This window comes from Cataglyphis hispanica, chromosome 13 (genome assembly GCF_021464435.1).
Source record: "Cataglyphis hispanica isolate Lineage 1 chromosome 13, ULB_Chis1_1.0, whole genome shotgun sequence".
NCBI classification, from domain to species: Eukaryota; Metazoa; Arthropoda; class Insecta; order Hymenoptera; family Formicidae; genus Cataglyphis; species Cataglyphis hispanica.
Window position 1 is genome coordinate 6,674,776 of NC_065966.1, and position 72,089 is coordinate 6,746,864.

General features: G+C 32.4%; 1 protein-coding gene across 2 annotated transcripts; it reads left to right on the forward strand.

Annotated features, from left to right (window-relative positions):
- The first annotated feature begins 1,864 nt into the window (after nt 1-1,864).
- On the forward strand, nt 1,865-38,465 carry LOC126854220 (protein masquerade). Of its 2 annotated transcripts, XM_050600735.1 has the most exons (12): nt 1,865-1,927; nt 2,061-2,198; nt 22,524-22,831; nt 23,130-23,163; nt 24,937-25,424; nt 25,602-25,784; nt 36,500-36,620; nt 36,694-36,873; nt 37,052-37,307; nt 37,414-37,691; nt 37,809-37,963; nt 38,104-38,465. In XM_050600735.1, the coding sequence occupies exons 2-12, from the start codon at nt 2,096-2,098 to the stop codon at nt 38,269-38,271; spliced, it is 2,274 nt and encodes a 757-aa protein (XP_050456692.1). In that variant the 5' UTR covers nt 1,865-1,927; nt 2,061-2,095; the 3' UTR covers nt 38,272-38,465. The 2 variants fall into 2 exon arrangements, with proteins under 2 accessions (XP_050456692.1, XP_050456693.1); XM_050600736.1 differs by lacking the exons at nt 1,865-1,927; nt 2,061-2,198 and adding an exon at nt 21,623-21,713.
- Nucleotides 38,466-72,089: the final 33,624 nt, after the last annotated feature.

A 72,089-nucleotide genomic window follows, 5' to 3' on the forward strand; every position in this document is an offset into this window, starting at 1 on the left:
TAAATCAAGTATTAATCCAAGCAAATTTTTTTTATAATTTAATAACGCGCAGTTTGCGTTGGTTCTTTTTTGATTTGCAAAACTTTAAATTTGTGATTTTCACAAATTTAGTCATTCATTTTTATTTATTTAGAGCCTTATTAAGTTCTTAATAAAAAATTTTATTATGATTATTAGAATTAATGTTTAATGTGTATATGAAAAACAATAACCAATATTTTTTATAAATAGTGCTTTTATTATTATAAGTATATTAAGTATATAAATTACAAATCTAAAAACGTATTTTATTTATTATATTATGATATTTGATTACATATAATATATGATTCCAATTTATATATATAATTAAGTTACTGCTATATGACTTTTTTTCTCATATTCATAGAGAAATTTTTATTACAAACATAAAACTTGCAAAATGTGGATGACATAAGATTAAAAGGTATTGTTAATAATTTTACGAGATTGACAAAGATGAAAATAAAAGGAATTTGTGAGATAAAGAGAAAAATGTGTGTTTTATTTTTTCACAAAACATTTTTTTAAAAATCGAAAAAATATGCATTTTTTGATTGAGATGACTTAAAATAATCTTAGATGAACTACATTGACTAGAATATAAATTTCTCTATGCGCATTATATTAATCACATAAAATAGATTCATAATATATAGTATATATTTAATAAGCGATTAATTTTTGTTTATATTTTTGTTTTGTATACACACACACACGCGCGCGCGCGCGTGTGTTGTGTGTGTGTGTGTGTGTACAATATATAATATGTATATATAATAAAATTATTACAGATAATTAGTGTTTTAAGACATTGAGGAGTGAATTAATTTGTCATAAATTTCATATCCATTAGTTTAATAACCATTATGAAGTTTCGTGAAACTCTATCAGAAATATGTATGCAATTGTAAGATGATGCTTGTACAAAAAGCGATCAATTCTGAAGAAAAATGTATCGTACGGTATCTCGTACATTTACGGATAAAGTACCGCTAGGCGTACAAGTATGTATACATCTGCGCTTGTATATATACGCGGGTGTGTATATGGTATATATATATATATATGTGTGTGTATATGGTATATATATATATATATATATATATATATATATATTATTTATTTATCGATGATGTGCATAGTAGACATAAAAGGAAAGAAGGAGTGACGGAAGGGCTAGAGAAAAAAGAAGGAAAAAAAAGAAAAGTTTAAATCTGAGAACAATAGGAAAAAAGTGAGATTCGAGTACAAAAAAAGTAGAAGAATAAAAAAATTATAGAAGAAGTAATGAGCACAAATTGAAACTATGCTATGCACAAGTATATGGCGCGTAAGAAGCGTTCCAAGAAGAATACTTATGTTAGATGATCACAGTTATCGAAAGGAATAAAGAATGCATACCGACGAGAACAGACACGAATCACCCTATTAAATTTCAATGTAAAACTTTTCTAATACAAAAAAAAACTTAAGTCCATAACTAAAATTTTTTATCAAAATAGAACATTTTTTAAAGACGACATTTTATATCCCAACGACGATAATTTCGTCTTTAGCAGTGCATTATAAAAATGAATAGTACAATCAACACCGTTTCTGTCAACAACCTTATCCCTTCTGAACAACTATCATCACAAAGCCAGTTGACCATCTCTCTCCCTCGTATTTTTTTTCCCGCTCCTTTCTCTTTCCCTCACATTATATACGCAGGGACACATATACACGCATATAGAAAAAGAGAGAAAAACAGATACGCACACCTTCTTGAGTCGCTATCATACGAAGGTGGGGGTCCGCATACTCTGACCCACAAGCGGCTATCCAGTCAGTCCCTGTCAAACAAGATGAGGAAAGCAATGTGGGTCCGTACGACGCAACATTCTGAACATCGCTAAATTCTCTCGCGGTAAAGAACGACAATTTGATACGCACGTGATTAAAACCGAGCAAACAAAATAGTGCATCAGTTTGGTGTTTTGGAAGTAATCTTCCTTTTTCTTTTTTCCTTTTTTTTTTCTTTATTATTTTTCCTATTGAAGAAATAGAAGTAAAACGAACTAGAGACAGATTGAAGATGATGCTGAAAACCGCTTCTAGAGGCATCATCCTTTTAGTTGTGCTTGTCAAATCAGTCGCAGGGCAAGATGACGATTCTTTGGCTAATACCTTCTTATCAGGTAAAAAACATTTTTGTAATCAATTATAGAAAATATTATACGGAAATAATATTGTTTTGTCATTCAAATTCAGTCTAAAAAAAAAGTTTAAAATTTATTAAAAAATGATAGAATTCACATACTTCAATCAATTTTATTTTTACAAATCAATAATTTTTATTAATGTTTTGTTTTTAAAAACATTGTAATAAAATCATATATATAAATAATGGAAATATATATATATATATATATATATATATATATATATATATATACATATGCATATACATACACATTAAATATATTAGTGGCTTTAATATATTTTTTTCTTTTTTTCTCTCTTTCTCTCTATCTATAGTGTATATTTAATATAAAATTAATACTAAAAAAAATACTATAGCATAATAGTAACTTAAAAATTAATACTGACGATAAGATTATAATAAAATGCAAATACAGAAAAATTTATTATATAGAACATCATATTCTTAAAATAGCCTAGATATTTACGCACGCTATTAGAATATGTAAATAAAACACACACACACACACACACACACACATACATACGCGCACGCGCGCACACACACACACACACACACACACACACATACAGAAATAATTAAAAACTATTTAACAGAGATAAAATGCATGTTTATAAATATAAAGATGAAGATATAAGTCTTTATTACAGCTTCGTGAAACTGTATCAAAATTATTTCGTTTCTCAATATGTTTTCTACAAAACGATTTTTGTATACAATGCACATGATAAGACTGAAAAAAGTTATCTGGTGATTGCAGTAGTAATAGCTGTTACAAGAAATAGAAAATCGCAAACGTGGAGATATGCGGCACACACTTTTATAAATAGTATCTGTAAGGATGCGACTGTTCCACTTTTAGGAGTGGTAGCGCTATGCGGATGATAGTCGATTCACTGCCGCTGTATTTCTATTTAAAAAGTAGGAAATAATTCACTCATACTTAATTTATATAAGCTAATTTAATATTTTATTTAATTTATTTATTGTTTATGAAACTAAATATTTTCTTTTTTTTAAGTTTTTACTATGCGATTATAACAAATAATGAATTAGTTTCCATATATATATATATATATATATATATATATATATATATATATATGCAAACTTTAATTAAAAATTTTTGTATACTTAAATATGTTTCATTATTTTAAAAGACACTGCAATTTAGATATATCTTTTTAATATATTAGAAGTAATGAATAAATTTTGTAGTATAAATTTTTATTAATTGCCGCGCAATTTTTCAATATCACTATTTTTGGTAAAAAATTAAAGCAACTATTTTGTACAACAATTTTTTTGGTTTGGATAACATTACTACATAAAAGTTTTTCACATCTGGGACATGACTTGACACCTTCTTTTTACCTTTTTTTTAAAAAAGTTTTTTATAGTTATATCACTTTTTTTATATTATATATTATTTTAATAACACGTAAAACAATCGAGTTTTTGATAGGTTTATTCAACAGCGTGAGTTCGTACTATAAAAAGTATTTTAACAAAAAAGTATTTCAATTTCGATTCTACATGTTTTATAAATAATATAAAGGACCCCGCACCATTCTTATGGAAAAAAAGCTTTCGGTGGATTTGGCTAATTTTTGGGTATGTTGTAATTCTTGTCATTCTGAATAAATATCTCAATGACAACATATATATACATAAAATACGCTAAAAGTAGGATGATCCGAATTTTTTGAAACATGCATAACTACAGACGTAGGTGAAAAGTTGATTTGACCTTAGAATAATTTTTAAGGGTCAATTTGACCCTATAACATGGTAACATACAAGATTATTTTGTATTTTATGTAAAAATATTACAATTTTGAAATCTTATAATTCGAAAAATACTTAATAAAATAATACTGTATTGTAATGTTTTGAAAAGCTCTCGAGATAAGTTACAAGAATATGCAATAAAAAACTTAAGTTTCCACTTAAAAATTTTAAGTTGACCTTGACTTGACTTTGGCAATGCCAATCATGGTCAAATTAATATAGTCATTAAATGCGTCTTTTTAAGCCTTATAACTTTTGTCTGAAACATTATTTTCTAAAATGCATTGTTTGACGAAATTCAATATTCCAGACTATCTACTCCTATGCACATCACGCATGCACGCACACACCTATCACGCACATGCACACACTACATACGCACACACGCACACACACCACACACACTACTACACACCACACACACACACACACACATGCACACATACATGTACATACATCATATATATATCACATATATCTATATATATGTCATATATGTATATATATATTCATATATATATATTATATATATGTACATATCATATGTACATATATCATATATATATATGTATATATATATGTATATATGTATGTATGTATTATATTCATATATATATATATATATATATATATATATATATATGTACATATTATGTATGCATATATATTCATATATATATATATATATATCATATATATTCATATATATATATATATATATATATATATATATATATATATATATATATACAGGATGTCCCAAAACTACCGGATTTCCTCTTAATGGCAGGTTCCTTAGAATTTCTTTTTAAAACGAAAATCCTAATACAAAAATATCGAGGCTATAATAATTTTTAAACGGGAAGCGATTATATTTTACGAATGAGAGGGCTGAGATTTCGCGCGTTCAGGCACGGCGAAATAATAAAAAAATGCTGTATAAATGGGGTGCCTTTTTATGATATTCGTATGATATTCGTTTTTTATGATATTACGATGATTATCGTATAGATTTACAATAGCATTGTCATTATATGTTTTGCTGCTCTACGCATTACATTAGTACATTCTCTTTACGAATAATGAATGGGAGAACTAAAGTGTCAAAAATGATTCATGTAAAAATTTGCGATATGTTTCGACTTCAACTATCAAAGTAGTCGATCAACATTACGATGAAGGTACTATGATATGCTATGCGAGACAAATAAATTGTAATAGAATAAGATTTGACATTTATTTTTTTGCATTTTGTAGTATTTTGGAATATTTGTAATGAAATTGTAACCGTTTTAATAGAAAATAATTAAATAAGTAATTAAAAATCAAATATTTAACAAATTTTAATTGTAAAGTAAATCAACTAATTACAATAAATATTCAAAATGATCATCATTGCATAATTACAGTAAATTGTTTGTTGCTGATCATTTCTGGCGTTATTATAGCAATTGCTTAAATAATTTTTTTTTCAATTTTTTGCGATTATTAATTTACCGCTTTTAAATATATTCTTTTATATGACCTCGTAAAAAATAATCTAAGGGCGTCAGCTCTAAAGAATTCTTTAGAGATTTTTTCGTTTTTATCATGTTTTGAAGAAAATCGCAAGAAAAAACGATTTTGTTAAATTATTCAAAAAGTTATTATAAATGTTGTCATTAAGTCTTACAAGCATTTCAAACAAACCAATCTGTATTGTTCAAGATATTATATCATTCGTTACATAAGCTATAATAAATACAATAAACAAATCAGATATTTGAATAAAACAGAGGAATTAATTTTTGTACATTTTTCTTGTATCAATAATTATGTACAGAAATTAATTTTCCATAATTTTGTAGTCTTGTGTGTGATAAATTGTGAATATTTGTAAAACGATAAGCATGCATTTTGTTATCTTTTAGAAGATTGTATTAGAAAACGTATTGTGTATTCTTGCGCGGAAACAATCGCATTTTCACCACATTTGCAAAGTAAATTAAAATAAACAAAAAAGATATTAATAAGAAAGAAAACTATTGAATTTTTTAATTGAAACTAACTTCTTTCAGTTACTTTTTTACTTTCTCTTGTTAATAATAATTAAAAAACGTTATATTTTTCTTTAACCTAAGAATTAATATTTCTTTAAAAGATTAAAATGTAGTATACTTCTAACGAATATTGTGATATGTTAATAATTTATGGTGAATGCGATGAAAATGCGACTGATGCCGCGCAAAAATACGCAATACGTTTTCCAGAGCGTACAGCTCCAACTAATAACATAATTTTGCGGTTGATAAATCAAGTTAACCTAATCTAACCTAACGACAAACAGGATCTGTACTATTCACACGCAGAAATATCGGTGCCGGACGTAAACGATATGTTCGAACGAATGAAAATGAAACATCAGTTTTTGTTAATATGTGAAGATTCATCTATAAATATACATAAAATGAGTCAAAGATTAAATATCTCTAAGAACTTAGTAGAACGCATCTTAAGAGATAACAAAATGCATGCTTATTATTTTACAAAAGTTCACAATTTATTACCGCAAGATTATGCACGTAGAGTTAATTTTTGTACATGATTATTGGCACAAGAACCGGGTTTCATTCAAACAATTTTATTTATGGATGAATCTTGTTTTATGCATGAAGGTTCATTCAATACGAACAATTCCCATATTTGGAGCAATGATAATCCACATGAATATCATATTCGAAATTATCAACACCGTTTTAGTAAATAAATCTGTGGGCCGGTATACAGAATAATTTAATAGTAAGTTATTTTTTATTGTACATGTTTTTTTTTTATTTTTATGGATATATCTGATTTGTTTATTATATGTACTATAGCTTATGTAACAAATGATATAATATTTCCAATGTTAAATTACAGATTGAACCATTTAAAATACCTACAAAACTCAATGGTAACATTTATAATAATTTTTTAAATAACGATTTACCAGAACTGTTGGAAGATGTTCTATTAGATGTAAGACAACAACTTGTCAACAAGACGGTGCATCACCACATAATGCTATATGCGTCACTAAATGAAAAATTTCCGGACAGATGGATAGGATGCGGTGGTCCTATAAGTTAGCTAGCACGGTTACCTGATCTAACACCCTTGAATTATTTTTTATGGGGTCACATAAAGGAACATGAGTACAAGGAGCGAATTAATAGAAGAAGAATTAGAAGAGAAAATAATTGAAGCAATAGCTACTATAACGCCGAAAAGATCACCAATGCAACAAATAATTTATTAAGACGTGCACAATTATATTCAATGCAATGGTGGTCATTTTGAACATTTGTTATAATTTAGTTGATTTTGCAATTTAATTTTGTTAAATATGTTAAAATTGTTAAATTAAAATTTGATAAATATGTTAGATTTTTTTTACTTATTTAATTATTTAATTATTTAAATTATTTATTTTGTTTTTTGTACGATTGTATTTCATTACAAACATATTCTAAAATATTACAAAATGCAAAATAAATAAACCTGAATTTGTTACAATTTATTTTTGTAATTCACTCACTATTTTCTTTTATGATTTAAAAACTAAGCTTCGGACAAAGTTTTCGTAAAGAAAAAATCGTCTGAGAAATCATTCAGGAATACAATCTGTTTAAGATGAACGGTTGTTCTAAATCACCCCGCTATAGCGCTCGATTAGCTGTGTGCTGATATTCGCAATTCGCGATCGGCAGCGCTAGTATCGACATAAACTGTTTTTGTCGTCGCGCGATCTCCTAGAAAACATTTCTCGTGCTATCCACGGCCGTGCAACAATTTTGGTAGCATGTAGTAGAGACGATTTTACAAGTAGAATAGAGAGACGAGTCAGCGAGCGATGAGAGAGAGGCAAGAGTCAAGGTAGAACGTGTCTCGTGCAGTCGTATACGCTCAGACGATAGTCATACGCTTGTAGAGATTATGAGTTCATTCAGTCAAATAAAGAGATTTGATCTCACAAATAAAATAATTGCTGCACAGCCGTGGGTAGTGCGCAAAATGTTTTTTATTGATACTTGTATCGATGTTGTATCGACATTTTTACACTTTTACACTCACGCACTTAATCGATGAATTATACAATTATTAACGATTATAATGATCACAATCGATTACCGATTATTCAAAATGAATCACCAACAATTATCAACTTAATCACTTAATGAGACACATTAAATACACAACGTACGTTACTTGAGCGTAGATCGCGCGACGACACAAGCAGATTACGTCAGTATTAGCGCTGCCGATGGCCGATCGCAAACTGCGAATGCGTATCAGCAAATAATTGATCAAATGCTATAGCGGGGTGATTTAGAACAACTGTTCGTCCTTAACAGATCGTATTCTTGAATAATTTCTAGGATGATTTTTTCTTTACAAAAATTTTGTCTGAAGCTTAGTTTTTAAATTATAAAAGAAAATAGTGAGTGAATTACGGGTCAAGTACGCTATAGCGCTCGATTAGCTATAGCGAGCGCCTCGCGTAAGCGCCTGCATCGGATGGTGAGTTGCGCCGCTCCTGCCTACCTTTCGGTACTCGTCTCGTAATTCGCTCACTATTTCCTTTTATAATTCAAAAATTAAGCTACAAAATTTTCGTAAAAGAAAAATCGTCTTAGAATTCATTCAGGAATACGCCCTTTCAAGGACATTATACTTGTTTCCCCTGTTTGTTGATCACCCTGTATATGTATTTATATATGTATGTATATATATATATATATATATATATATATATATATATATATTTATATATGTAAATGTGTTATATATGTATTTATATATGTATATATATATATATATATATATATATATATATATATATATATATTAGAAGTAAAAAACATTGATGACTTATCGGAACGTGGCAGAAAACGATAAAAAAAGAGGGCAAATAGATTATACGGATGTTTACAAACAATACTCGTTTATCGTTGAGGCGGACAAGCAATATAGTGAAAAAAATGTCTAAATATATCATGTGACACGATATATATATATATATATATATATATATATATATATACATATACATATATATTTTGCCGGATAAGAGCGTATCCGGCAAAATTTGATGAAAAATTTATTGTAATAACTTGGAATAAAATATACATATTACTTACACATATATACACATATTACTTGATTAAAACTATGATGCTTTATTATTAATGATTTGTCCAGTCGCCTTCGTTATCAATAATTGGCATTTCCGAGGCATACTTTCAACTAATTTTATGGCATAATCTTGTGGTAAAGATATCCAGATCAGAATTTTGTCAAACAAACTCCTTGACCTTCCAAATTTTCTTTCCACGAAGCTTAAACTTCATCCAAAACGTTTTCAATAGGATTTGCATCCGGTGATTGTGACGGCCAATCCGATAATTCAACGTTATTTTTTTGTTTCCATGCGATACAAAAGCGATGTTTAGAATCACTGTCTTCTTGCAGTATCCATTTTTAATTTTTATAAACCACTTTTGGACAGATGGTAATAAAGCCTTCTTATAAATTTTGACCATTTTCACAGCATCTAATTTGTGAATATATGCAAAGTGCCAAATGCACTTTTACCGGATGTTTGACGCTGAACGAATCTATCGATATACACCAGGTTTGAGCGATAGAAATACCTGTCCAAAAAGAAGCTTCGTCAAAAAAAATTACATTGTTCCAATCGCGGTCCATATTTTTATATGCCCAAGCAATTTTTTTTTTGAGTTCATATTTTTCGCATAGTAGAGGATTCTTCACTGTACTTCGATATTTCACGTTATGAGCATGTAAACGTTTACTTATGTCACATGATATATTTAGACATTTTTTTTACTATATTGCTTGTCCGCCTCAACGATAAACGAGTATTGTTTGTAAACATCCGTATAATTAATTCGTCCTCTTTTTTTATCGTTTTCTGCCACATTCCGATAAGTCATCAATGTTTTTTTTACTTCTAAATGACCTATTTATTTACAAATGCCTTAGATTTTCTCATATTCTTGCAGCCGCTTGTGACCGATATGACATTTTTGGTCCTTCCGGATGTGTACAGAGAAATACGGCTTCGAATCGCGTGCGTATGCAGCACTCATGGCAAAATATGTCTTTTTTGAAAGATCAAACAACAACTGAAGTTTTCTCTACAAAATATCTTAAGGGGAGAGCTTCCCCATTGGCTCCTGTTGAAATTTCCCGTCTAACGGTTTCCATATAAAAATTTTGCCAGACACATTCTTATCAAACAGACTATATCCATTTATTAATTCATAATATTTACATTATTATAAAAAAATAATGCATATCTCTCCGTTTATTAACACAGCTTTATTAACACAGATAGCTTTTGGAAGCAATCACTATGCTCATAATAAAGTTCATTTTGAACCATTCAATTTGATATATATTTGTTACGGTTTATTTCTTTTAGTTTAAAAGTTAGAAGGGAATAGCCACTTTTGAAGGGATACTCTGCATATTACAAACTCGATATTCTATTCATTGCCTTCTCGAAACAATCTAAACAATTTTCAATATCTATTAAAATCATTATTCTTCTTCTGTTAATGGAATAAGTGCTTTCTTTAAGCTTAAAAGAATCTGATTAAGAGTTTTAAATATTCTTTGTATCATAGTTAACCGATTGGAACTTTTTGAACTATATAGTTTGCATGATGCATGTGATATCTTCCAATTCATTTTTCTGCTTTTGTTTAAAAATCTCTGTTGCAACCAAGTTACTTTTAATAAATCTTACAATTTTTTTATTCCTCAATTTATTTATGTTTTATACAATCCAAATTTAAATTATCTTACACAACTAAATTTAGAGTGTGTGCATGAAAGATGAAAGATATTTCTTGCATGTAACATGAAAGATATTTTTTTTTTAATTTTATCTGTTTTAATCATATTTTTGACATTATCTGTTACGATGCAAATAACTTTATTATTAATATTTCATTCTTATATAATTTCCAATAAAGCATTAGCTACATTTTGAGCAGAAAAATCTTTTGTTTAAGCTTTAGTAGATAATATCGTAATTTTCAGTTCACTATTTTTAAAATGATAATTATTGATAAGTAAGATTTGCCACCGATGTTAAAGAATCTATTGTTATTACTATATATTTTATTTTATTTAATATCTGTTTTAATTTATTGAAATTCTAGAAAAATAGGGGAACCAGCTATAATTATCTTTATCTTGACATATATTGTCAAGGACATAATTCTGAATAACTTTTTTTTATAAATTAATCGGTGGTCTTTTATAATTTTCGAGATATGCGATTTCAAAGTTTCACAGTTTTAATGCATTTTTTGTTATAAAATAAAGAGAAATAAAGTTTGTTTACATTGTATTTGTATAGAGCAAACGTGGAAAAAGTTTATTTACATTTCTAGAGACAAAACTTCTAGGGTTTTCCACTTTCCACGCAAAGCAAGGTTCAACGCAAACTTATGTCTAATTTTTTGATAGTGGAGTCCCTCCATAGGAGGAGCGGAACATACATCTTCACTATATATTTTTTAATGCGAAAGGAAGTTCCACATGGGTTTACAACTTTCCACGTAAAGCGAGGTTCAACGCAAACCTATGTGTCTAATTTTTTATGGAACCTCTCCTCCGTAGGGCGGAACGTACTACCTCCACACATATACTTTTTAATGCGAAATAAGGTTCCACATGAATTTATAACTTTTCACTTTATATTTACGTATTAAAAAGTATATGCGTGGAAACAGTATGTTTCGCCCTCCCCCCTCTGCGGGGAACTCCACTATCAAAAAATTAGACACAAGTTTGCGTTAAACTTCGCTTCGCGTGGAAAGTGGAAAAATCCAAGGAGTTTCGTCCTCGAAAATGTAAACAAACACTTTTTTTACGTCTACACAAATACAACGTAAACAAACCTTATTTTTCCTTATTTTATAACAGAAAGTACATTAAAATTGTGAAACTTTAATATTAAATATCTCAAAAATTATAAAAGACCGCGGATTAATTTATAAGGAAAAGTTACTCAAAATTATGTCCTTGACAACATATTTCAAAATAAAGATAATTGGAGCTGGCTCCCCTATACTGCATAATTACCAATTTTTTTAAATTCGATTTTAAATTCAACATTGTTTAATATATTGAATGATTATAAATCAATTGCGATCATCATGATGAGAGTTTGATTCAATTCTTTTTTCCTTCGAGATAAATTTTCATAATGTACTGCTCTTTTAAAAACAGGATGATTGATCTTAAACAAGCTAAAACTGGATCACTGCTTAAACTACTTGTCTTTGGAATCAAGATTTCTTCAGAATCAAATTTTTTTATCAATCAAAGAATGAAATATTTTCATATGATCAGCTAGATGAGTAGAATTTTACCACTAGTTTTATATTTTTTTTCCGCATGATACATTTAGCCATTTTTTTATCATAAGATTGCTTAAAATATTTCCGTACGAGGGATATTTTTTTTTACTTTTCTTATTAAATGCAAAACTAATACTGCCTGTACTTTCTGATTCGCTGTTACAATTTATTTCATTCTTTTCATCATTTTATAAAAAATACATATAAAAAAGTAAATACAATGCCATTTTTTTATTTTAATTTTATTTATTATACTTACTGGTTATATATCATTTAAAATTTTCTTTTTTTATGAAAATAACAATTTCTTCAGAGATACCATTATAATTCAATAATTTCAATAATTCCTATAAACTGTAGATTTAGAAATTTGGATTTAGTTTACTAAAAAAGATATGTAACATAAATTAAATGATAAATATTAACATATTTTAATACATATTTGGTAATTATTTACATGACATCACGCCGATGACCTTGAGTTTTCACATATGTTATCAAGTACATGATTCTGAGTAACTTGTACTTATAACTTAATTAGCGGTCTCTTATACTTTCTGAGATATTTAAAGTTAAAGGATTTATACTTTTTCACACACAAAGCGAGATTTAACGCACACCTATTTGTCTAATTTCTTGTATAGTGGAGCCCCCCCGTAGTGAGACGGAATATACTGCCTCCACGCATATACTTTTTAATGAGAAGGTGAGGTTTCACATAGATTTACAACTTTTCACTTAATGCATATTTATCAAAAAATTATATAAGACAGCATATATCAATATAAAGATTTGAATTAAATCTTGATTTGCATGGAAAGTTGGAAACCCATGTCAAACCTCATTTCGCATTAAAAAGTATATACGTGAAGGCAGTATGTTCCGCCCCCCCCCCTTTCGGGGGGGGCTCCATTATCAGGAAATTAGACACATAGGTGAGCGTTGAACTTTGCTTTGCGTGGAAAATGGATAAACCCAAGGAACTTTTTTTCTGAAAATGTAAGCAGATACTTTTCCACGTCTGCTCTACACAAATACAACGTAAACAAACTTTATTTAGGGGATATAGTTCCGAAAATATTCATCCCTCATTTTTTTGAAACTCAGTATTTTTACTCAGTATTTTATTTGATGCGCTGATTATGAATATCATAGTGAAAATTTGGCGCCTATTTGATTTTCATGATGAAAACTAGGAAAAACCAATAAAAATTATAGTTCTTTACGCTTATTTCAGTAAATACTGAAAATCATGATAAATGTTTTAGATATCACAGAGATAAACATTTTAGATTCTATACATTTTCACCATACAAATAATAGTTTTTGAGAAAATGGAGTATAAAGACAGTAATTAACATGAAAATCCTAGGTAAATATGTATATTAGCGCCGACATCACCGATTTCAATGACCTTGATATATGTTGTCAAAAACATAATTCTAAGTAACATTTTTTTCTAATTTAATCGTCGCTCGTTGTTTATTAAAAAAGTTATTAACTAAAAAAGTTTGAAATTTACCAAAGTACATGCATGGACAGGAAACAAGCGCGCGCATACACACACTCACTAACACACGGGAAGATGCAAGGAGGGACTTCGGCTCCTCTCCCGCATCCGCCAGATAGACAGAATGGACCTTACTTTACAATATAGCATGTACTTTTGATAATTTACAGAAAGTTTTAGTAAGATTTAACATCTTCGATTATAATTTCTTACCTAAAATATCAAACAGAGAACACTTATAATTCAAACGATGGTTTATGTTCACTGGCAGTATTACCAATATTATCATTTTTATTGTTCATCGTGTTGAATGTTAAATAAGGAGATAAGATGCTAGCATTGCTGCTAGTGAATTTTGAAACATAGCTTAAATAAATATCAACAGACATTCTTATTTACATTTGAAAATGCTTGATTATACGATTGATTCTGTAATTGATTGATTTGCTTATGACTTTACAATACAATTAAAACTTTTTTTCACATACAATAGCGCCAGATGCTTGTCGAAGTCCGACCTGTGCCTGGCTCCTGATTGATCATCGCAGCATTTGCCATATATATGGAGTCTTAACAAGTATATGCAATCATAAAACAAAAATATTGAAAACTCCATAGTTATAGAAAAAGCATCAGTAGTTTTCGATAACTAAAACTATCGATAATTATTGATAGACTATTGATAATTCTCCATCTCTACTAGGTAAATGTCCGAAAAAATAAGCATCCGTATATTATTTACTTAAGATGAAAATAGAATCTAATATCTGAATTATTATATATAAATTATATATATAATAATATAAATTAAACAAATTAAATTATTTTATTATTTAGAGAAAGAGAGAGAGAAATGTTATGTATAATAAAATATGGATAAAATTCCGAAAACGACTTTCGATTTCGATAAAACTTTGTGAAAAACTTTCTTTCAAGTTAAAATAAAAGTCCCTAAGATGAATTTTGGCGATTCCTACAAAAAAATCATTTTTTTTAAGAGAAAATGATAAAAAGTATTATAAATGTTCGGGTTAACTTACACCTCACGGATCTTTTTCATTTTTACATATATTGTAGAAGGTACATTCTTAACACACGCTTTGAATTTTGTGAAGTTCTCTTCTGAATCTAGCGATATAAGATTTTGAAGTATCATATATTTCATATTTTTACTTGTATAAACTTTTTATTATATCTTACTCGCTACTGTGTGTTTATATTTCTTTGTTTACATTTGCGTCACTGTCAGCTACACTTCCGCCAAGGTTTTTTTTTGTTTATATTTAATTTTTTTTGTATTATTGCTAGTATGCTGCAGAATCACAATTGCTATTCTATGCAAAACGAGGTTCAACTCAAACATAGGTCTAGCTTTTTGATAGAATTTGGAATCCCCCACAAGGGAGGGGAACATACTGCCTTTCCACATATATCTTTTAATGCAAAGTGAGATTCTATATGAGTTTACAACTTTGCACACAAATTGAGGTTCAATTCAAATCTTTGTATCGATACGTGTTGTCTTATATAATTTTTTGATAAATATATGTATAAAGTGGAAAGTTGTAAACTATGAAACCTCAGGCACGATTACGATAACTACAGTCTTCTATTTGAAGAGTCATTTCTGAATGCATTTTTGATGAAGGAAATGTAAACAAACACTTTTTCCACGCTTGTTTTACACAAATACGTAAACAAATTTTATTTTTCCTTATTTTATAACAGAAAATGCATTAAATCTGTTAAACTTCAAAATTGCATGTCTCGGAATCTATTGGTCGAAAATTTTGTTTACTATTTTTCCCGTATTCCTCGTCAAAAATGCCTTCAGAAATGACAGTTCAAATAGGAGGCCATAGTTATCGTAATTACTTTGAACCTCATTTTGCATTAAAAAGTATATGCGTGGAGGCAGTATGTTTTGCTTCCCCCTGCGAGAGGACTCTGCTATCAAAAAACTAGGCACATAGGTTTACGTTGAACCTCGCTTTGTGTAAAAAATAGAAAAACTTAAAAAAACTTCGTCCATGAAAATGTAAACAGATATTTTTTCTGTTTTACACAAATAAACAAACTTTATTTTTCCTTATTTTATAACAGAAAAAGCATTAAAACAGTAAAACTTTAAAATCGCATATCTCTGGAATCAGAAGAGAGCGCCACAAAATTAAAAGTGCGTTACTTAGGAATGTATCCTCTACAATATATGTAAAAATGAAAACGATCCGTGAGGTGTAAGTTAATCCGAATATTTACCATACCTTTTATTATTTTCTCTTAAAAAAATAACATTTTTGTAGAAGTCGCTAAAATTCTTTTCATTTCAATCTAAAAGGAAGTTTCTCACAAAGTTTCATCGGAGTTAGGACCTTTTTGGAACTCCATCCTAAAATATATATATATATATATATATATATATATATATATATATATATATATTATATATGATATATATATATATATATATATATATATATATATATATATTATATATTACAATCAGGATTGGGAAAATTGCTTTGTAGAAGTATGTAATTACGATTACAGTTCTTTTACTGAAAAAATAACTAGTTACAGTTACAATTTACCGACTCTGAAAAATAATACGTTACAGTTATAATAACTTAAAAAGGAATGAGTCGTTACTTTTCAGTTACTCTCTAGCAACAATTGTATATTATTATTTAAATATAAGAATCTTACATTTCAAGTTTTAATAATTTATTACATAATATTTACTAATTTATTATACTAAATTATTATATGTTATATACTCTTATTATGTGCATTATTTTATGCAATAAATCACAATTATTTTAAATTTAAAATAAAAATGGTTTTAATATAAACTAAATTAATAATGTATAATAAATTAATGTATTTTTTTCAATCCCACAATAAATATAAAACAATAAAACAAAATATTCAATGAGTTTCGAATGATAAAAATAAATAAATAAGGAAGGCCAAATGCGATATCTCCATGGAGCTCCAGATGCGATATCTGAAGTAGAAATAAATTATTATTAAAAATTCAAGATGTATTATACATCTGTATTATATATCTGTATTATACATTAAATATCAAATCTTTCGACCCATTTCAGATTCTTTTTAATAAACTAGAGGTCGAAAATTAAGAAATTATTATATAATTAATAATATAATGGATGAGGCATCGAAAACAGGCCACCCGAATAATTCCCACAGTTTTGGAGATGGGAGAAAATGTTTGAAATAGAAGTTGTATGGTATCGAAGGGGAAATCTTGTGGAAGTGAACATTTTTTTTAGGTGGAGGCCATCTTCATTTTTTCTAAGTTTTTCCACCTAATTTTTTCATACAAATTGATTTCTCGCAATATTTAGCACAAAAAGTTATAAGGGTGAGATGGCCAAAAAGTGAATAGTTTACGAAATATTTCATATTATTTTGATATAATTTTACATAAACTATAAAATATTTCGTAAAATATTCACTTTTTGGCCATCTTACCTTTATAACTTTTTGTGCCAAATATTGCGAGGAATTCTAATTATTTTGTCCATAAAAATAATGATAAGTTCATTTCAAAACATGAATATTTTACGAAAAATTTACAGTTTATGTAAAATTATACCAAAATAAAGTACGAAATATTTCGTAAACTATTCACTTTTTGGCCATTTTACTCTTATAACTTTTTATGCCAAATATTGCAAGGAATTGATTTGTATAAAAAAAAAATTAGGGTGGTCCCATTAAAAAAAAATGAGGATGACTTTTAAATCTTTTAAGCACTTCCACCTAAAAAAAATGTTTACATCCACAAGATTTCCCCCTCGATATCATACAATTTATCATACAATTTATCATACATTTTATTTCAAACATTTTCTGCCATCTTCAAAACTTCTTCTTCTTCTTCCTCTTGAAATAGGCTTAGAGCCTGTTTTTTCCGATCATTTCGCCTCGCGAGGCACAATTATCGGTTCTGTGACCGTCAAATGCTTTTTATCGGGGATAGGTTGCTGGCCTTGTCCCCGAACCCTTCTTTTTTAACCCGGGCTTGGGACCGGCTGCGTTAGATAGTGAATTAATTCATCCACCATCCGTTGCAGGCAAGATACTCTCAGCAGGTTTTTGTCATTGCCTGCCGAGAGGTGGCGACCGTGAAATCCTACGATATTTTTAAGCTCGGGCTGGATTTGAACTTGAGATCTTTGGCATAGAAGAAAGTAAACACACATCTCTTTGCGCCACGATCTTCAAATCTGTAGGAATTATTCGGGTGGCCTGTTTTAGATGCTTTACTCTATATATTTAATTAATATTATTATATAGTATAATTAATATTATTATAATATTATTATATAATTAATATTATATAATTAATGTTATACATTTGGGATAAAATGTGATTAAGGTTTTTCAGTTGAAAAATTCATAAATTTCAAACAGGCACTTTCCAAAAAATCGTAGAGGAAAGCTATGTACGAACGTGTAGAGCACCTCTCTCACCACTTTACTGCACGCCTAATATCACGTTACAGTAGGATGTCTCTTCTCGTGACCCGCTTGTACAAGGAGAGGATTGATCTTCCTTTTTAATTTTATTAATTTTTATTAATTGTTGTGAAAATTGCAAAACGGTAGAAGACTTTTCTATCCACTTTACCATGCTTTATATGCACACGAGAGGTGATTCATGAATTATGGGACACCTTATATATATATATATATATATATATATATATATATATATATAAGGTGTCCCATCGTTATAAAAAATGGTATAGGACTTTTCTCCTCAGTTTTATCTGCTTTATTTGCATATGACGGGTGATGCGATTGACGCCGGACATCCTGTATATATATATATATATATATATATATATATATATATATATATCAGGATGTCCGGCGTCAATCGCATCACCCGTCATATGCAAAGCAGATAAATCTAGGAGAAAGTCCTATCCCTATAACGCTTAATTAGAAAGTTATTATTAAGCAAAGTCTGGCCAATCATCGCCGATGTTTAGCCAGACGCACGTCAATGAGACGCTGTAACAGCTGAGCGCTCACGCACACATGCTAGGCGCGCGGCTCATTGACGTGCTTCAGCTAAAGGTCGGCACTGAATTGCCAGACTTCACTCAATAACTCTTTTATTAAGCGTTATCGAAAAAAAATAGTACAGGACTTTTCTTCTCAGTTTTATCTGCGCACGACGGGTGCACTCTGTGTATATATATATATATATATATATATATATATATATATATATATATATATATATATATATATATATAAGCTTATACAATATATATTACATAAATAAATAAGATAAATAAAAAATTACTCTTAGAAAAAAAACATAACAAAGATTAAGAGATTTCCATTGAAAAATCTCGAATTTTTTTTTTGAAAAAATCATAGATATGTTTGTAAGTTTTGCGATACTTTTATAAACTTATCTTGTACAATTCATAACTAATGCATTGATTTGTTTTTTTTTATTATACAAAAATATAGTTTATATTTAAATAAAGACAATTTTTATATAATTTATATATCATATAATTTATCGATTATATGTATAATCTTATATATATAATTGCAAGCTTTATATAATTGCTATATACATAATATTTATATAATCACAAGCTTAGCTGTACATAACCGCTCGTCGGCCAAAATCGAATCATGAGTTAGTCGAAACGTATAACTCCAAAGACAGTTATATGCTGTTCGAATCACGCCATTCATTAACTATACCGTTATGTTTGTTTGGTCCGTTATAACTGCCAAACGAACCAGGTATTACCTACGCGAATTTCTTACGCGAGCCTATATCTCATATAACAAAGCATGATATTAGCATTTGCCATTTTTGCGCTTAAAAGTAAGTGTCAGTTATTAATATATTTCGCAGCGAACACATTCACGCAATTTGATCAGCAAAATTATCTTAATCTGATAAATAAAAATGATTGAATATTAAAAAATATTGCAGATTGCGAATGCCATTTTAAAAATTTTAAGGATTTAATAAAGTTATACAAAAATTAAAAGTAATAAGTCGCATAATTATAAAATACAGATTTATATTGACATACACACACACACACACGCACATACATACATGCATGTGCATACACACAATTAAATAATGTAAATATCAAAGAATAAAAAAATTAATATAATTCTAAAAAATATCTAGAAATAGAGGAAAAAATAGTGTAATGTAAACTTATTTTAATTTTTTTTTTAATATTTATATATATCAGAGAAGAAAAATTTAGTAATTTTATGTGAGAAAAGGTCAATTTTCTCTCTTTTTATACAATTACAACACATTATTATACAAATAAACATTATAATTAATTAAACAAATAAATATTATATTTATTATGCTGTATATAAAATTAAGAACTTTTAATATATTTGATTATTCTTATATTTTTAGAGAAATTAATAATATAATTTAAAAATTAAGATATTTTTGTAAATAAATAATTTCGTATAATTGATATACAGGGTGTCCCATAATTTACGGATCACCCGTGGTGTGCATATAAAGGATGTCAAAGGCGTGCGGCGAAGCGATGGGAGAGATGCTCTATGAAGGCTAGGTACAAGCGTGTAGAACACTCTTCTCATCGCTTCACCGCTCGCCTAATATCGCATTACAGTAGGATGTCTTTTCTCGTCGCGCGCTTGTATAAGGCGCGGATTGGCCGATCTTTTTTAATAAATATCTCAATAATTATTAGGAAAATTGTAAAATGGTAAAGGACTTTTCTATTCACTTTGACATCCTTTATATGCACACAACGGGTGATCCGCGAATTATGAGACACCCTGTATATACAGAGCGTCCGGCGTCAATCGCATCACCGGTTCTGTGCAGGTAGAGCAGGTAAAACTGAAGACAAAAGTACCACTGTACCACATTGCTATTTTTGTAATAATTTTCGAGAAATTAATTAAAAAAGATAAAAGATACAACCCATGATGTGTGATTGCTAGGACGCGAGAATCCATTGTTATGTATCGCTCGTATATAACTATTGTCATTTGTAGAGAGCATCTCCCAAAATTTTGTCGCGCGCCTAGCGACCACAAACTTTTGGGTTGTCTTTGGGCCGTCCTTTCTCGCCGCGCGCTTATACTCACGCGAAGTGGTCGACCTTTTTTAATTAATTTCTCAAAAATGATTACAAAAATAGCAAAATGGTACAGGACTTTTCTCTTCAGTTTTATCTGCTCTACTTGCGCACGAACGGTGATGCGATTGATGCCGGATACCCTGTATATATATATATATATATATATATATATATATATATATATATATATATATTTAACATATATATATATATATATATATATATATATATATATATATATATATTTAACATATATATATATATATATATATATATAATATATTATCAAATATATTATATATTATATATTATCAAATATTATCATATATATATATATATATATATATATATATATATATATATGATAATATTTGATAATATATAATTTGACATAAACAATTTCCTCTTCAATTTAACATAGTACGTAAAAAAGATTTCAAGAAAAGGAAAATTTTCTGGCGATCATTAACTTATTTTCTATGAGAGTTAATATCAAGTTCAGTCACTCTTAATAATTTTGTAAGATAATGTATTCGTGCGCGCTGGTAAGATTAGATATGCAGGAATTTCTACCGTTCATTGACGATGTGACTACGCACCAGTAAATGATATAGGTACAGTTATAATTAACAACAATAAAATTTAATTAGTTAATTTAATTTTTTATGAGGCCTTTCTATAATTTTATTTCATTTCATCCACAAAATATGAAATAATATTACTCCAATCAACGGGCATATAGATTTTTATATTCCATATGTATACTTAAATCGATTAAGATTATTTCTTTTTTTTGGAGCTTAAATCTAGTCTAATTGGTATTCATAATTTAAAAAGGTTATATTTCCAAATATTCTATTCATATATATATTTCTATTCGTTTATATATGCATCTTTATAATTTTATAATAAATATTTCTATTTTTTTATTACCTTTTATAACTTAATATATGTAATATATAAATTATATAAAAATTGTGTTTATATATATTTAAATATGAACTATATCTTTTATAATAAAAAAAATAAATCAATGCATTAATTATTTGAATACAAGATAAGTCTAAAAAAGTGTCATAAAACTTACAAACATATTCAACGTTTAAAAAAAAAATCGAAATCTTTAGATAGAAATCTCTTAATCTTTGTTTTGCTTTTTTTTCTCTGAGAATAATTTTTTTATTTATCCCATTTCCATATATATGAAAGATTTCTCTTTATTATCAATTTATTCAAAATTATGTTATACTAATTTAATTTAATATTACTATAAATTAATTACTAACTCTAGATCTTTATATTTATTTCAAATCAAATTAAAAATTGATTTATATTAATTTTATTGCATTTGAAACATGGCAAACCATGTCTAAATATTTTCGTAAAATATGCTTAAATATTTTATATGCCTTATGTATGTGCAGGATTTTTAAATTCTTTAACGAGCACGGCGAAAATCGCCGATTGTCCGGGAGTATGTGTACACGCATTAGCAACGTTAATGTGCGACGATGTTCTCGAAGACGTACAATGTCCCACGACCAGCATGCGATGTTGCCTACAGGACTCAATAAACAGCACAAGTTCTTCCGAAAACGTCATCGATGATGAAGGGTCACTATCGGCTGAATCCATGACAACGATCAAAAATACGATTCCTACGACGACACCCACGACAACTACCACGATGCTTGGTGCATCGACTTCCTCCACTTCAATAAAACCTATGCTGGTATGTTTAAGAGATTTGATATTAGAAAATAATTGGATTGAATTTGAAAATTGCAGATAAAAATTGTTAAAAGTATGATCGCTAATACCGCAAGTTAATTATTTCAAAAATTGTACTCATAAATAGTTAAGACAAATAGTTAAGAATTAAAATTTTTTTACGAAAACGAGAATAATTACTTTTTGGCTTTTTAATGAAATTAAAGTTTTTTATGTATTTATTAATAATATATTTTCTTTCTGTTCAAAGTTGCTATATGTCATATATCTTATATTAATACATTCTTGTCGTTTTACAGGTAAATTATAATGAGACGAATGAAAAGTCATCCAGTACGTAAATGTTTCGTAAAGTATATCTCTTTATTGTAATATAATTGCATTGCGTCTCCATCCCGAAAAAATTCTTCCCTGATTCAAACCTAATTTCAATTTTAAAATTAAAATTGTCCGATGTTTTGTGACGGTCTATATTGGTAAAATTCCATATGGATTTGCAACTTTCCACGCCTAAAAGTACCGGACGATGAGGATGGATTTTGTTTTGTGTGAAAAGTTATAATTTCATGTAGAGTTTTATAAATAGCCCTTGTAACACTAAAAAAGTAACTTTAATTTCAAAATTTAATTTTGAAATTAGGGTCAGGGTTAGAATTTTCTCAGGGGAAGAGATGCAAGGGAAGAGAATTCGGCTCTCCTCCGCCCACGTATTTAATTTATTAAACATAAATAAATGAATTTAAGATACGCTCTCTTAAATGTACATGATATCATATAATGATTCTCTCTCACCTACACACGATATTTTTGACTAAACAAATTTTTATTTTTCGGTTTAACCGATTTTTCCCGTCCGTAACCACCTGTGATCATGATAATTAATCATAATTAATAATTAATTTAAAAAAACTCATTCCTCCATTTATCAGTGTAGATGAACTCTTATCACATTTTAATATATTTTATAGGGAAAATTTTGATATTATCTGATGAATATTTCTTATATTAAAATAAATTCAGTAATTATTTAGTCATATTTATTTGAATTTTTTATAAATTTATTGTAATTTCATACACAACATAAAATATTTCTCAGGATCGTATATTGATGCATGATCCGTTTCAATGTTGTTATGTGTTATTTAATCCGAAACACTATGTCTCTTGATAACGTTTTTTTATTTATTGCTTATATTTGATGATATATATTTTTTTTGCATTATCATTAGAAAAGTCATTTATATGCTCTGTATGATAATAATTATGTTTAAACAAAAATTCAGCAATAATTTTTATAATTTTATAATTTTAATTGCGAAATGCGAAGTTTTTCATAAGGCAATATTTTCAATGTGACGAGATCCATAATCAAGGCCAGTTCTGATCAATGAGTGTTGCATGCGCGCAAGCGTAAAATTTTAAGAGTTTAAAATATAAAAATATTGCACGTAGTACAAAAGTAAATATTTTTGGTATATTTATTATGTTGTCATATAAACTGACAATTTTTTTATCGTCTGTTTTTCTACATCTTCACATGAGGGTGTAAAAATTGTTCTTACACGCAGACCAATAAGGAGGTAGAACGTTTCTCTCCATAATTATATGTATGATTCGACATGATCTTGCAACTTTTAATGCAAATTGAGGTTCATATGTAAGCAAAAATAAATTTCTAATATATAGAAATTATAAACTAATATATAGAAAGTTAATCTCATCAACAATTTTGTTTACGTTTAAGTGTCGTTTTGTATTAAACATTGCAAACTCATGTGAAACTATATAATTATAGACTTCATCATACTGATAACACTGGACAATGTGTAATAGATTTGCATAATATGTAAGAATTATCAAAAATTAATTTCATATTTTATATCATAATTTCTTAAGAACACATGACGTTTCAAACCAAAGTTATCATTAAGATTGAAATAAAAGTTATTTAAGCTTTGTATTAAAACAAAATATCATATAATTTTGTAACCATAAAATATAATTTGTATAGTAAACATAAAAAAAAGAATACTTTTAACTTAAAAAAATATGTTGTTATTACCAATATTATATTATAAAAATTAGACTTACAATACTTATTTTCAGTAACAACTTGTTCGGGTATCTGTATGGCCGAGAGAATCGCAGATTATTGTGATGCTGTATTGATGATAGAAACCCTGTGTAAGTCGGGTTACAAATGTTGCGTGTCCAGAGATGCCTTTGGGGATTCTCCACCGCCTGAACTCTTGGTGATCGATCGCTTGAATTCTTCTCGCTATGATGAAAAAAACGATAGCGGAGCTTTCAGCGAAGTTTCATCTCCATCGACGACAATGAAATCAAATATATCGACTGATGTTCCTGCAATCGCTACAATGATAATAAAAACGACGACAACGACGATGATGACTACTAAACAACCATCGACGATAACGACGACGATGAGGCCAACATTAAAACCATGCAAAGGAAAGTGTACGAACGTACTTTCGGCACTCTTTTGCGATAATATTGATGGAGATGCAGATTGTCCTGCTGATGGATCCGTGTTGACAGTTTGTTGCGTTAATGAATCATCATCACAAAAAATAGTAATAAAATTTAATATTTAATAAATAAAATTTAATTTTAATGTGCAATAAAACGTTAAGTCACAGATAAAAAGATTACTTTATAAAACTATTTTTTAAAAATTAATAATATTAATAGTGTAGTTATTTCAAAATTCGTAACAATATAAGATGTATGAAATGTACTATTTTGCTTAGGAAACAACGACGACAATTCGACCGTCCACAAAGGCTCCTCAACCGAAGTTACCGCCATGTCCTGGCTTTTGCCTGATGATAATTATGGCAGCTTTTTGCGAACGGCCAAATGTGATCATAGCTAAAACATCGACCTGTCAATCTGGCTCCATCTGTTGCGATAATACAAAAAGTCCACCGCAGGTAATTCACTGTCTGCCAGCAGATACTAAAAATTCAAATCATTTGTATCTACCATACAAGTGATTGCACAATTTAACAAAAAAATACAAGATCAGAATAATCACTTCCCATGCAGCACAAAACATCGCAGCGATATTGCAACAATTGCTGCAATTTTGTATTGCTGCAATATTGTATCAGTATTATGATTTAGAACACCGCTTTTCTTTTTTTCGAGTCCCAGTAATACTTTTGTGCCCATAACACTTCATCGATGTATTTTCAGCGATACAAGAGAATCGGAAAAGAGAATTCCGATCGGGATATTGTATTTTATACAGATCTCTGTAAAATTTTTATGATACTAAATATAATTTTAATTTCTGAATTACTCTATTATGTATAATCTTGAGAAATTTACAATCTCTCTAAAAAAATTTTACAAAGATAAAAAAAAATACGCCAAGTATATAAAAAAATTCTTAACTTGAACGCAAAAAATTACAAAACTTTTAATTTTTTCTCTAAAAAATAATTTTTAAAAGAATTTTTACTTGGAAAATAATTTCCACTTAAAAAATAAAAATCAAAACTAAATATAAAATTAATAGTTAGCTAGCCAAGTACATAAAAACTATTTCAGTAGAAAGTTTAGTTTGTAAAGAGTTGTAATTTGAAATAATATTTGTCATAAAATCAATCTTGCAATTATAGAAATATTATAGATTTTCTGGAGAAAATTAAAGTGCATTTTATTTTTATCAAGAAATTGTATTATATTTTTCCTCCAAATAAATATTTTGTATAATATATTAAATAGCACTATTATATTGCGGATTTTATTATAAATAAGTAAATTATAAAAACTACTTAATCCTTAGTGTAATAACATTGATTACTAATTTCAAATTTAAAAGTGCCCTGTGCAAAACTGATCGGCTTATTGTAAAATTATTCATAAACTTTGCCAGATAAGCCTGAAACGAAAAGGATGAAAATTAAAGCGATATACAAATATTTGGCGTGGCCAGGTCACATTAAATGTCATATTAATATATTGATAATGATACAATAATGCATATTATATTGTTAAATTGATATAATATATTGATAATAATAATCTTGCAAATTCTTATTTTACATCGGGCACACCAAGTATTTGTATGTCGCTTTAATATTCATCCTTTTCGTTTCGGGCTTATCTGGTAAAGTTTATGATTAATTTCACTTTTATGATTAAGGGCACTTTTAAATTTAAAATTAGTAATCAATGTGATCAACGTTATTACACTAAGAATTAAGTAGTTTTTTATGATTTACTTATTTGTAATAAAATCCGCAATATAATAACGTTATTTAATATATTATACAAAATACTTATTTGGAGGAAGAATATAATAATATAATTTCTTGATAAAGTGCATTTTAATTTTCTCCAGAGAATCTATAATATTTCTATAATTGCAAGATTGATTTTATGACAAATATTGTTTCAAATTACAACTCTTTACAAACTAAACTTTCTACTGAAATAGTTTTTATGTACTTGGCTAGTTAACTATTGATTTCATATTTAGTTTTGATTTTTATTTTTTAAGTGAAAATTATTTTCAAAGGAAAATTCTTTTAAAAGTTACTGTTTAGAGAAAAAATTAAAAGTTTTGTAATTTTCTGCATACAAGTTAGGATTTTTTTTATGTAATTGGCGTATTTTTTTTACCTTTCTAAAGTTTTTTTAGAGAAATTTCACTGTTTTTTGTTATAACTGTTTTTCATAAAAATTAATACTTTTTCTGCAAATAACGGTTTTTATAAAAATTTATATTTTTTCTGTAAAATTTAAAAATTATTTTTTAGAGATAAATATTAAAATTTTTGTTAGTAATTTTTTACATACAAATTAGGATTTTTTTTATATATTTGGCGTATTTTTTTACTTTTGTAAGGTTTTTTTTTTAGTTAGTATAATAGTATATTAATAAATGACACGAAATTAATATGTGCTTCGATAAATAGCATTCGCTTATGAATCGTTAAGTATTAATTGTAGAGATTAAATTATAGACATCTTTTAAAAACTTTTGCGATCTCGTGTAATAAGTCGGTCACACCCATCGCGAATATTCGCGAATGAAGGCATGCGCGAATAGTGTGGGACTGGGCACTTGGATTTCGTTACTCGTGCTCGTGCTCGCTCTTTTTCCGCTGGTTGTCGGTAAACTATCGCAAATAAAAGGAAAATTGTATATGTAGTATGTATACGAATAACGGAGTACGAATAGTCTAGGAGATCTACATTCGGTATTGGCCAAAATCGCACATAATTGCACTCGTGGGACGGACTATAAAGTACATATTATGACGACACACGGAACGATTGCCTACTCACTCTCAGTGTATGAATAATTCCTAAAAAAATTACCTTTTTAAAAAAAAGGTAAAAAAAGGCGCCAAATACACGCTACGTGAAGAAATATTATATTTAAATAATAACATTTTAAATAAATATACTTTTGTATAAAATAATTATTTAATTTTTCTTTAAAAATAATGATATCAAAAAATCACATTAAAACGTGTACATTTTATAAATATGTACATTATTTTGATTATTTTAATATAATAAATGTGAATGATAATATATATAGATAATATAAACATAAATGTATTTATAATAGTAAATTTGTATATATTTGTATAAAACTTAATAAAATTTAATATAATATATAAATATTCAATATAATAATATTTTTATTATATGATTGATGCAACTAATTTTCACATAATATGAAACAACACAAATAAATTTAAGACGATATGTTTTAATGCGACCCGGGCACGCCAAGTTTTTACACCTTGCTTTGATGTCAGTTTGTCTTATGCGCTTTAGAATTTATGAGAAATTTTCTTTCAATAATTATATCCCAAAACCTTAGATGCGTATATTGTGCATTTAGTTATTTAGAAAATAACTTTTATTTTAGCTATACTACTACTTTAATTATAATGCGACTTATTAAATATAATTTTTCTTAATATTGGAAACAATAAAATAAAAATATTTTATAGCATAAATTTTTATGCTTTTGGCGCATTTTTTGATATCATTATTTTTATAGGAAATTTAAATAATTATTTTATACAAAAGTATATTTATATAAAATGTTATTATTTAAATATAATATTTTTTCAAATAGCGCGTGTACTTGGCGCCTTTTTTTACTTTTTTTTAAAAATAATTTTTTAGGGATACCATTCTTTTTTTTTCATCAAAATGCAACAGTTCTTTTTGCTTATTATAGATATCTATATCCTTCAAATTTCTCATCTGCTTTAAAAATAACGAATAATTAATTAATAATAATTAATTAAAAATTAGTATATCAGAAATATATATTATTATTTACGATCTATACTTTTATATTTTTTGATGAATAATCGTTGTTATTCATGTAGTTTTATTATTAATTATTAAATTAGAAAATTACGGACAGTCGTACTTTTTACAAATTTTTAAATTAAAGAGAAAAAATTAACTTAAACATAATAATAATATAACTATATTTAATATAATATTCTAAGAATAATATTTTTAATAATAATATAACAATATTATAACTTTTTAACTTTTAACATTATTTAATTTAATTTATATTGCATGGCCATTGTTTTGCAATTTTATATTAATTTGATTAGTAGACTTTTGGCACATTTTTTATTTCATATATACTAGAGTCCTTAAAGGTAGAATTTGTCCACTTAATTAGTTTTGGAAGAACATGGCAACAGTGTATACATGAATGAGGGTAATGCAAAGCATATTATAATTGTGTTGTATAAAAAAATATTTTTTATGCAATTGTGAATAAGACATTCACAATTGTCACCAATCATGTTTGAAAATTATAAGATTAATTATATATAAGATTTATATATAAGATTATTTCATATAAAATAAAAATTGTCTGTATCAAAGCAGAATAATCAAATAAATACAATATAATCAATAGCAAAACAATGGCCATTCTATAATTAAATATTAAAAAATTAAAAGTTTTAATTTTTATTATATAGTTTATATTTTTATAATATCGTATATTATTATCTTAGAATATTTTATTAAATATAGTTATATTTTTATTATTTGATTTAACTTTTTTTATTTTTAATTTAAGAATTTATAAAAAAATACGTTGTTTGTAATTTTCTTATTTAAATAAATATATAAATTTAAAAAAAGTACAAGCTGTTCGTAAATTTTTATTTAAATAAATATAAATTGTATGTAATTTTCTTATTTCATTTCTTTTTAAATTATTGTTTTCCCTAATAATTTCTATTGGTACTGCCATGTTTTTCCAAAGTTTTTTGACCAATAAAGAAAAACACTAACTATGGTCAGATTCAATTCAGCCTTGTAAACAATGTAACACAAATGTAAGCCTTTAGTTTAGATATGGTTACCATAGTAATTTTTCAATCAATCGTTAATTGCAGAGCGTTCCTAATATAACTCAGAACAACGCTAGCGCAATCTTTCGTCGAAAGTAACAAATGGACATTTTATATTATACTATATATATATATATATATATATATATATATATATATATACATATTTATTGATGATAATGACGACGTGGACGTTTCTTAAACAAAATTTTCACATATGGAACTTTGCATCATAATATCTCTGATTATAGATCAAGTACAGCAAAAATAAAGACATTTTCCTTATATAATGAAGACCCAAGCTATCCATTGAGCCCATTAAAAATTCGATCAGTCTAGCCGTTACTAAAAATCATTATTATGAAGTACTTGCAACTGACCGACTCGCGTTCTGTCCATATATATCCTACGGTATATCATCATGCATATTGACTATAGCGTGATACACTCTGACTCGTCTCTCGTCTCATCTCTCTCATCCTCTCTCTCATCTCTCTCTCTCTCTCTCTCTCTCTCTCTCCTCCCTCTCCTCTCTCCCTCTCTCACTCCCTCTCTCTCCCTCTCCTCTCCCTCACTCCTCCCTCTCTCTCTCCTCCCTCTCACCCCTCCCTTCTCTCCTTCCTATCTATCCCTCTCCCTCTCTTCCCTCTCTCCCCCCTTTCTCTCTCTCTCTCTTTCTTTCTCATTTATTATAAATTATAAAAGAGTGATAAGAATCATACATATGCACATATGCAACTTTGTCTCTCAAGGTGTATTTGCACACTCAAGCGAATAATCGCACATGAGCTCTGCAAATGAGCCTTGAGGGACAAAATCGCTTTGCATGGATGCGTGGGAGCATATATACGTGAGTCTGAAAATTGAAGGAGTAAATTTCACAATTCTGAAAATATGATTATCATACCGCAAGATTGACTGCACCAATCTTATTCAAACTGGTCGCAATCGAAAGCTTGAATCCACATTATATAATAAAAGTGCTATTAGAATTTTGATTACGGCTCTAGTTCCTGAGATATTTTAATCGAAAGTATATTAAAATGATTATAGACATAAAACTCCGGATAAGCTATATAGTAGCATTGCGACCTCTGTACATAGGCGAAACTCTTGACAAGCCAGAAAGAATCTTTTTTCTCTACTTGGCATTTTTTTATGAACTTGGCGCGACGCTACCGTATCGCTTGATTAAAGTTGCAAGAGAAAGTTACTTTAATATATTTCATCATATCATAGCTACAATATACAATATTATCAAAATCCAAAATCTTGTTCGAACGTCCAATCTTGAAAAATATTATGTTGATATAATTTATTATATTGATTAATAAAATATTTATGATTATAATTTGCAAATTAAATAAAAATTTGTATACATATAATTTTCAATCAAATAATTTTTAAGTATAGTAATATTTAAACGTAAAGATTTTTAAGTTGTTAAAAATAATCGAATACAGAATTGACAAATTTTAAAATAGATATGAAATAGATATAAAATAGATATAAATAAATAAATATAATTAAAATAGATGTTAAAATTAAAAAATCTTTGCATATTTCCATGTACATACATTATATATGTATGTATGTGCATATACACCCAGGGTGAATTAGAGTAAATATAACAAATTTTGAAAGATTGTTTAAGAGATTCTAAATAAAAAATATTATAACATTGATCTTATTTTTAATACTTATATAGTTACACAAGCTAATAAAAAAATTTGCTATTATCATAATATAAAAATTGTTAAAATTTTAGTAAAATCATTATATGCAACTGATATCTCGTATTCTTTCATTTTGTTTTTCATTTTGATTTTTCAAAAATTGTTTCCCATTACGTTAAGCAAATAATTTTACTACAGCAGTAAAATTGTACAATTTTTATGACTACATAAATGAGAATAGAACCTATATTAATAACATTTTTTACTCAAATTAACCTTCCAAACAATCTGTCAAAGTTTGTTATACTTGTTTCTGAATCATTACATTTTCATATTTAATTCGTAAAAAATAAAACTTTTTCTTGACGTTTCTCCAAATCTCATAGTTTTTAAATATTTTAAATTGAACAGAAGGTCCTCACTTTTCAAATGAAAAAATTACCACCCTCTTTTATCTTTTAAACTAAAAGAGATACTAACAAATATATATCAAATTAAATGATTCAAACTGAGCTCTATTGTGAGAAGAGTGGTTGCTTTCAAAAATTATCTTTAGTGAACGGAGAGATGCATAATTTTTTTATAATATTGTGAATTTTTTGACATAAAAAATTGTAGTGCTGTTTAAAAGGAATACAACTATATATGATATAATGTAAATATTTTACATATTATACGAATTTTATCTTGAGATATTGCAGACGACATCTATCTGTTCATTTTCGGTCTTGTGATGGCCAATTTCGGATTGAATATTGATACTCAAATGACAACATGATATACAGGGTAGCTGATAATAATCGCCCCACCCGTAATGTGCAGATAGAGCGGATTAAACCAAGCAGAAAAGTTCTGTATCATTTTTTTGTATAACGCTCAATAAAAGAATTATTATTGAGTAAAGAATTAAAGGCAATCATCACTGATCTTTATCCGGACGTACGTCGGTGAGCCGCACGGTTGGTAGTGTGCGTGAGCGTTTACTACGTCACAGCGCGGCTCTCCAATGTGCGCCTGGCTAAAGATCGGCGATGTTTGACCAAACTATACTCAATAATAATTTTTTTATTAAGCGTTATACAAAAAAATGGTAAAAGACTTTCCTACTTAGTTTAATCCGCTCTTGCACATTACGAGTGGGGCTATTATTATCAGACACCCTGTATATGTATCAAATATATGGTTTTTAGTTATGTTTATTTAAACTTAAAAAGTTTTTAGGTTGTTGAATACGAATCTAATGCTAAAATTAACAAATTCAAAATTGTTTTGCATGCTTGAGCACACACGTACATACATATATACGGATGAGTCATTTAATATATCATTTGAAAATAATATGTATACACATTAAACCAAAAAATTTTTTTACAAATTATTTAATTTCGAGAACAGAAAAAGAAACATGATGTTTTTGTACTTGAATAGAGTTTCATGATCGTCTAAAAATCGATTTTAATTTTTTAAATAGAAATTAAGAATAAGATCCTATTTTTTTATCATATTTGATGCGTGAAAAGTAGGGTCATTCGACCGGATTTTGGGTTTATTTCCCTATTATTCAAATATGATTACACAGTTGAAAAATTTGTGTTAAATTTAACATATATCGCAAACATATATCTCAAACAGTTCATCCATAAATTTTTAAGTGAGTTTAATACATGAAGTCTAATCAAAAAGTATCTGATCTTATTTTTTTTGAATCAACCAACTGCAGTTCGGTAATAAGACTAGTCCAGCATGCAACCTTGGACCTTACTGTACGATTTTTCACTTTTTTACGATTTGTGATTTTTACTCGCATTTGAATTACAGAATCGATACCTGCATTAAATTTTGTTATTCAATGTTGTATCTTTTTAATTGTCTCTGATTGCATATTACCGAATTTTTGATAAAATTTAATGCAAATTCTTTACTGAACACGTTCAATCATTTTAACTTGAAACACGAAATGCGACGACTGCAAGATTATTTGGATATGATGCTTATTTTAAGTGAATGTAATGATCAATTTAGAGCTGCTGCAAGATTATGGAGAGATATCTAGATCGCGCTCCTCAGTCGTACTATGTTTTTTCTCGCTTAGCTAAAAGAATTTTCAATAGGGATATTATTTAACCGGATCACAATAAAGATAGAATTCGACGTCAAGTTAGGGACGAAAGGACGCCGAAGATTATTGCATCCAGTCAATTGCATCCCCACGATCCAGGTGTATAAAAAGAGATTCTGGTATTAGTCATAGCACGATCTGGCGAATTATTAAAACAAACTGCACCCGTACAGAATGTCTTTTCATCAAGCATTGATGATTGCCGATTTTAGATGCAGATTTGAATTTTGCAATTGGATACGTCAGCAAGTGCGAAACTTTCATCAGAAAATTGTATTATATATATATATATATATATATATATATATATATATATATATGTGCGTGCGTGCGTGCGCGCGTGCGTGTGTGCGTGTCGTGTGTTTTTTTGGACATACTAATTGCGTTATCTCTTGATCTACACTGGATCTAGTTACTATGATGCTTCTTGAATCTGCCATAGTTGTTTTGCCGTCCCATTGAATCAATAGTTTAAAGTGTTTGCATGAGTTTAAATTTTTTTAAATTTTTACATTGTCACGATTTTTAAAATGGAAATGTTTTATTCTAAATATGGAGAAATTGCAACAGAAACATATTAAATGATGCAAGATGTATTCGAAAAAGTCTAGCGCGTAGTAAAATGTACCGATTGGTATCGGCTTCAACAAAATTTTGCACCTGTGTAACGCGTTGCTATCTCTGCTCTGGTGTCAAAGAGTGCGGAATGAACCTCACACACATTTTTTTTCCGAACACGACAGTGTGAACATTTTCTATATATTAATGTTCAATTTGTACGACATTTCGATCGGTAGTCAGCGATTTTGTGCGAGAAGCGCGCGCACATTTAACATTCCCATAAAAGAACATTCTTTTCTTGTATCACCCTCAAGCGCCTCATAGGCAACTCTTAAACAGTGCATACCACAAAAACACTTTAGTACCTATTAGAAAATCTTTTGAAAAAAAAAACACATAATGAAAATCACATACATGAAACGGAGCGCGCATTATGTGTGTATTTCTTTTGGTTGCCATAGCGAAGCATGCTCGCAAACTGCTCCTCCCATTGCTTCGCCGCGGACCGAGTATCAATTGACAGTGGGAGGCATTTTCGCGCTACGAGCTTTTCGCGGCACTTCGTTGGCTGATCTTTTAAAATTAATATTTTCTTAAATATTGAGAAAATCACAAAATGGTACAGGACTTTTCTATTCAGAATAACATCCTCTACCTTCCCTTAAAGGGTAATCCGCGAATTATCGGACACCCTGTATACACGTACACGCACATGCACACGCATACGTACTCGACACGCACATGCGCGCGCTAGCACACTACCTCACGCACACACAATATACATACTATATATATATATATATATATATATATATATATATATATATATATATATATATGTGTGTGTGTAGTATATATATATATATATATATATATATATAGTATATATATATATATATATATATATATGTATGCATATATATATATATATATGTATATATATATATATATATATATATATATATACATAGTATGATTCAAAACAACCTGATGATCTTTGAAATATATATCATATTCTTAAATGAATTCTGAGACGATTTTTTCTTGTAGAAAATTTTGCACAAAGCTTAGTTTTTGAGTTATAAATGAAAATAGCTATGAATCTGATACAACAGACAGGCAGACGCATCGCGTGAAAAAACTCATTTCACAATAATTTTACAATAAATATAGTTTTATATATCGTGAGATTTTGCCGTAATTTGGGTGGAATATTTGTGTGGAATTGATATTTGCAAATGATAATAAAATACTTCAGTAAAAACACTAATGTTTCCAATGATATTTATTGTGAAATTGTGAAGGAAGTTTTGTAAAGCGTTGCGCCTTGTTGTACCGAAATAAGTAGCTAACTTTTAAGTAGTAACTAATTTTCATTTATAACTAAAAAATTAAGCTTTGGACAAATGCAAACAAAAAAAATCATCTCGGAATATGCTCAAAAATATGACATTTCAAGAACATCAGATTGTTTTGAATCATCCTATATAGATTCTCAGTAATCTCTATCTAATTTTTGCTACATTTCCACAATAAATCTTATTTAATCATAAAAAACATTTTACCTTAATTGACATAAAATATTTCTTTTGAAAGCTAAAAATTTTAAAAACTTAATTTTGATTAGAATAAAACATCTTAATCATATCGTAATACTGTATAATATTACATAATATATTAAAATATCTTTTTTTTTTAAATTTTAATTATAAATTTCTTAACATGGTGACGTAATGGAGCAATTTGAAAATCATATTCCCATAAAAAATGGGAAGTAACTGGGCTTGTTCTTGTATTAAAAAGATAATGTATTTATTATTTAATTGTGTTATTAGTCAATTTATAAAAATAATATACGATATGAAAACTCTTCACAAAAATATTATATAAATAATAAAATAACAAAATATTGGTTTTTAATTATTTAGACGCTAAAACCAAAGCCGAGACCTACCTCGCGAGTACCGACACCTATGTCGTTACCACCGGATCCACGCTCGGAATGTCCCGGTTCCTGTATTGTATCTTATTTATCGTTTACTTGCTTCAGTAAGTAATCATATAGGAAATACAAATCTTGCATTTTGAACAAAACATATCATATTTATATATATGGTTGCAGGAAATGCCGAACTGACAAATTTATTCAAGTGCAAAAAACAGGGATATCAATGTTGCGCACCAAAATCTTTGATAAGGGAATTGCACGATGGAAATTCTACGGAACCAATTTTGACTAATAGAAATGATACATTCCACATTACTTCCCGACCTTACACAACCCCGTTTACTACGTCGATTTGTAAGTAATTCTCTTTCGACCTATATAATTTATGATTACTTTACAAAATTATAAAATTATAAAAATTAAAAATTATTAGAAGAATAGATATAATTGATTGAAATTAAGATAATTGATTATCATCTAATTATACCATGAATTAAAATCTGAATATACTAAAGAATGGTCAATTTTATAGATGAAACAACAACAATTACCAGTACTATCAAAAGTCCAGTGTACAGTAAATATGTTTGTGGCGTAAAAGGGACTTCTCGCGGTCCGATTCAAGCACGAAGTTCCGAGAGAATTGCACGTGTCGTAGGTGGTGAAGATGCAGACGCTAATGAATGGTGCTGGCAGGTCGCCTTGATAAACTCCCTTAACCAATATTTATGTGGAGGAGCACTGATAGGGACGCAGTGGGTCCTCACTGCAGCGCATTGCGTTACGAAGTGAGTAGATATATACATCATGTAGATATGTAATGCTTACAATCTTTCACACGCAAAAGATAAATCAACAAATTGAAAAAAAGTATGAAAAAGCATTCGTTTTTAGTATCGTGAGATCCGGCGATGCGATTTATGTAAGGGTGGGTGATCACGATCTAACTCGCAAATACGGAAGCCCCGGTGCCCAAACCTTGCGGGTCGCAACGACTTATATTCATCATAACCATAATAGCCAAACGCTTGATAACGATATCGCTTTGCTAAAACTTCACGGTCAAACAGAACTAAAGGATGGAGTTTGCTTAGTTTGTTTGCCGGCACGAGGTGTCAGTCACACAGCTGGCAAAAGATGTACAGTTACTGGTTATGGATATATGGGAGAAGGTACAAATTGTGCATATACATATATGTAATAGTGTATATTTCTTTTTTGAAGAATGAATATCATAGCATCTGTATATTAGAGTTACGCAATAATATATGTATATCGATGTTTTGTAGCTGGACCTATACCTCTTCGAGTTCGTGAAGCAGAGATACCCATTGTAAGTGATGCTGAATGCATAAGAAAAGTAAATGCCGTAACCGAGAAGATCTTTATTTTACCAGCAAGTAGTTTCTGCGCCGGTGGTGAACAAGGAAATGATGCTTGTCAGGTATAGATTCATTATTTTATAACTAAAAAAAATTTTTCGGTGTAAACATTTATTTAATATCAAAATGCAGTTGTTTTTAGTGCAAAAATTTTTGCAAAAATTGTTTGAATAGAAAATTAATTATACTTATTAATGTGCAGGGCGATGGTGGTGGCCCGTTGGTATGTCAAGATGATGGTTTCTATGAGCTTGTTGGACTAGTATCTTGGGGATTTGGTTGCGGCCGCCAAAACGTACCTGGTGTATATGTAAAGGTCTCTTCCTATATCGGTTGGATAAATCAGATAATATCGGTGAATAATCTGTAACTATTTTGTATGATGATTGCATCGAAATCTGATTTACATACATTTATGAATCGAAAAAAGTTTTATTTTCACGCTTGTACGCTATGCTATATGTACAATAGAAGCATAGCAAGGCAATAATTTATAGACATTTAGAGATAAACTCGATATCGACTGTATATATCTCTATCTGGCATTACAAACATATATGTATACTCGTTCATGTATTATTTTGTAATCCATTGATATTGGCTATGTATTCCAAAGAGAGATATATCTTGAAAGATGAAAAAAAAGAAAGAGTTAAAGAGAGAAAGTAAAAATCAGATCTTTTCTTTTTTATTTACGCAAGTCAAATACGCAAGTATTCGCTATCAATCATTGATGTTTGTTATAATGTATTTACAAAAAATATAATATTTTTGCAGTATTTCTCTCTCTCTCTCTTTCTCTTTCTATTTTTCTCTCTCTCTCTCTCTTTCTCTCTCTCTCTCTCTCTCCCCCAGCTATAAGATTGATTTTTATTCCAAGATGACAAGTTATTCTTTTCATTTATCAAATGAATAAGTCTCAAATCTTATTTGATGCCAAAAATTAAAACAGTAAAATTCATAGAATTTTAATCGTTTTTATTTTTGTCTCATCTCCTTTTAAAGAGCTGTCGACAAAATTTATGAGGCAGTTCTTGAATAAACAAATATTTGTATTTTAATTATAAATCAATAAATAATTATGAGCTACAATCTCATAACTCCAGGAGACATTGTATAAATGTAGTTGTTTGGAGACAATTAGATGTTATTAGACGCTATTAAATATATTCATTCATTTTCTATAATGATATAAATATATTGATTAGAAAAGCTAGCTCCAATAATCTTGATTTTAACACATATTGCTAAAGCAATAGTTAACACTTATAAAGTTTTTGCAATCACTCATTATTTGTTAAAAGTGACAAATACATAAAATTCCAATAAGATCTGATAAATCCAGTATAATTAAAGTTCGAATAAAAATCTTTATATATATAGAAACTAATAATTTCTAGACCTATGTTAATATAACTTTTTATCTTCTTTAAGTATTAGGAATTCATTATTGAAATTTTTCCATCACTTATAAAACACTATATATATACATACATATATATATATATATATATATATATATATATATATATATTTATACAGGATATTTCATAAATCCGGAATATACATATATAATCATTTCAATTTATATTATATAACTTTTTTTTTCTAAATATATTGTAAAACACTGTATATATATATATATATATATATATATATATATATATATATGTATATGTATAGTATACAGTGTTTTACAGTATATTTAGAAAAAAAAAGTTATAAGTATATATATATATATATATATATATATATATATATATATATATATTTAAAGAAGAAAAAAGTTATATCAACATAGGTCCGAAAATGATTAGTTTTTAAGTTATTAAAGTTTTTGTGACACAATTCTCATCACATCGTTTTAGAGGAAATGTTCAATATACGTCCCCAAATTCTTGGCATGGCGCATATCGTCTGAAAAGCTGCTATTTCGGTTGCGGAGAATTTCTATATCATCCATTGCAGATGAATACACTAAATACTTTGCATAACTTTACATAAAGAAATTCAATTTGTTAGAGCGTGTTCGAAGCTCAATGAAACGCCGAGCTGAGGATTGAAACGGATGGTGAACATATTAAATATTTCCTCTAAGACGATGTGACAAGAATTGTATCACAAAAACTTTAATAACTCAGAAACTAATCGTTTCCGACTTTATATTGATATAACTTTTTTTTTCTTCTCTAAACATTACATATTCATTACTAAAGCTTTTATGAAACATCCTGTATTGTGTTCACAAGTTTGCAATTTTTCATTACTTCACATCGCCCGATGTTTTAAATGTGCCGAGATTTACAATTGTATGATTGCACGTAGATTTGCAACTTTTTATGTATAGTGAGATCCAGCCATATCGCCTGGTGCTTTTAGTGGAAAATTGTAAACCTATGTAGAAATTCTTCTTCGCTCATACATTTATTTATCAATATTTAAAATTTTTGAACACTATACATAAAGATATGCATATTCTTCAAAGTCTGCGTATGCGTACTAATTCATATATACTATATCCGATATTAAATCTTTTATTGATAATCTATATATTTATATCTTCATATTTATAAGCAAAGTCTTATTTAAAAAAATCCTTTTTAGACAATTTATAATTTACGACAAAATTCAAAACAAAATACTATTTATAAATTTTATGTCATGTAAATGCAGAAAATATTGAACACATCAAATATATACAAATAGAAATATTATTATATATTAGGGATACATGCATTAAAGCATATGATATAGAAAATTATAAATAGCATTCTATATTGAATTTTACTGCATATTATAAATTGCCTGAAGAGGTCTTTAGATGTATTTTTATTTTAATTTATTTTAATTTTTTAATAGACAAAAAGGGATTGTTAAAATGTTACTTCTGACACTAGGTGCATTCGAACTCAATAATTGAGTATCGTCTTGTCAACACCTTTCGTTGATTTGTTGGTTCTAAAAGTAAGAACCAATCACATTCAATTGCTACCCAACTGTTAAATCCGCCGAATGCGCCATTAAAAAGATATTTAATCAAGCATATATCAAAATCAAGGTTACTGAGGTTGATAATCTTAATTGAATTATCTTTTATATTGTAATTTTTTAATATATCTTTTATATTTTATTTTTCACTTTTTTTACAGAAAATATAAAATAATTGAAAGATTTAATACTTAATTAAGTATATATTAGAAGACAAAAAAATACAATTTTCTCTCTCTCTCTCTCTCTCTCTCTTTTTCTCTCTTCCTCTTCTTCTGTTTTTCCTCACATTTTTCCTCCGTTCCCCTTTCATTCTTTTCTATCTTTTACGATCTCTTTATCATTTACTGTTTAACATATATACGATGCAAAAAAATTAAAGAGCTACTTTCTTCCTTCTACAGCAATTTCCATGTGGCTGCAATAAATCGCATATAATCGGATTGAAATCAATAAAAAAGTATTATAAAGCTTGAAATTTTTAGTTCCAGAATCTTTAACCGAATTTAATTTATTTGTTATAAAATTACATTATGAAAAAGACGTGCGACATTTATCGATTGATCAAAGTTTTCAAAAGTTTGTCAAAGAATGCCGCAAAAAAAAATTATAACACAATTTCGTTAACTGGATTTTAAAGAATAAAATTTTATCTTTAATTTGCTTTTTTAACGAATATTCTATGATTTTTTCTCCGAGTTATTCATTACTGAAGTAAAAACAATTTATTGACTTTGAATTAATCGTGAAAGAGTTTTCAATGATCATTAAAAAGCAATTTAAGAAGAAAAGTTGGCAGTTCAAGATGCACTAATTGCTTTGGTCTTTTGCATGAATAATTGGGATACTTTTTACTTGTAAATCTTGTAGAATGTGTCTGCGAACACAATATAAAACGGTCGTGATTTCGAAATTCAGGGCTCTCGCTCTCGTATGGCCTTATGGCTTTTATTTCATAATAATGAAAGTACTGTATATACATGCATCCCTTACGACGTACATCGAGAAGAGATGCCCTTAAACATGTTTTTGAGAGTGCTGCGACCTTAATGCGTTAGCTTTTGTTTATCACTTAAATGAAGATGGTCCCAAGCATGGAGCAAAATGTTTTGGTTTTTAATTAAAAAACGAAGAATCTCCACAAGTTTTTGATTGCGCTTTATTTACCGCGTTCCGGCTCCCATTTGTTCATTCGTGTTTATTTTATTATAAATAATGTTTCATAAAAGCATTTTTTCATTACTTTGTATTGATTTAAATGCAAAAGAATAAAAATGCAAATTTTACTTGATTTTAAAGTAATTACACTTTAACAATAAATATTGATTGAAAAGGAAATTAGTGCATTTTAAAATGCCAACTTTTCTCTTTAAATTGCTTTTTTAATAATCATTGGGCAATAATTTTTTCACTAGTTATGAATGCTCAAAGTCAATAAATCAATTTTACTTCAAATAAAATAAATAACTCGGCAAAAAAAAAATATTTATTAAAAATAGCAAATTTATTAAAAAAATAAATTTAAAATAAAACTCTGCTCTTTAAAATCCAATTAACGAAATTGTGCTACAATCTTTTTTTTTGGACATTCTTTGACAAATTTTTAAAAAATTGTTGAATCAACGTCGCTTTTTCATAATGTAATTTTGTAATAAATAAAAAAGATTGAATGTGACTGAAAGATTCTGAAATTAGAAATTTCAAGTTTTGTAACGCTTTTTTTATTGATCTCAATCCGATATTACGCGACAAAGTTGCAGTCACTTGAAAAATTGTCTTTTCTGTAAAAAGGAAAAAATGATTCTTTAATTGCTTCTTATAGTATGTATATATATATATATATATATATATATATATATATATATATATATATACACTATACAAAATTATATATATACAGGGTATCCTAGACCACCCCTTTTCTTTCAAAAACTAAGCATTTTAGAGAAAAGCGTTTTAAACAAAAATTGTATGGTTTTGAGGGGAACATAAGATGGTGTCATTGGTTTGATCTTGGATGACATCATTAAGATCAAATCAAGGACACCTTTAATTTCTTAAATGAAATCCCCTACTTTTTATTGCATATTCTTATAGCTTATGTCGAGTGCTTTCCAAAACTAAAATAAAGTTTTTTTTTTTCGTTAAGAATTTTTTGAGTTATTTTGTATCTTAATCTGACATATTTTAGTATAAAATATAAAATATCTTGAAAATTATTTAGTGTTCGATAATTGTATCGTAATACTTTTATGTACAGAATAATAAGATGAAGCAAATAATGTACAGGAAATAATTGTTTTTAAAAAAAAGTATGCAATTATTTGCAATATATTTTTTTATAACAATTATTTATTTTTTCTTTAATCTTGCATTAAATGAAATTGGTACTAAGATTCTCGTTGAAATGTTTAAATTTTTATATTTTATTTTATTGGAAAATCTTATGAATATAGGATCATTTTATACTTTGTACATTATGATATGTTATTTTATATATGTATATATGTATGTGTGCGTGAGCGTGCGTGTGGTTGTGCGTGTGCATACGTGCATACGTGCGTGCGTGCGAGCGTGCGTGCGTGGTGCATGCGTGCGTGCGTGCATGTGTGTGTGTGTGTGTGTGTGTGTGTGTGTGTGCGTGTCGTGTGTGTGCGTGCGCGCGCGCTTGTGTGTACAGGGTGTCCGAAAACTTTTTACACACCCGTGAAGTGTGAAGGTAGATTGGGCCAAATTGAGTCGAAAAGTCCTGTATCATTTTGTAAAATAATTATTGCATTATTAATAAAATATGTGAGCTAATGAGCGAGAAAGGGTATGCTGATATCGGCAGGTATGTGCGACGATTACTTGTGTAAACGTTTCTTAGCAACGAAGGTGACTGCGTGACTCCACCTCTCGTTTAGATGCCTTAGATGATGGTTTCGTTACTAAGAGACATACACAAGTAATTCGTCGTACATGCCTGCCGATACCGGCCTACCGCTTTTCAATGCACTCATTACGTCATATATTTTAATTAATAATGCAATAACTATTGCAAATTTTGCAAAATGATATAGAACTTTTCGACTCAGTTTGTCCCAATCTATCTTTTCACTTCGGGTGTGTCAAAAATTTCCGGACACTCTGTATACATATATATATATATATATATATATATATATATATATATATATTGCGACGACTTTTCCCTCCGCGAACTTTGCGCACGTCCGCCGTCCGCGATCTCTCCGTCGCGCGGATGTTCCGTTGCGTCGGCGAACGGGAGTACGATTCGCCGGTCGGGAAATACGGGAAAAGGGATCGTCGACAAAAACACAGTGAATCGAGAAGTGGTTACACGCCGGGATGAAACGGGGTGGAAGGTGTTCCGCGCGTGCCGTGACGAAACCTTAAAACTCGCGAGAATTTGATTGGGCGCCAGATACGGTCTTACACGTATCAATTCGTCAAATACGCGAGATAGGCGCGAAAAAGACGCGAAGAAAGAAGTCGATTTCGTCACGGACGGACTAGCTCACCTAACGGTAGAGGGGCAAAGCGGATGTTGGGCGAACGATATATGAAGGCAAGAGGTGACACAGACAGAACGATAAATACTCGTAAAAGAAATTAAATTCGTCAAGCGTAACAAGGAAATAATAGTTTTTATTAATTTAGAAAAGATGTGTCCAAATGATAAATAAAGATTAACGATGGTATGCTCGAGTCAATAAATTCGTGGAAGCGAGGCTGAGAGTTAGAAACGACTTAGCGCCATAGAAAATAAGACGCCGTTAAATCAGGGTCGGTCGGGACTGTGCCCGAGCGCAATTATACTGGGTCGATTATCAGACCCCTCGTGGATCAATAATATTTCACTCGCTATTCTAATATGCCGTACGGTTACCACATGCATCCAATGCACCCCTAACATGCACCGCGCAGATCTAGCTCGCAGCGCTCAATATAATATTTCGTACCCTCCGCGAAAGCACTCTATCACTCATCCATCCTAACGCATATGACTCGACAAAGAAAATAATTGACAGAAATATTCGCACGAAACGTACTCACATTCGATGGTTAACAACGAGACACATAAACGCGAAGCACACTCACACTCGGCGACCTCACACATACACAACTCAGACGCTAGTTGGGCGATAAATTACGCGACTAATATATTACGCCGTAGTCTCGGTCCGCGATCTCCAGAGAGACAATATTATATCGACGGTATAAAACGCGCAATATTAATCAAATCCAATCCTCAAGATGCTTCGGTGCTCGAATCGCTTGTCGACGTGGTCGTGTCACAATCGAAATGACGCTAACGCCTCGCGATAAACACCAATAATTCCAATCTGAGCTCGAACGCAAAAATCACACAAAATCGCGGCCACGATGACAGAACGAACGATTCCGATCGCGATCACGCGTGGTTATTATGTAGCGGAATAACCTCACCGGCAACGATGCTCTCCTCTCGGAAGTCCGGAGGTTCGGCAGCTTCTCCTCGCTCGTTCTCATCCTCCCGGGGTCCTGCTGCAACCATTCTCGCACTCCTCGCTGTCGGCCGGGATCTCTCCTCGCACGCCCACGCTTGTTTCGCTCGCATATTTCGCTCTCGCTCAAAACACATCCGACTCGCGCACACGCTCGCGCCAATCTGACTCGGGAACACCGCGATCTAGAATCGGTAACGCCGGGCCAGCCGGGGATGCGCAATCGGGGTGCGTGTTATCACGGCCAATCACGCGATAACACGCGAGGCAGCCGTTTGGCGGCACAGTCATGATCGTACCGGGGGCGCGCGCACTCCCGAGATCGCGATCAATATTTTTCACGAGGCCCTTTTGAGATGGCCTCGGCGAGTCCCGTCGGGATCTCGGAAGCGAGGAACGCCACGGTGTTCCTCGCGGATCTCCTCTTTTCCCGCCGTGTCTCGCGGCGATGGAGCTCCTTCGGGATGCCTCGGGGTCTCCGCACGGTCCTGCGTCACGGCGCGAGGATCCTCCTTGTCCTCTCGCGCTTCTCGCCTCGCTTCTGAATTCGGTGATTGATAATTCCTTTCCTTTTTCCTTTCGTCCTCTCGAATGTCGTCTTCCGAGTTGTTGTGATCGTTGTTTTTGTTGCGGCCGTTTTCACGCTCCTCTGGTAAGGCTTCCGTGTTGCATCGAAATAATAAAATAATAAGAAAATTAAAAAGACGAAATAAGTCCGACCAATAACGCCCCTCTGGAGATTTTGGTATGGCTCTAATGTTTTGAGACTGGCGCGGATGCGTTTTCCGCGCTCAGCGATCGGAGAGAGATCCGGTGGACGCGCGCGAGACGATAACGTCACACCCCCCACTCCCAAGAGAGATCTTACCGACATCGGTTACCCCGATAGCCACCATATCGGTCATTCGGATTTTCGGACGCCGGGAGTCTACCGAAACCAAGTATTGGCTCAGAACACCAAGTAGACGAAACCAACACAACATAAAGAAATACAGACAGACGCCATTTCCCTCGACCGATAGTACCCGTCTCTCTGCAGTCGTAGCCTCCAACCTACGTCGAAAGATCCCTACGTCATAGCGCTCGCAGGCGCTGCGCATGGGTGGGTGGGTAAGGAACAATACACTAAAATACGAACACTATCTTTATTTCTATAAAGCGGCGCTCTGCGCCTAGTCAGCCATCCTCTTAGTCAGGGGTGCCCCATAAATGAAAACGTCCGACTTGGACCGGCGGCGCAAATAGTCTAGTATGGCAATGGATGAAGAAAAAAAAATACAAAAAAAAGCGATAAATCCCGAGCCTCGATCGGGACGGAACAAAGAGAAAGATATCGCGCGGTAGCGAGGGAGGCCAAAAAAAAAAACAAAAAGGTGAGCCTAATTTAGGCCAGAGCGGAAGCGACCCATGCTGGATGATCTCTCCCTCCGGCGCGTGTCCTCCGCGCTGCGGGAACGTTGGCCACGGGATAGGCCCTCCGCACTCCAGGCGTCTCCGCACGCCGGGCAGTCCTTTAAGATACAGCAGACCTCGCCGCGCCGATAACAAAACTGCCGACGCGGCTCGGGGCACCCACTGTAGCAGTGTGGCCCCCCGAAATTCCAGCACCTCCTTGGGTGCATCAGCTAATCCCGTCGACGGGGTTTCGCCGCTATTGCCAGGGTGCGTTGCGGTCGGGCAAGTGCCACCTCCTCCGGGTCGGTGCTCCTGCGACGCTCCCGCGCCCATCTTCGAATTCATCTGGGTCGACTGGTCCGCCGTACTGACGCCGGCTTTGACGGCCCGATTTCCTGGGCCCCCCGGGAGATCTGGATTCTCCCCAGTTCCTCGCGCAGGCCCGCCCAAAAGTCGGAGTGGCGGTTGGTCAGCGCATCGATATGCTCCACGCATCCACGGAGAAACTTGCGGAAGTCCATCTCCTTCAGATAACCCTCGGTAGTGTACCCTAGGGGTCAGAGGCAACATAAGGTTTCAAGTCCTTGACACGAGTCTTTCCGATCACCTTATTCTCTTCGTCCGCCAGCTCGTAGATGACTGGCTACAATATCTTTGAGATGGTGAATGGCCTATGATATTTCGCCGCTAATTTGGCTGTGATGGCACGCTGCGGACGACAATACATGCTGTCGTTTCAATACCCTATCGCCGATTACAAAGCGTACATCGCGTCTACGCAAATTATAATAACGCGATTGTCGCTGATGAGCGGCCTCCAAGTTTTCTACTACCTAGTCTCGCAAAGCTTGAATTCGCTCTATTCGCTCTCTCCATTTACCGGTCGCGGCTTCCTCAACCTCGAGCTCGGGCTCCTGAGCCTCTCACCTCGAGTTTATCGCCGACGGTTCCCTACCGAAATTCAAAAACGCAGGCGTGGCCTGTAACGACGTGTGATACGCCGAATTATACGCGAAACGAAATTCCGACAAGTGCAGATCCCAATCCCTATGATCCTGCTCCATAAACGTGGTGATCATGGTTTTTAACACGCTATTTACTCGTCCTACCGGGTTCGCCTGAAGATGGTACGGCGGTACGGTGGTGCGCGATATCATGCTCTTCCACAAAAGTTTTCAAGTCACGATTAATGAACTCGGTTCCATTGTTCATCAATAATATACGCGGCGTTCCCCAACGATTAATGATTAACTCTTCGATCGTCTCTCGGATCTTTTTACCGTTAGTTTTACGCAGCGGGCAACATTCCACCCACTTAGTGAATAAATCCTGCATGACGAGTAGTACGCAAATCCGCTCTTCAAAGCGGGGAACGATATCGGCCCATGATATCGGCGGCCACCACTGTCCACGGCGCCTCGACCCTTCTTCGACCCATTAACCCAGCGGGAACGTCTTGCTCGACTTTAGTCCTCTGACAAGTATTGCAGCGACGGATATAATTCGCGATTTCTCGAAACATACGTGGCCAATAATATTGCCTCGCGACTCGTCGATAGGTTTTCTCGGTACCCAGGTGACCTGCTTGAGGGGTATCGTGGTTCGCTCGAATAACATCACGGCGCAAATCTCTCGGGAGCACGACCTTTCATTGCTCTAAATCGTCAACTATTTGTGACACGACCGGATTCTGTCTTCGAAAATATAACTGGTCGTTTTCGATTTTCCAGCCCGGATATTTACGCGGTTCACTTTCGATATTTCGCACGCGCGTATCGTACCATTCGTCTCCGGTAATCGCAATAGCGCATAATTCTTTCGCTGGTTCGTATAATCGCGATAACGCGTCAATAACGTGATTCAATGCCCCCTTCCGATGCTCGATCTCGTAGTCATATTCTAATAGGTCGAGAGCCCATCTCGCTAACCGACCCGTTGGATTTTTCAAATTATGCAACCAACGAAGGCTGCTATGATCGGTAATTACTTTAAAACAGTAACCCTCCAAATAAGGTCTAAACTTTCGAATTGCCCATACGACTGCAAGGCACTCCTGTTCTGTCGTGGAGTATTTCGGCTTCTGATAACGCGCGGCTCGCAAAAGCGACAACGTGTTCCACGCCTTCCGATTCCTGCGTCAATACGGCTCCTAATCCGATCGAACTCGCATCCGTTTGTAATACGAACAGTAATTCGAATTTTGGGCACGATAATGTAGGCGGTAAAGTAATACATGCTTTAACCGATTCAAATGCCGTCTTTGCTCATCCCCCCACTCCCAAGAGTAGTTCTTCCGGAGGAGACGCGTCAGCGGCTCTAATTTTGTCGCACACTGCGGTATAAATCATCTACTACGATGCCATTCCAATAAAACATCGTAATTGTTTAACGTTTCTCGGCGGCGGGTATTCGACAATCGGTGCGGTTCTATCCGGATCGACTTTTAATCCTTCCTGCTGTACTAAGAATCCGAGATATTTAACCTGAGATCGACAAAATTTGCTCTTTTCCGGATTAATGGTCAGGTTCGCACCCTTAATTCGATCTAGCACGCGTTTTAACCAAACTGATGTTCCTCAAAAGTTCGCGTCACGATCACAATATCGTCTAAATAAGCGAAAGTGTGTGGCTTCATTTCCGGTCCGATAAGACGGTCAAGCAAACGTTGAAACGTCGCGAGTGCTCCGGTAAGACCAAACGGCATTCTCGTAAAATGAAACAAGCCTTTCCCCGGCACCGTAAACGCTTTTAATTCGCGACTATTATTCTCTAATGGGATTTGAAAATACGCCTGGCTAAGATCGATAGTCAATATGTATCGGGCGGCGCGTAACTTATCCAAGATCGCGTTCATGTAGGGTAACGGATACGCGTCTTTCTTCGACATCGTATTTAACCTTCGAAAATCGAGACAAAAGCGATAGGCGCCATTCGATTTCTTAATCATCACTACTGGACTAGACCATTCGCTTTTCGACGGCTCTATTATTCCCGCTTCTAACATTTTATCGACTTCCGCGTAAATTACCTCTTGAATTTTCGGTGACACCGGGTAATATCGCTGTTTGATAGGCGCGTGATTCCCGACATCTATTCTATGCTCCGTCAACTTAGTTATTCCGGGTTTACTCGGATCTCCGACGATCTCCGACGCGAGGAAATCTTTTAATCGTCGTCCTTCGGCCGACGATATCTCAGCTAATACCACAACAAATAGGCGAATCTCTACGCGACCTACGAATTCAAGCTACTCCCCGAGAACCTGCCATATTCGGCGAGAGCGTCTTTTTGACGGCGGTGAGCGGTCTGTCCTCCGGTTGTGAGGCTTTCTTTGTTTTCGCGGAAGCCATCTTCCCTTCGGCGCTTTCCCCTCCCGTGGCGTTTACACGGCACGATGAATTATCGAATTTTGTATCAAAGTCATACTTCACACTCGAACAATCCGAAAAATACCAACGAAGTGTCGCGAAATTTACACCGATTCCAAACATAGACAAAAAATCCACTCCGAGTATACACGGTAACGCTAAGGTGGGTAACGCGTAAACTTTCAAGGACTTGATGGCGGAGCGTAATCGGCACTTCGAGTTCCCCCTTTATCCGTGTGGTTTGACTCGTAGCCGTTGTTACGTGTTTGCCATCCGAACCTTTAAATTGCAAACGTAGCGTCTTCACTAATTTGACTGCGGATGGTCCTAGAAACGTGCGACTCGATCCGGAATCTAACAAAGCGAGTGTTTCGTTTCCCATAATCTCGACACGTAAAAACAATAACGACGACTCATCACGACCACCAAACGCACTATACGAAAATTCACATTGACTCTGCACGACACGAATAGGGGATATTTTTGGAGTAGGAATCGGGTTTCCCCCATTAATCGACCCCCTTACTCTATTCCCGAGCAATCAGGACATGTGCGCAAAGTTACTTCCGCGCGACCGCAACGATAACAATGCATGCGCGGCGCAGCCTCACAATCGCGCGATAAATGACCGATGCCATCACAATTCCAACATTTCGCGGTAGATACGCGCGAAGCCCGAATTCCGGATGTCGAGGATTGCGTGGATGCCGTACTCGAAGTCACGGACACTCGGTCGGTCGAGGTTTTCGCGGCGTGATCCTTTCCCTGCGCGAGGTAGCCCCCGATTCGGCAGAACTCGACGAATATTTAACGCGGCGATCGTGTCATGTTTATGCGCTGGTTTGTTCACATGGCGTGGCGATCGGTAGGTTAGGTCAGGGAACAAGGATTTATCGGGAGTCGACAGAGCGCGATAACGCTGCGCTAATTGATGACTGGCTTCTATGCGAGTCGCTATGTCCTCCAACGCGTCGAGATCGTCTACCTCATCCCGGCGCATCACGATCTGCAAATGCGGCAACTTATTTCGACGCATAACTAACTTGTTCCGCCGCGCTCCAAGGCGGCGACAACCGATCGTACATTGTTCTCAAGCACGTCAGATAATCCGCCACGGACTCCTGTTCTCCCTGCGTTCGCCTTATTATCTCGTCTCTCAGCGCGAATTGAAAATCCGGATCCTCAAATCGTGTATGCCACGCAGATCTAAACGCGGCCCAAGTCGATAATCGATCCCGCCTTCCACGAAACCAATGTAGCGCAATACCCGACAAAAAGAACGGTAAGTAGCGGAGAATATCCTTATCCGCTACAGGCACTAAATCGCGACCCTCTTCAATACGCATCAAAAACGTTTCGGCATCTTCCCCTCGCGCACCCGAGAATTTCAAATTTCATTTTCTCATGATATTGTACGCTGTCATCGCGGAATTTCCCGGCGAATCGCGCGAGGAATTATGTCCGGCGGTGCGGAGTGTGCCCGGTGAGCGTGACGGCCCTGGCAGACTGTAGCGCGGCATCGGACTATCCGGACGAATCGACTCCTCCGGGAGCTCCAGGCGCTCGGTATCCAACATCCCGTCCTCTCTATCCACGAACGATATTCGTAATCTTTCCCTATCGTCACGCACGCGACGCAACAATCGAGCGGCTAAAATAGAATAACTTCCGTCCGTCGAAAGTCTACACCTATGTAATTCCTCGACAAGTTGTTCGGATTTCAAAACAAAAACCCAATCGTCCTCGGGATCGATTCGACTCACGGTCTTCCCGATCTTCGAATTCTTCGAATCTTCGAGACGTAAACACGCACGACCGTTACACGTCGACAATAAGATAACACAATCCCAGCGCGAACATGAAAAGACAGAAAAACGATATCTCGAACAGTCAAAAAGGCTAATAATACACGTAAACACGGTACGAACGAACTTCTAACGACGGTTACATTCGAAATTATATCCGCGATAATATCGAAGAATGTTTTCATCAATAATTTTTCACTAAATTTTTCACTAATTTTTCCTATTAATTCGGAATTGTCCGTGAAATTACTAAATTCCGACTTTCTCGTTAATGAATTGACGGGCGCACAATACGAAAAGAACGAAGGAGACTGAAAAAAAAACGAAAAAGAAACAAGAAAAAAAAAGAAATTTATTATGGCCGCTTATCACGAAAGTTGCGATTAAAACATCCTGAACGACGCCTCTTACTTTCCTCTCGAATTTAACACAGTTTTCTGAAACTCCCCTTTAATCAACGTGGCCCCACGTTGGGCGCCAAACTTTTGCGACGACTTTTCCCTCCGCGAACTTTGCGCGCGTCCGCCGTCGCGATCTCTTCGTCGCGTGGATGTTCCGTTGCGCCGGCGAACGGGAGTACGATTCGCCGGTCGGGAAATACGGGAAAAGGGATCATCGACAAAAACACAGTGAATCGAGAAGTGGTTACACACCGGGAGGGAACAGGGTGGAAGGTGTTCCGCGCGTGCCGTGACGAAATCTTAAAACTCGCGAGAATTTAGATTGGGCGCCAGATACGGTCTTATACGTATCAATTCGTCAAATACGCGAGATAGGCGCGAAAAAGATGCGAAGAAAGAAGTCGATTTCGTCACGGACGGACTAGCTCACCTAACGGTAGAGGGGCAGAGCGGATGTTGGGTGAACGATATATGGCAAGAGGTGATACAGACAGAACGACAAATACGCGTAAAAGAAATTAAATTCATCAAGCGTAACAAGGAAATAATAGTTTTTAATTTAGAAAAGATGTGTCCGAATGATAAATAAAGATTAACGATGGTATGCCCGGGTCAATAAATTTGCGGAAGCGAGACTGAGAGTTAGAAACGACTTAGCGCTACAGAAAATAAGACGCCGTTAAATCAGGGTCGGTCGGGACTGTGCCCGAGCGCAATTATACCGGGTCGATTATCAGACCCCTCGTGGATCGATAATATTTCGCTCGCTATTCTAACATGCCGTATGGTTACCACATGCATCCAATGCACCCCTAACATGCACCGCGCAGATCTAGCTCGCAGCGCTCAATATAATATTTCGTACCCTCCGCGAAAGCACTCTATCACTCATCCATCCTAACGCATATGACTCGACAAAGAAAATAATTGACAGAAATATTCGCACGAAACGTACTCACATTCGATGGTTAACAACGAGACACATAAACGCGAAGCACACTCACACTCGGCGGGGTGCGTGTTATCACGGCCAATCACGCGATAACACGAGAGGCAGCCGTTTGGCGGCACGCTCAAGATCGTACCGGGGGCACCCCCGAGATCGCGATCAATATTTTTCACGAGGCCCTTCTAAGATGGCCTCGGCGAGTCCCGCCGGGATCTCGGAAGCAAGGAACGCCACGGTGTCCCTCGCGGACCTCTTCTTTTCCCGCCGTGTCTCGCGGTGATGGAGCTCCTTCGGGATCCCTCGGGGCACGTCTCCGCACGGTCCTGCGTCACGGCGCGAGGATCCTCCATACCCTCTTGCGCTTCTCGCCTCGCTTCCGAATTCGGTGATTGATAATTCCTTTCCTTTTTCTTTTCGTCCTCTCGAATGTCGTCTTCCGAGTTGTTGTGATCGTTGTTTTTGTTGCGGCCGTTTTCACGCTCCTCCGGTAAGGCTTCCGTGTTGCATCGAAATAATAAAATAATAAGAAAATTGAAAAGACGAAATAAGTCCGATCAATAACGCCCCTCTGGAGATTTTGGTATGGCTCTAATGTTTTGAGACTGGTCCGGATGCGTTTTTCGCGCTCAGCGATCGGAGAGAGATCCGGTGGACGCGCGCGAGACGGCAACGTCACACCATATATATATATATATATATATATATATATATATATATATACATACAGGGTGTCCTGCAAAGATTGTGCCAACGCTCGTGAGCGGGTAGAGGACAGTAAACTGAACAGAAAAGTCCTTTACCATTTTGCAATTTTAGCAATAATTATTGAAATATTAATTAAAAGGTATTGGCGAATAATTTCGCGCGGCTAGACCATGGGACGTATGCTTTAGGCGTAACAGGACCGATCTTCATAGTGTCGCACGGCAACGAAAAGTTTAGCCTCACGAGAGGAATATGCGAGAGACCAAACTTATATATATATATATATAAGGTGTCCGGCGTCAATCGCCTCACCCGTCGTGCGCAGATAGAGCAGACAAAACTGAGAAGAAAAGTCCTGTACTATTTTTTTCGATAACGCTTAATAAAAGAATTATTATTGAGTGAAGTCTGGCAATTCAGCGCTGACCTTTAGCTGGACGCACGTCAATGAGCCGCGCGCCTAGCATGTGTGCGTGAGCACTCTGCTGTTACAGCGTCTTACTGACGTGCGTCTGGCTGAAGATCGGCGATGATTGGCCAGACTTTACTTAATAATAACTCTTTTATTAAGCGTTATAAAAAAAAATGGTACAACACTTTTCTCCTCAGTTTTATCTGCTTTATTTGGCTACGACGAGTGATGCGATTAACGCCGGTTACCCTGTATATATACATATGTATATAGAGGACGTCCCATAATAACCGTATCATTTCTCGTGTGGAGGTAGAACAGGTGAAACCAAGAAGAAAAATCCTTTACCATTTTAAGAATTTTGTAATAATTATTGAGAAATTAATTAAAAAAGATCTACCAATTCGCGTGAGTAGTGCACAGTAAAAAGGAACAACCCATTGATGTGTAATTGCTAGGAAAATTTATCGTTATGTACTGCTCTTATTTAACTGTTGTCATTTGTAGAGCGTTCCTTCCAAAATTTCGTCGCGCGCCTAGCGACTGCAAACTTGGTTGTCTCTGAACCGTTCTTTCTCACCATGCTTATATTCACGCGAATTGGTCGAGCTTTTTTAATTAATTTCTCAATAATTATTACGAAAATTGCAAAATAGTAAAAGAATTTTCTTCTCAGTTTCATTTGCTCTACCTGCACACAAGAGGTGATACGATTATTATGGAACACCCTGTATATATGTATATATGTATGTACTATTTGAATGTATATATAGGATGAATATAATATGACAAGTAACGTGTTCAAAACTTTTGAAGAGAGAAAAAAGTGTTATTAACTAGTTGAAATATCTTAGAGATTATTTTTCACATATTTATTTTTATCTATTTAGATTTTCTGAGAATTTCAAAATTTTATCTTTTTTTCTTAAATAAAACGCATAATTTTAAAAACTGCACAACTGTAGTTTACATCAAGATAAATTCAACAGCTATAGTCATTTAATGTCATTCATAGTAAATCAAAATCACAAATAAATAAAAGATATATTATTTTAATATCATTTATGGTAAAACTTTACAAAAATGGATCCAGCCTCAATGACCTTGACCTTGACCTTGACATGTTGTCAAGGTCACTATCTTGAGTAATGTCCAAAAGGTTTAGCCGTCGCTTTTAACCGTCGCCGTTGTTTATTAAAAAGTTATTAACAATTAAAGTTTGTCTTTTCATGCGAAACGAGATTCATTGTAAACCTATGTGTCTAAATTTTTGATAGTGGAGTCCATTCCGTAGGGTGGGGGGGAAGCGGAATCCACTGTGTCTACGCATATACTTTTTAAAGCAAAGTGAGATTCTACATGGATTGTACATGAGTTGAACCTTGCTTTGCGTGAAAAGTTGTAAACCCATGTGAAAGATCAAAAAATTAGACACATAGGTTTACATTGAACCTCGTTACGTATAAAAATCAACTAAGAAGAATTTGGCAAAATTTAAGATTAAGGGCGATCTCACTGATTTCAATTATCTTGATATATATGTGTCAAGGTCATAATTCTGAGTAACTTTTTCTTCTAATTTAATCGTCGCTCGTTGTTTATTAAAAAATTATTAACAAAAAAAGTGTGAAATATCCAAAGTATATGCATGGACAGGGAGCACGCGCGCGCGCGCGCACACACATATGCACACACACATACACACGGAGGGTGCAGTGGGGCCTTCGGCTTCCCTCCCGCAACCACACCGTCGGTAGGCAGGGTGAACCTTGCTTTACAATGTAGCATGTATTTTGTAAGTTGTAAAGCGAGGTTCACCCCATCGGCAGGGTGGATGCGGGAAAGGAACCGAAGGCCTCCCTTTCACCGCCTCCTCCTCCCGCCGTGTGTGTGTGTGTGTGTGTGTGTGTGTGTGTGTGTGTGTGTGTGTGTGTGTGTGTATGTGTGTGTGTGCGCGCGCGTGCTTTCTGTTCATGCATGTACTTTGGTATATTTCAAACTTTTTTTGTTAATAATTTTTTAATAAGTAACGAGCGATGATTAAATTAGAAGAAAAAAAAGTTACTCCAAATTATATCCTTACACAATATATATCAAAGTCATTGAAATCGATGAGGTCACCCTTAATCTTAAGTTTTACCAAGAATTTGTTGTGAAATGCTTATATTTTCAGCAAAGTCGCTATTGTTTTGATGATATTAGCAAGGACATATAAATAAGCGGTTATGAAACATCTAAGCAAGAAGTAATCAAATCACGTTTATTTAATGTATATGATGTCCAAAAATTGTAAATAATTCGTAGAAATTCTTTTGTTAATAACTTTTTAATAAACAACGAGCGATGGCTCTTGGATGTTGCTCAGGACAGTGACCTTGACAACATATGTCAAGATTAAAGTCATTGGAGCTGGGTCCGTTTTTGTAAAGTTTTACCAATATTTACTACACTTTACGCATTTCATCTTATATAAGCATATTTATCTGTATGTGTGTTCAGAGTTTTCAAATAAGGAAATAAATATAGGTAAAGAATAAGACACAATAAAAAATAATACAAAACAAGAATAAGACAATTTTGTTTAAAATATTTTAAAAACAAAATTTATTAAATTTTAATGGAAATATTAGACAATTATATTTGTATGATTTTAAGTATTCTTGTTTAGATCATATATCAAAATTACTTTGAAATTTTTAAACAAATACCTCAAATTTGTATTATATTTTTATAGCTGATATTATAATATTTTCAAAATATATATTATGATTAAATTTTTTCAAAGTTGTAATTCTTTCAAGTTATAATATTGTTAACATAAAGTGTACTATGTGAAGCTTGCATGATCGGATTTATATTTCCTTGTATTAATGAAAAAAAAAACAAGTATTTAAACATAATCATATCAAATATCATATGTTTCAATTTTATTAAACACATATACAATAAAATACATATATACATATTTTATACTTTGAGAAAATAAATTCTTGTCACATTCATATTTATCGTTGATTCTGCATAATATAGAACATGCTGTCCACTTTCTTGCACTTAAAAAATGTCAATCGTCAAAAATTATATAGTTTTCAATGTTTTTATATTATATTATTTAAAACACTATTTAAAACACTATTTAAAATTAAAAACCTTATCTCGTTTCTATTTCGAAAATGTTTAAAAATTTTAAGTTTTATCTATTTAAAAAATTCAAGATAAGTTTAACATGACCTTAACAAAAGTACAACGTTACACAAACGTCACCATCTGATATTTCTCTTGAAATGAAAAAGGCTTTTGTCTAAAAAATTTCTTACCAATCTTGAGTTATTTATTTTCTTATTTCAAACATTCTACGCTTCGTGCGCGCTTGGTATGCGTGACGTATGTAATGCATGACGTGTGGTGTACATGGTGTATGCGTGGCATGTAGTATGTAGTATGTGACGTGTATGTGCGTGACAAGTGCATATGCCTGGCGTGTACGTTCTGGCATATGTTCTATGCACGTATGCGTGCGCATGCAAGTATACGCAGAGGGAGAATTATGTATTATTATCAAATTCAAGTGCTACCCTATATTGTATATCTAGAAATTAAATTTAATAATTAAATGAAAATAAAATAAGTCGTTCTTTGTAAGTCATTGCAAACGCAAGCATATTTTTCCAGGCAAAAATTTCTATTATTCAATGATACTACTTTACTGTTTGTATGCAAAAAATTTATAACAAAATTATAATTATTGCTACAAATATATTTTAAAATTGTTTAGATACATTGTAGTTTATAATAATTTAATTAATTTATATAATAAAAAATTATAATAAGTATATAAGTATATATATATATATATATATATATATATATATATATATATATATTTGTATTTATAAACTCTATGTGTGTCTCTTTATACTCTGATAAGTAAATTTAATCTTGAGTTTATAAATATATATGTAGTATATATAATAGTATTAAAAGCATATATTTAATATCAAGAGATACACTAGTGTCTCGCGTCAAGTTCATGCGAGCAGCGAGACATTCCGGGTATCTGTACGCAAGTCGGCCAGTTCGGCTAGTTACGAGTATCTTAGATTATCGAATTCTTTATAACGGCTGAACGGATCGTCTTTTTGTAGCTTTTAATAGATCAGGATCGAATTATATAATAAAAGTGTTTTTATTATTACTTTATGTGCATTATAAATAGAGATATAATTTGTTAAAGTTTTAATTGTGAAAATTCTATGTAAGATACGTTATGCCTTCTTGTGAAAAATACGTTTTCACCTTCTGACACAAGAATGCATCAGTAGCGGTTCGCGATATTATTAGTGCTCTATAATATGACGACGCTTAATGATATTAATGACGCTTTGTATCTTTAATTAATTGATCATGTAGATTTATTATCAATATGTCCATTCCTGTATTAGTATATTCACTAATACAATAGATATATTCTGCTATCTCTACTCTCTCCCCTCCTCCTCTCTCTCTCCCTCTCTCCCTCTCTCTCTCCTCCCTCCCTCTCCCCTCTCCTCTCTCTCTCTCCTCTCCCTCTCTCTCTCTCTCTCTCCCCCTCTCTCTCTCCCTCTCTCTCTCTCTCTCTCTCTCCTCTTTTTCGCACTTCTAAAATATGTTTAAATAATCATTTTTTTTAAATATTACATCATTTTCTGTTTTTATATTAAATTTTATTTCGATTATATCAAATTTTAAATTCATCAAAATTTAGAGGTTAATTAATTATTGTTGTTATAAATTCTACATCTTCATGTTCCACAATTTAATTTTTTTTTTATTTATGATTAAATATATAGCTTATTAATCATGATAAAGTTATAAATAAATATTATAAAATAAAGAAGCAGTTATAAAAAAATTCCTCATTAAAAATACATTTTTGTAATATCAAATTTGTGATTAATATTTAATCATTTAGTAATTGTATTTCGATCAGTCCCATACAAAAGAATGTCTTATAATGTATCAGCAATTTCGTGAATAATGCTTCATATCTGCTTTATTCATGAATTGCAAAATGAATTGTAAAATGAATTGGAAAAAATATTTATATAAATTGCTAACAATGTTTTTTATTTTTTATTTTTATTATTAAATTTAGAATTATATAATTCACTTTTTCCGCTTCATTCATATTTTTAATGATGAACTAAATAAGCAGTAACGATTATTCATCAACAAATTTAGAAGCATAATTTTATTTTTTACTGTATTAAATAATATATTTCTAATGATATATTGATTTTTAATTACCCATTATTCTTATTAAAAATATATAAAATTAACAATTTATATAAAAGTAACAAAGAAGTTTGAAAGATCGAGATTTCTATAATAAGCAAAGAAGACCGTTGTATTTTAATGAAATATGACGACGATAGTGGCAGGGTTTTTGCTTATTAATTTTAAGATGTTTTACATAACAAAAAAAGGAATAATATCCCAAAAAATTTGAGTACAAAAAAGGCGCCAAATACATGCGCCACTTGTGAAAAACTGTTATATGTATTTATAAAATTAACCAAAAAAGCTGTTGTATAAATCAAAAATATTATTGTACAAAATAGTTGTTAGTAGTATAGGGGCCACTATGGTGCGTCACGAAAAATCCCCATCATGCTTCCCTGACGTCAGAGAAGGCCACTATGGTGCCGACAAAATAAACCCCCACTACGCGTCCTTGGGTTGTCAGAGAGGGCCACTATAAGACTGTCAACAATGGCGTCGTAGACGTGCACGAGGCGTTCTAAACGATGACGTCATAGTGGGCCACTATGAAGCCGTCAAACAAATATTGTCGTTCACGTGCATGAGCTATTATAGTGTTCCTCTATGACGTCATGATTATAGTCGCCAGCAGGAAAAAAGCAAGCCTGATTGAACAGGAGGGGAGAGGGAGGGGACGAAAGAGTGGCATAGACATGCTATGAAGAAATTAATTATTATTTATTTATTTGTTTAATTTATTCTGCTGTGCGACAATATTCGGTCTCGATCCGAGATCCTCTGCGTTTACAATCTTGGTCCTAGCATGATGAGCTAAATGGAATCTTAATAGAATAAGGTTAAATGAAGTAATTATGATGAGTGGCCACCGCCGCCATGTTGGAGTCGAAAGCTATAGATCGGAAAATAATAATTATTTATTTATTTTTTCCTGCCCTGTGACAATATTCGGTCTCGATCCGGGGTCCTCTGGCGTTTTCAATCATGGTCCTAGTATGGTGATCTAAATGGAATCTTAATAGAATAAGGTTAAATGAGGTATTTATGAGTCGCCGCCATGTTGGAGTCCGTTGCGTGGATAGATTGGAAAATAATTATTATATATTAATTTATTTACTTTTTCTACTGAATCGGTCTCGAACTTGGGTCCTCTGCGTTCCCGGGCAAGATCCTAGTATGGTTGGCTATCTAAATCTTATTATAATAAGAGAAAGTGACGAGTGTCTGCCGCCGCCATGTTAAACCCTAAGCCAATCACGTGGACGGTTTATAGGTTGGAAAATTATTTCTACATGTTGCCCCTGAGACATGGGTCTTAGCGGACATATTGTGACGCGTAAAGGAAGACAGTTCATGATTCATCGGGAAGAAATGACATTAACGCTAGTATGACTTATGCTGAATGTAATTGTTATTGTTGAAAAAGGATAAAGATATGCGCTAGTGTAAAAAGGAAGAAAGGAAAGAAAGAAAATTAGACGATTTAAGGAAAAAATTCTTTGTTAATTGAAGTTAATTTTTTCATAAAACTTGATTATCAAACAATTCTACTTTCAATCGAACGATAGATAGTATGTCTGCCTGGGGCGTCGCTTGTTTGTTATTACAACTATAAAATAAAGTAAAATTATCATACAGATACATAGAAACGTATGAAAAACGATTGTCGATAAACCTACGTTTTAGTAATACAGGAGCGCATACTTTAGTTTCGTCTTATGTTAAAATTTCATGAAACATGGCACGATAAATTGCTCTAAAACATAGATTTATCGATATTTCAGCCGATTTTTCTTTGCTATCTTTGTTTTCCCGCATTTTCTCTTTAGTTATTAATAAATTTTTAATACTATTGAAATTTACTAACTGCGAGTTTTCATAATTCAGGGTTACGCCCTTTACAACATTCATATGCGCTATTGTCGGACGTGCAAATAACACAAGCGTAAAATTTTGGATCGCCGGATACAAACGCCTCGATATAACTATCGCGGCTGTAGCTTTTGAGCTGGTTCGCCATTTTTATTTAAATTTTTATGCCTTTTTGAAGCAGGTGTATCGCAAAACTTGCTTCTCTTCCGATTACGTCTAATCTCCGAAAGTGTCACGTATTTCCAGTTAGTAAATCTATATGACTAAATTAATATCGCCGACCTGATGACAATGTTGTTGTTGTTATTGATGTTGTTCCTCCTTTTTCTTCTTCTGCTTTTCACTCTCTTTCAGCTTTGATGTAGGATTATGATGATCAGCATCGGCTTCCTTTTCATTATTCTCCTCTTTTGCATCTATGTTATCATATGAACACGACATTTCTTTCGCAGAGTTCTTCTAGTTGGCTCTACAAACACCTTTTTTGAATTGTTGAAAAAAGTTAAATTGTAAATAAAAATTTATAAATTTAAAAATTTATATGCTTATACAGACAGTTATATTTCTTAAAATTGTATTTCACCTATGATGCTACAATATCCGCGAAATATCGATTAAAAAAATATTTTCATAATCGAATTGCACTTTTTTTAAAATTTAATATTTTATTAATATTGATTAAATTTTTGATAAAAATTAATATATTTTACTTTTTTTCAAACTTACCTGCACATCCCGTTTCGAATTCTTCTTCTTCAATTAGATGTTTTCAATTCTGAACGGAACCGCTCGTACGACATCCGCAAGTATGGTCTGATCTACAAATAATTACCAATTAAAGAATTTATATTATTGTTTAGTGTATTTCATTATAATGTATTAATATCACAAATAAAACACTTCCTTACTCGCTAATCGATTTCCACGATAATTTAATAATAGAAAGCTTATACGGCCCCTCGTATCCTCTTCCTCGTGTTCCAATGTCTCGCTCATTTCTACTATTTCACCCTCGCAATATGAATTGAGGAATTATCGAATGAGGGAATTGTAGGAGATGTTTTAGGCCATCATATTATTCCTATCCCGATAGGAAGTCTTCTAGGTCTCGAAGTCCTTCGCAGAAATCTTGAATCACCTTTTCAAAGTCATCTGATTCGGAAAAATTGGGAGAAGGATGATGAATTGCCAGGATCAAATGTGGATAAAGAGGAGAATGATTAGTGATGGGGAAACGGTGGTTCAGGAAAAGAATATTCGTAAGAATATACGCGAGTGTAATTGGAAGAAAGATGATAGGGATGAAAGAAGAAGAGTAGGTTCAGTTAATTATATATAATATAAGTTAAGATTATTATTATGAATCGTGGGATTAATTATAAAATTAAGATCCATGAGAACTCGAGTTTTCCGATTTCTACATTGGACTCGATATAAGCCGTTGGATGACTAATTGTATATTTTGTCTGATCTGGTTTTCACTACGAATCAGTAGAAATAGAATAATATTTTATTACGGGAAATATGCGTATGGATAAAATCGAAAGATATTGACTTGTTTTTTATAAAAAACAATGATTTAGAGGCGGAAAGCTGCCAGACAAATATGTTGGTTTACAATTGCTCTGTTTATCGATAAATTGATCGTGAGGCACTAACTGATGATATTGATTGTACAAATAATTATAACTCGCCAGTTACAATGTAAAATCGCAGAGTGAAAGACTGTGAGAACCTGAAAACTGGAGAATAATTATAAGTGCCTTTTCCCTTTTTTATAATTCGGTGGATGTATTCTAATTTTAAAAATAGGGTTCTTTCAAAAATTTAACGAATTACAATTGTACTAGTGTTCTTATTTGAAGAGGTGTTTCTCCTATCTTTAGCGTCTTTACTCGTGGCGTACGTCGATTAGCGAGCTTGATTATCAGTTCAAATTAATTCAAAATACTTTTATAGAACGGAGTACGTTACTTTAAACAATGATAAACAGGTGATGAAAATACGATAAAATTTTTTAATTATCGAACGGTTTATCATTCATAATTATTCATCAGTTAATTGTTTATTTAGGCATCATTATAGAAAGCGATAAAACTAAAATGAATATTGTCTGCCGATGACTAATTAAATGATTAGTCGATGAATAATTAAATAACAAGTAATAAGTAACAATTAAGTGACAAATTCGAAAGTTTTAAATTGCCCCGATTATTTAATTACGTGCGCAATATCATTTTGTTATCATTAATCGTTTTACTAAGCTATCGTTATAGAAAGGAATGAAAAAAATATTAACCACCGATGATTAATTAAATAGTTAACCGCCGAATAATTAAATAATTAATCAAGGACAAACTTAAAAAAATTTTAATTTTTCCGATTATTTAGCAGCGCACGCAAACTTTTCCCTTCACTTTTGTTTAGATTACAAAGTGATTTTTACAAAGCATTTTTCGTGAGAAATATAATATAATTTCGGAAAGCCGTATCTATTTGAGTTTAATCGAATCGAAACTTAATTCGAAATTTTAATTCTGTCTACGAGAAGATTTCCTCGTTGTTATTATCGCGTTATCGCAATTATTTTTCACTCAAAAAGTGTTAACAATGCCTGTCTCGAAGGAAGTTGTGACGGGCCGCTTCACGAGCGGTTTCGAATACGCGCGCGGACAGCGCAATCGGGATCAGGATTCGTGAAGTGGGTTGAAACGCAACAGACGTGAGTTGTTAGGTACGTCGTTTATTTGTCACTCTAGGCAATGGTCAACTTTACAATCGCTGCGTGATTTACAATAAATCGTGTTACGAGGATAATACTACGAGCGTGTGTTATGACGCGAGTCGAGACGGTGTTTTTGCGCGTCTAGTTAAAGGGCCCGGCTCATTGCGCGGGGTGCGCGCGGTGAGACGGGCTCGTGTTGTCGGCTTCGCGGTCGTTGGCGCGAGGTGCGCGCGGTGAGGCGGGCGCGTGTTGTCGGTCTCGCGTTTGTAGGCGCGAGGTGCGCGCGGTGAGACGGCGCGTGTTGTCACCGCGTGTCGGTGCTTCAATATCTCGCAGTGCGAGATATGTTAATTAATACGCGTATGGTGTTCGGCGCGGACTGCAGGGTGCCAGGCCTGCAGTCGGGTAGATGCGTCGATGACGCGGTGCAAATTCCCAGCGATGATCGCGGGAGTGCAGTTTGGACGTTCGGATAGTCGGAGCGTCAGGTCTCGAGAATACTCGAGGAAAGCGGCGAACTCGTCCACTCTCTTGCCCTGTACGAAGGGTTGGATGGTCAGGTGACAGGACCGTAATGGCTCGAGAATTCTCGAAGAAAGCGGCGAACTCGTCCACTCTCTTTCTTATACGGACGGTTTTTAGACTGGAGTCGTTTCTAGAGCAGATGGTCGAGAATGCTCGACGGAGGCTGCGAACTCGTCAACCTCCGGGCAACTGTCTATAGACGTTGAGGATCGGTTTCTGGATTTGTCTCGGAGCGTACCGCTCGAGCGGATTCAGGTGCCGGTCTGGTTTTTGTCTGGTGTTCGGTAGGGCTTTTATACCCTACCGAAGCGAGCGTGACACCCGCGCCGTTCGCATCCCCCTCGGGGTGGGGGAGACGACGCGGGCCTCCGGTAGCGCGCGTTTCGGCGATCGGCATTCGCCGGAAACGTTCGGTGCCGTTCGGCGCTCGCTTTGTTTATGACAAACACTAACGGCTGTGTTTGTCATAAACATCGTACGCATGTTTAAAAATGGGCGCTAAGCTCCTCTGCCTCTGCCCGGCTGGTGTTCGCCGGGCGGCAGACTTCCGACGGGTGACGTGTCGGGAACGATGGGGGGATGCATCGTTACATCGAAGTGTTTTGTAAAAACTATCCCTGTTTGTGATATTGATAAAATGATCATCGAGATCAGCAACAATGATAGAAGAAACGAACAGCGTTATTTATTGCTATCAACAATATGGTCTTAATCTTATATTAAGAAGATACGTGTAGGCTTGCAAGCGATAAACGAGAGTTGTTTCGTGCCGATTGCAAAATTAACAGGCAATTATGGCATTGATGGAATTGATGTTTTAACATTGTCACATACGAGCAATTTCAGGCCTACATGGAACACGTGAGCTTATACTTGAATGAAAATCAAAAAAATTAGTTCGAGTTCGATTGTTATTAACAATATTTCCATCGGCTTCATCACCGTTTACATGAGGGACGCGAGCTATGATAGCGGCATACAAGAAAATACGCTGAACATATTGCAGTTAATAACAGGGCAGAAGAGCAAAAAATGTTTAAAAAAAAAATAATTTTTTAATTTTTCTTTAAATTTTTGCATTACTAAATGTCTCTTGTTAATAACAATAGTGTAAAAATATGCATGCGCGTCAAAAGTTTTTCAATATTAATTGTATGTATGCGTGGAAAAATAAGCTTATCAGCGCTCCGGTATCCTGCACCCGCGGCGGCCGCAAGCTCGAGTTTTTTTTCGCGCTTACGAGCGAAAAGCATCGCGGCCGATTAGCTGATAAACAGCCGCGGAAGCGACGTGAATAAGCGTATCCGCGGGGATAAGCTCGCGCTAGCATTTTACGAGCACCGCTGCTTACGAGCTTATAGGTGGTGCTCTACGTACGCTTATGCTTAAAATATGATGTTCCTTTAACGTTCGGCTATCGTTCAATACTAATTTAAGACGGAATATTCTATGCTTGCTGTAATGTAACGAAGAAGTTATTAAAGAGGATAAAAGTAAAAATAATTTGTGATTTTTGAGATAGAAAATATTTCATGTTTATCAATAACAATTTTTTTACTTTTTTATTTTTTTCATAAAATTAAGTTTTTAAATTGAGGTTTAGCAAAATTATTATTATTATTTAGCAAAAGTATACAATTTCATTAAAATAGACTTAAAGTAATTCTTTAAATACACCGCTGAAATATGTATCTAAAATAGTTAAATTATTTACTTGTACATTGCGTTCAATTTCTTGAAAATTACCTTTAATTGTAAATTTTATAGTTTCGCAATCTGTATAGAAGCAAAAGTTTTTTGGATTTGATCAATTTTGTTGAAACCAAAGAAATATAATGCTTGGAATGATCCAACCATACTATATTGTTTTAAAAAGTAACAAATACGAATGTTTGATTTTCAAACAACATATTTATTTATTTTAATAAAACAATATTTTTTGAATAAATTTTGCTGTATATTCAGACGTTCACTCGGTGTTCTCTTTTTAGTCAAGGCATTTATTCCCTATTAGTCAGAATAGGTCCAAGTGCTATCTTTTACTGGAAAAGAGAGAGAGGTCAAGAAATAATTTGATTTATTAAACAAAACATAATAATTTATTCATTAAATTAAGTAAAAATTCGTTACTTTTTAAAACAATATAGTATGGTCATTCCAAGCATTATATTTCTTTGGTTTCAATAAAATTGATCAAATCCAAAAAACTTTTGCTTCTATACAGATTCTATGCGAAACTATAAAATTTACAATTAAAGGTAATTTTCAAGAAATTGAACGCAATGTACAAGTATAATAATAATTTAACTTTTTTAGATACATATTTCAGCGGTGTATTTAAAGAATTATTTTAAGTCTATTTTTATGAAATTGTATACAATAATTTTGCTAAAATTCAATTTAAAAACTTAATTTTATGAAAAAAATAAAAAAGTAAAAAAATTGTTATCGATAAACATGAAATTTTTTCTATCTCAAAAATCACAAATTATTTTTCCTTTTATTCTCTTTAACAACTTTTTCGTTACATTACAGCAAGCATAGAACATTCCGTCTTCTTAATATAAAAACTTAATTTTATGAAAAAAAATAAAAAAGTAAAAAAATTGTTATCAATAAACATGAAATTTTTTCTATCTAAAAAATTACAGATTATTTTTCCTTTTATCTTCTTTAACAACTTTTTTGTTACATTACAGCAAGCATAGAACATTCCGTCTTAAATTAATATTGAATGATAGCCGAGCATTAAAGGAACACCATATTTTAAGCATAAGCGTATGTAGAGCATCGCCTACAAGCTCGTAAACAGCGGTGCTCGTAAAACGCTTGCGCGAGCTCATTCCCGCGGATACGCTTACTCAAAAGTCGCTTCTGCGGTTGCTAATCAGCTGCGGTGCTTTTCGCTCTTACGCGCGAAAAAAAACGAGAGCATGTGGCCGCCGCGAGTGCAGGTTCGGAGCGCTGATAAGCTATTTCTCCACGTATACATACAATTAATATTGAAAAACATTTGACGCGCATGCATATTTTTACACTATTGTTATTAACAAGAGACATTCAGCAATCTCCTACATTTTCCTCATTCGATAATTTCTCAATTGCGAGAGTGAAATAATAGAAATAAGCGAGGCATTTGAACACGAGGAAGAGGATACAAGAGGCCGTATAAGCTTTCTAATATTAAATTATCGTGGAAATCGATTAACAGGTAATGAAATGTTTTATTTTTTATATTAATACATTATAATATGAAATGCACTAGACAATAATATAAATTTTTAAATTGGTAATTGTTTGTAGATCAGACCATACTTGCGGATGTCGTACGAGCGGTTCCGTTCATAATTGAAAACGTCTAGTTGAAAAAGAAGAATGGCTTTCCCTGAGTGTCGACGAAATATGCCACGTTATCTTTGCGTAAAAACAATAATTCTCGGGAGTCTATGATGTTATTTTTTATTATTCATTTTCAGTAAATGCGTTTAGGTTTTCTCGATTTTAAATTTTGATTAATAATATCTTTTTCGTCTTCCTCGTCGTGGCTATCTTTATTAATATTAAAAGTTTTGTCTGATGGGTTATTTTCAATTTCTTCACTATTTATTTTAACTATCGATGCATCTGGAATAGCCATTGGAGGAATATTATCGCAGGGAGAAATAAACAAAGACCAGCCGATAGCATACACTCACGAACTTTAACAGATAACGAATTAAAGTACGATGAAAAGTACATATGAAAAGGAAGCACTAGCTATTATATATTGCGTTAAACATTTTCGACCGTATTTGTACGGAAGAAAATTCACTTTAGTAACAGATCATAAACCTTTGCTATGGTTTAAAAATGCACAAGATGCAAATATGCGAATACTTTGTTGGAGACTAAAATTAGCAGAATATGATTACGATGTTGTATATAAAGCCGGAAAAACAAACGTAAACGCAGATGCATTATTAAAAAATCCTGTCAGTATCGAAGAAGTAAATTGCAAAATCAAAAGATAAAAAATCTCTAAATCCTAATAATCCTGAAGATGCGCAATTAATTTCTAAAATGTTAGAAGAATTCGATAATGAAGAGGAAGAAGAGGAAAGTGATGATTTTTATCTACATCTCTCAGATATCGAAGAAGCCGAGGAAATAATACCTGAAAATGTACCTGAAAATAATAATCTTCCGTTTACACCTGAAGAATTAAACGAATCACTTAATTTACTTAGAAGAAGGTTTAATACATGATATTCCTAAACGAAACAAAATACAAAAAGTCAAACGACAAAACAAGATATTAAACAGAATAAAACAATTAATGAATTTAATAGCGATGAAAATAATAGTGAAGAAATGGTTTAGAAAAATCTGGATATTGCAATACTGGTTCTTCACATAATTTTTGTTTTAAGATTTCAAAAGATCTTTCCTGCTCGGATGTCCATTCAAAGCAAGTGTCGTTTTTTAATAAATTTGTTAATGGTTTAGCGAATTTAGAAAAATTTGGAATAAAATATCCGGTCTATAATATCTGATGAGTCCTAAAAATTGTTTAATGTTTTTTGGTGTTTTAGGTCTTGAAAATCGTTGTACTGCTTCTAATTTTTTCGGATTTTTTTGGTTTTACTCCATCTTTACTAATTACGTGTCCTTGATACGTTACTTCCGTTTTTAAAAATTCGCATTTATCTGGTTGTAATTCTAAGTTGGCTTCACGAAGGCGTTCCATTAAAGCATTGTATTTTCTTTCATGTTCTTCTAAAGAGGTTGCGTAGATAACGATATCATCCATGTAAACAAATAATTCTTTGCCTTGTAACCCAGTTAATACTAAGTCCATTAGACGCTAGAATGTAGCCGGTGCATTTTTTAGATCGAACGGCATTCGGTCAAACTCATAATGTCCAAAAAGGGTAGTAAAAGATGTTTTATTTCCATCTTCAGGATTCATCTTTATTTGATAAAATCCGGATGCTAAATCGCATACTGAAAAGTATCAAGCTCCTCATAATTGATTCAATCGACGATATTTGGCAGAGGATATGCATCTCCGATGATTTTATCATTTAAAGCGCGGAAGTCTAATACCATTCTCCATCGTTTATTTCCTTTAAAATCTTCCTTTTTGGGTACAATCCATCTAGAAATGTTATATGGTGATTGTGAGGGTTTTAAAATCCCTTCTTCCAGGAGTTCTTCTACCTGTCTGTTTATTTCCTCCTTATGGGTTTGTGGAAGTCGATACTGTCGTGTGTTTATTGGCTGGTCATCCGTGGTTGTTATTCAGTGTTGTAATACATGTGTTACGATTAATTTTTCTTCAGGAATATGAAATCGATCTTGGCTTCGCATTATCAATTTAGTAATGTTTTCCTTTTTTGTTTCGTTCAAATGCTCTAATCGTAATGATTCTATAATTTTAGTAAGTCGATCCTCTTTGTTTTTTTCAGAGATTGTTAGACAATTGTTTAGACTATAATTTGCAATTTGTTGATTTCTTTTATATCTTGTTTTGCGTTCTATAGATTTTTCTATAATTTCTTGAGATTTATTCAATAAGGATGTAAAAATTTTTGAAGACGGTTTATTTTTGTTTTTATTTTTTCGTAAATTTAAATTTTCAATGTTTATATTATATTTTCGTTCCTCTTCAAGAAGGTCTTTTATTGAAACATGAGAGGTTTTTACTTCATTATGATTTTCTTTTGCAAATAATCCAACCTTAGAAAATTTAATATCTAAGGAGGATAAAGAATTTCTCCCCTTTTTGGAATAGGATTGTGTCGAGTTACGTAGTGAGGTTTGACAATTTTCCTCCTCGCAATCGACGGAACTAGGATTTTCTGTCGAGGTTTGGAAACTTCTTTCCGAAATCCTAGAATTATCCCCTTCCTGAGAGGTTTGGAAATTTCTTTCTTTGAGGGTTTTTGAATTATTAAAATTTTTAGGAGAGGTTTGGTAACTTTCCCCTCCAAGAATGGTTGGATTTATTAGATTTTCAGGAGAGGTTTGATAATTTTCCTCTCCAACGATTTTTGAGTCATTTAATATTTTATTTTTTCTCTCGATTTTATTTTTTATTTTATTTTCATTATTAATTTTATTTTTATTTTGATTTATCATTTTTTCTTCATCTTCATGGTTAATTTCTTTAATAATTTTTTCTTCATTGTTTTCATTTATTTTATTCTTATAATTATCGAATTCATCATATATAAATGCGTAATTAGTTCCGTCTTTTTTCTTATTCGTTTGTTCTTCGTAATTAGTTTTTCTTCTTTTTCCTTATTTGTTTGTTTTTGTGGGCTGCTCAGACCCTCAGAATTTGATTTATGATCGTCTAACAATTCGCCTAATGGTTTTAGGCGTAAAGTCGGGACATGTACTTCTGCTTCTTCGTCCAGAATACTTATGATATTTAAATATGCTTTTCTCAAAATGTTTTCTACGATTTTCTACGATATCTCCCAAATAAATTCAGTGTGCCACTTTTAATCGAGGCATATAGCCCATATTTAATTCAGGATTTTTTATCTGTATATAAAATAATGATTCTGGTCGCGGAGCTACTATGATGGCTTCAGGTGATAAGAACGTTAATTCCAAACATTTAAATGCCCTTATGCGTAATCTATTTTTGATGAAGTTTGTTTAAAGAAATCGTTTTCCAATATACCGGATTATGAAATCGGAAAATCGTTAAATACAATATGAAAAATTACTGGTATTCCGAAAATAATTAGCGTTATTTCATCTAAGCTGTATACCGGATAATTATTTATGCCATTTTTTTTTTTTTTTATTTATGTTTATTATATTATTTAAGTTATATATATTATTTAAGAATATTTGTGTAATTAATATTTATTTCTTCAGGAACGTGATTTTCTTTAATTATATTTAGTCCAGATCCCCTGTATAACATAAAAGTTATACGAGTAGTCAAGTTATCAATATCTATTTGGACCGCAGGCATGCGATTCTGTTTATCGAAATTTACGGTCACGGGCTTTATTATATTCGTTCTGTTCTTATCTATTTGGCTACCTGAGCTTGGGATGGGCTCGCGTTCGAACCCCTGCTGTGCACCCGATGTCGAGGGGTCGTTATAGATTCCCTGATTATTTCCCTTTTCCCGAATATTATTTACACGACGTAATTCGCAATCCTCGAGATGACCTTGTTCTTTGCAGTAGCAACAGAATAAAGAATTCTTCGATCCCCTTTGGTGGTTTATTTTCCCTCGACAATCTTTAGCAACGTATCCGAAATTGTTGCAAATTTGACAAGTTACGCG

Coding starts and splice junctions, on each gene's coding strand:
- LOC126854220 (XM_050600735.1), top strand. CDS start 2,096: ATGATGCTGAAAACCGCTTCTAGAGGCATCATCCTTTTAGTTGTGCTT. Junction 2,199..22,523: donor GGCTAATACCTTCTTATCAG/GTAAAAAACATT, acceptor ATGTATGTGCAG/GATTTTTAAATTCTTTAACG. Junction 23,164..24,936: donor GACGAATGAAAAGTCATCCA/GTACGTAAATGT, acceptor ACTTATTTTCAG/TAACAACTTGTTCGGGTATC.